Source organism: Dendronephthya gigantea, unplaced genomic scaffold (assembly GCF_004324835.1).
Source record: "Dendronephthya gigantea isolate DGI-Jeju-01 unplaced genomic scaffold, DenGig_1.0 000136F, whole genome shotgun sequence".
Taxonomy (NCBI): domain Eukaryota; kingdom Metazoa; phylum Cnidaria; class Anthozoa; order Malacalcyonacea; family Nephtheidae; genus Dendronephthya; species Dendronephthya gigantea.
In genome coordinates, this window is record NW_021163146.1 from 519,314 (window position 1) to 588,060 (window position 68,747).

Sequence of the window (68,747 nt, forward strand, 5' to 3'; positions counted from 1 at the left end):
ATTATTAGTTATTTTGCATGTTCTTTTTAAATTAAGATGGGACATGTCTAAGCCAGAAAATTATTATTGGCAGAAAGAGAATGCTAGAACACTTGATGAAATGAAGAAAATAGCTGGAAAGTCAAACAATTATGGTTGTGTACATCAACCCCTGCTAAACATACCATTGGAAAATATCAGAGTTGATGAACTTCATCTGTTCCTTAGAATAACTGGTCAGTATGCACTAGAATTGTCTGGCATTTGTCAATTATGTAGGGCACATTGTGGCTTAATGGGATTAATAGGAGAAATATGGCTGGGAAAGATGTCAGTCATACAATTAACTTTGCCGTCAATACTATACTACTATTATTTTTTATCACAGATATTTTGGAGAGAAACATAATAAATTCCTGCATTGAGTGGGATGTTAGAGAAGCAGTTCATCATTGTAGAACAAACACACATCTAACAAACCTAGTCGCAGGAATCAATGATTGTGGTGTTGCTTTCAGCATTTGGGAGAAGCCAAATGGAGACAAAAAAGGCAGTGGATATTATGATTGGTCAAGCATGGTAGGGAGTGACAAAAAAAGAGTTCTCAAAAACCTTCCAGACAAGTTGGATGGCTTGCTCCCTGAAAACAGCTGTCAGAAAGTGATAAAGCTTTGGAAGGTAGTTGGCAGTAATATACTTGACAATTGCTATACAAATAATTTTCAGGATATAACCTTTTACATATTGAGGAGGAAATGCACTAAAAACACATATCTGTCACATGCATGAACAAGACTTTATTACTTTACTACAACAGAACTATAATGAAAGAGGTATTTACTGATACTCTATCATGTTTAAATATTTGAAATAATTATGGCAAAAATATAAAACAATAATTATTTATCTTAGGATTTTACCAATCTCTATGAAAATATAACTACATGGCAGCCAAGTCAAGAAGTGAAAAACTCCTTCTTTGAAAAGGTATGGTTGGAGAAGTTTATTATAATATACACTCCACATGCATATCAGTTAAAGAAATGTACTAATATTCTACTTTGAAAACTCTTTGGAGGGGGAAGAATGCCAGTGTGGATAGTAATGTGAGGCGTAGTTATGAAACTCAGAACTCATCATGCACTGTTATACTTGCATTTACTAGGCAACAGAATGGGTGAGAATTTTCCTTAGTTTAGGAAATGAAGAGGATGGCTACGGCAAACACAATGTTACACCATACATACATATGCTCTGTTATCATGTACCACGATTTTTTAAGCAGGAAATGTCTGTTAAAAGATTTACCGGACAAGGCATCGAGAAAATTAATGACATTGTACGGTCCATATATCATAATAAATCAAACAAGCATGATGCCTGCAGTGAAGCGCTACTGGCATTAAAGAGGATTGACAGGTTGCAGCATCATGAAAGGGAGCCACAAAAGTATGTCAAAAGAGCCAATAATTACTGGGACAATGAAATATACGTACAACGAAAACAGCGAAAGCGATTAGGTGTAGACCCAAGGGAAATTACTTCTGAAGATGATATCACTATTAATGTTGATGATCTCAGCATTGAAGAAATTAAGGAGAAGTTAAAATGTCTTGGCATAAAAACAAGACTCAGAAGCCTTGTAAAACTTAGAGAACTCCTCCGTGCTCAACTTTGACTACAAATAGCCAGATTACTATACTGTATCTGACAAACATTCAATAACAATTTAAGTACCCATTAAAGTTACATACTGTACAATACCATTTTAAGAGTACTTTATTATAACCACTCTTGTTCGTATAATTATAACTTATCTTTGTTCGCTTGATTTCTAGCAATAAAAAATGAAACAATCTCAATTGGCTTTTGTGGAGCTGGAGAAATACATCCATTTACCAACATATATCGTTTTGCAGACCATTTAAGAACAGGTTTAGCCCTTATTGGAAAATGCACTGTCCGTCCTTGACCATCACGGTTGAGAAAATACCACCAGTATTTGTGCAATTTAAAGCGTGAGAAATCAGCCTTTCCAAGTAGCAATGACCCGGGAAAATCAGCAACTTCTTTTCCTTTGCCTTTTACCAAAAAGCGGAAAATATCATGATCCATATCAACATTAACCTTGGGTTCCAAACATTTAGATTTTAAACGGCTCAGAACAGCATCAGCAAATTTTTCAGTAGCAACGACAATCCGCTCTTTGTTGGGACTTGGAGTACATGCATTGAAATTCCTACAAAATAGAAAATAAAACAGAAGTATATTTGTGCATAATCACAAACAGAATTTCAAATAAAAAAATAATTTAACCATGTCTGGCAGCTTGAAATTAGCTTAATACCTACTATTGAGATCAAATGATCAATGAGATTAATTTTATTGAGAATTTGCACCTATAATTATAAAATTGTTCATATACCGTATTAGCTCTTTGCCCAAATGGTTGGCTGGTTCCCATGAGCAACTGGAGGAAGGCCAGTCTTTCCATTTAACAAGATATTGCAATTCCTGTATGTACATAAAATAAAGAAATAATTATTTAACCATAACTTTAACGATAATAACGAAATCTGTTTACCGTAAATTGTCCGTAAATATAGCCAATATGTATTTAGTTTTTACCTGACAGAAAGAAAACCACGTTGCAGGCTGCAGCGTATTTTTAAAAGCTAATGGCAAAGTGATGTGCTTTGGACTTACATTTTCCCGTTCTCTTGAAGATATTATACGCTCCACTGTATAAAAACCCTGCAAAGTTTTTGTTTTCCTCTTCTTTATACGATTATTTAAATCGCCAGACGTCAATGCGTTTAGATCACGATAAAACCCTTGCGAATGCCCGCATCTTCTCTTTCTCGACGCCATGTTAGAATTTTAAGTCATTAGCGCATGCGCAATATGTGACGATGCGCCCCGCTGACCATTTCTAAATGTCACTTTTTTCTGGCGATGTAAAGTGACAGTAATACCTGTCCAGAAAATGCAGACTATATGCTTAAAACTTATGAAGTTTTAATCAAAGTTACCATAAAAATAAGAGTGAAGAGACTGTGATTGACTTTCTCCTCAACATTTCAAATATTGAATATGACTACCATACATCCCATTATCAATCTGGATACCATAACCTCCAATTTTTAAAATGTAGTCAGTTCAATATCTTAGGCATAGTAAAAATATTAAAATTAAAATATTTACTGACAAAGCTTTATCTCATCAGTTTTTATGATTGTTAATTGTCATTCATTATAAATCCAGTAATAAATTATTAATAATATTTACACCACTGTAATTAAGACTTAATTATGATAATATTAAAATTATGATATGTCAAAATTAGAGGTTATGGTAGCCAAATTGATAATGGGATGTATGGTAGTCATATTCAATATTTGAAATGTTGGGTAGTGGAGAAAGTCAATCACAGTCACTCTTATTTTTATGGTAACTTTGATTAAAACTTCATTTATAATCTGCATTTTCTGGACAAACATTTTGCTTTCATCAGGTATTACTGTCACTTTATCTTATTTTATGGGCATTGATGTTTATCATTTTCATGTAACCTTGCTGTTATTCACCATACGACCCTTTTGAATTGCAGAACTGGGTAGCATTTGGTAGCATTATCTTTATAGCATAGGATATTTCATTACGACATTACCTACAAACAAACTATATATTTTTAATTTCATTTCTACCCCCGAAGGCTGTATTGATATCAGTAGATTACATTGTTTGTCTTAATAGACTGTGCACACGTACTGTATGTAGCTGCATATGGCTACTAATGTAAAACCTATGTGGTAAATATTTGTAAATTGTGCTCACTGTATCAACCATTGAGTGACAGTGTATTCAAATCAGTTCTGTCTACTGCCAATTATCACAATATTATAACTCAATAAGCTGATCTTTTTGTCTGCCACCTGGCACCTAGTATACGTATGTGTTAAGTTGTATCTTGAGGGCTCTACCTGGTTTACAACAAATAGGAAGAGCACACACATGAGACAGGCAATCCAGATTCCAGCAAGTTAATTCCATACGATGGGCTCAAAATATAGTGTGCCTCCTCTACAAAATTGAAACATACTAATATATGTCTGTATGCTTCGCCTTTGCTGACCAATATGTATCAATTAGTACATTACTGATCAGCTACCTCGCATTTGTAGCATGTAAATTAGCTATATCTGTAATTCTCGATATATTTCGAACCTTGTTTAATTTCCATATTTGCGACGCCGACCTGGTTTCCATATGACGCCGACCTGTCGCTGACTCATTGTTTGTAATCATCCAAGGAGAAAATGATTGCAGAAAGCTTAAGACAAAAGATTTCACTCATCAATAAAAGACAATAATCACCGACAATAATACTTTGCCCACGTCGGCGTCTATGGAAACCAGGCTTAAGGTTCACGCACGCCGCATGGCAAGCGCTTTTCTGCGTTTTACCCCTTTTTCCGCGTTTTACCGTTTTTTCCGCGTTTTACCCTTTTTTCCGCGTTTTACCCTTTTTTCCGCGTTTTACCCTTTTTTCCGCGTTTTACCCTCTTTTCCGCGTTTTACCCTCTTTTCCGCGTTTTACCCTCTTTTCCGCGTTTTACCCTTTTTTCCGCGTTTTACCTTTTTTCCCGCGTTTTACCCTCTTTTCCGCGTTTATCCTCTTTTCCGCGTTTTACCCTCTTTTCCGTGTTTACCCTTTTTTCCGCTTCCGCGTTTTATCCCTTTTTCCGCTTCCGTCATTCCGCTTCGGCGTTTTACCCTTACCCTTTTTTTAGTGTCTGAACTTGATGAAGACATTCTGCTAAACTAAATCGCTGACTTTTGCCTGCTTGATCTCGCTTCTCTTTGTATTTATGCTATTTGGTTTCAAAGACTTTTGTCGTTAAAATTTGAAATTTTCAAACTTTCTCAAGCGTTATTTCTCAGCGAAAACAAACTCAATTTCAAATGTGATTACTAATTTTGTAATCTACGTTTGACGGCGATTCTGATGAAATAGATTCCAATTTTATGACATGGGCACTTTAAGCTGTTGTGCTTTCCCAGCTTCTTCTCTTTTTCTTTCTTTATTCGTATGCATTATTCGCCCTAATGCAATTAATGTATGATGTTTAAAGCAAAGCACAATAAATAAATATTAATAAAATGGACTTTGAATATAAGAAGCTAGCAGAGGGAATATTCATGAATATTAAGTTGTTGCGTTTTTCATACACACTGTACAATATGTTAATTAAAAAAAGGAATAATTAAAGACCTATGGAAGTTTTATACCGAAAGTTACAACGGAAAATCTCAGGTTTTTACGCCGTGTATGCTTCGTCTACATTTTAAGACGCAGCGAGCAGTACCTTAAATTACCCTACCTAGAATAGGTGCAAACATGTATATATATACTCAATGTTTAATTTCAATATCGTATCTGATTAAATTTATAGATAAGTAATAAACGAAATCTCTTTACCATAGCGTCGCCGTTACCGCCTAACAAGCTTAAAAGGGCTTTATTATAGATGCCGCGCACAGCGTTTGTCCAGTTTTCGGTGCGAGGGATGTGTTAAAACGTAACATTTATACATGGTGCACCACAAAAGTTCCATTTTTACTATTTAAAAATAATGGGAGTATTCGTGAGAATTTTCATTTCATCTTTGTGAATGATTAATGTCCTTCCGCTGTATATCTTGTAGTATTTCCAAAATAGGAGTAGCAAGCTGCTTCAAAATAGAAATGATCGAGGACTAAAATTTAAAGTTGATGTAAAGTCCGTTCTGCGCATATATTCTGCGCATAACAGTGTTTGTTTGCGTTAGTTATATAATCTTTACATGACGTACTAAGTCGTTTTAATTTTCTTATTTTCTTCTCGCTCGACCGACTGTGATCTGTAATGAATATGCTTATTTTATATTATATTTTGAAGAAAATATTATTATGTTTTGAAGAAAATATAAAGCGAAGCTTGTAAATAAACCTGCCGTTATTTAAAACTTTATATATTTGTAATTGTAGGACAAGCGAGGAGGTAGCGTCTGTAGCGACGACAAATAGTCTCACCATCTCGTGTCCCCATTCAACAAATAAATTCTTGGAGCATTCCTTTCAGCATAATATTGCTTTTTTCTAGCAGCCGTTTGATAAGATAAGTTATCTTCGCCACTCGCAATTTATAATAATAATGAAAATAATATTATGTTGTACGTTTTTTTCTTATATAGAGGGAAATTCCTATGCAAGCTTTTGTCGCTGACAAAAAATTCAGAATAGGCGATGGTGCTTCCTGGTGTGTCTATATTGGTCTCATGAGGGATGGAAGCGAATTTTCTGTTAAAAGAATGGCGGTGGAAAAGTGTGATAAAATTGCTAATAAAAACTGAAAATTGACTGACAAAAAACTGACAAAAAACGAGTCTAATAAAAACTGAAAATTCTCCAATTCTCCATTTACATTTTCACAACGACGGGAATTTCATGTATCTTATTGTTGATCTTTGTGAAGAAACCTTGACGGATCTTGTTAACTCTGACACTATTGAGCAGCTGCAACAGAAAGGTCCGAAGTTGATCAAAGAAATTCTATCCGGACTTGAATTTCTTCATGGTAAAGGTATATTTGCACAGAGATCTAAAACCATCAAACATTTTGGTTGATGTCGAAAGTCGCATGAAATAGGCAGACTTTGGAATTAGCCGAATTCTAGAGGACAAGGAAACAGCGGTTGAAACGGATGCTAAAGGTACTGAAAGACGGATGCCGCCTGAAGTGATAGAAGCAGGAGAGAAAAAAGAAAAGGGTCTCTTCAGAAAGAAATCAGATGCCTTTGTTGCTGGTATGATAGCTTTCTTTGTCTTAACTAAAGGTGAACACCCTTTTGGTTCTTTGTTAGTTCGAAAAATAAACATTTTCAAAAAAAACCCTGTCAACTTGAAGAAACTTCGTGATCGTAAAGCTCGAAAGTTTGTGTCGTGGCTGATTAGTCACAAGATTGATGATAGACCTTATGCTTACGAAGCACTGACGGATTCTTTGGTTAATGGAGACTGATATAATTTGGAAACAGATTAACAAAGGTTTAATCAAATATTGGGATATTTACATTGAGCTACGTCAACTTAGGAATTTTGTAGACTTAGGCCTTTACATACTGTATGTTCTGTATTTTAACGCAACTTATACAAAACAGGGGTCATTCATGATCAACTGTCAGAACCGTATAGCTAACCGTCAATTCGGGGGTGCGTTATTTCATATATTCATGTTTATATATCATACAAAAATAGCGTACAAAATAAATCAGTCAGCCATAAGGCGAATATGAGAATACACTCCACACGGCAATTAAGTTTCCAGCTACGGCCCTGTCAACTGTAGAGACTTTGCGAAAAAAAAGTTTTGTTTGATAATTTTCGTGGGTGAAAACATTGTTAAAAAAATGGTTCACTGATTCGTAAAGACAAATTCACGGTCAGTCCAAGTTATTACTTCGAACATTAAGTTCATTAAATGAAATTGAAAATGTATATATGAGCCAGCTGCGCTCGTATTGACTGTCCAAATTAAATTTCAATTTTCTACACAACTCAAAAAAGGAAATAGAATCGTCATTGGGGCAAAATAACAGGCGTCACTTAAAATGCACAGCGTTATATGCGCTAAATTTGTTTCCATGACAACTTTTCGAGAAAAGCACATTACGAGATTTTTCGCTTTGATGGATAATCTGATTTTTTCTTCCGTACCGACATTGCTGCAACTTCAACCCTGCTTGTAGGCTTGTCCAAGCTTAATAATTTAAAATTTGATAGGATAATTGAAATAATGGCGCAAACAATGTCGCACGCTCTACTGAAATACTGCAGGGAAAGTGCGAACAAGTCCAAGACCCTGTAATTTAAGAGGGTGTCAATAACAACGTCATCAAGGTATAGCATCACCCATGAATAAACTCACATTCCCTAACTCATTGGTCCAACTCTCTCGAAAGAATATCAAATGGTGTATTCTCATATTCAATATCGTTGAGATTCATCCCTCAAAGTTGCTCTAAAATCATAATTTTTTTTAAAATCAAGTTCGTTTTCTATTTGTCAAGGAAAACCACGATCGAAGATTCTCTTTGAATTTTGCTTCTGGGGATGATTCTCCAAACAAACCGTGCATCATCGATCAAAATATCCCTCATTCGTGTCTTCGTAACCTGAGAAAAATGTTCTCCTCGCGAGAATAAACTTTCAAGTACGCTCGCGTGGCATGCTGGTATGGATTTCTGTCTGTAGTGGAATTAATATAGTTACCTGTCAAATAGGAACGATGCAAGATAGCAGAAACTGATATTATCCGCAGTGGCCGGCGTAGGCAGCCTGACGATTTTGTTCCGCTATGTAAATTTCGAGTTATTACAATTATTCATTTCCTTAGAAATTTATTGTTTTCACAGTCAATGAACATTATAGCATAGCGGGACAAATCGTCAGGCTGGCTACGCTACTGATTTATCTGCGCTAAATTGATGCGAATTTTGGTGTTATAATCACAAAAATGATTAGCAATTTCAGTCGGGCTAGATATTTCCTTGTTAGCAACAACGAAGTTTGAAGGCAGTGTGTTAGCACATTTTTTTCTTATTAATCGCTTCATTCAAAATTTTCTAAGCACTTTTAATATTTCCTTTTAAATAACCCATTTTCTTGTCATAGTACATACGTTTAGCAATTCGCAAATATTGTTTTAGTTTGTTTTGTATTTTTGGAAGAAACCTCACAAACATCAGTTAGGGTGTTTAAATATCGCTTGTATTGGCTATTTTCCCGCCTTTCTGATTTGAGGAGACCTCAGGACAACCATTGTTTTTTCAAAGTACATTTCCTAGTTTTTTTTCCCGTTATTTGCGGGAAACAGTCGTTGTAAATTTCTTTACACTTGTTTAAAAAACTCTCATAAGCCTTTGTTGGCTCACTAATCCCATTTAAGTTATTGAAAACAAACTAAATTAAACAATTCACCTGTTCTGGCGTTAACTCCAGCGTGCCGTGCACGCGCCGTCTTCAATATAAAGCTTCGGAACATAAACAATGATTATACGAACTGCATTTTATATCCAACCATACGCCAAACGTTTTTAAAAATCAATAGATAATAATTTAAAGTTGATGTAAAGTCCGTTCTGCGCATATATTCTGCGCATAACAGTGTTTGTTTGCGTTAGTTATATAATCTTTACATGACGTACTAAGTCGTTTTAATTTTCTTATTTTCTTCTCGCTCGACCGACTGTGATCTGTAATGAATATGCTTATTTTATATTATATTTTGAAGAAAATATTATTATGTTTTGAAGAAAATATAAAGCGAAGCTTGTAAATAAACCTGCCGTTATTTAAAACTTTATATATTTGTAATTGTAGGACAAGCGAGGAGGTAGCGTCTGTAGCGACGACAAATAGTCTCACCATCTCGTGTCCCCATTCAACAAATAAATTCTTGGAGCATTCCTTTCAGCATAATATTGCTTTTTTCTAGCAGCCGTTTGATAAGATAAGTTATCTTCGCCACTCGCAATTTATAATAATAATGAAAATAATATTATGTTGTACGTTTTTTTCTTATATAGAGGGAAATTCCTATGCAAGCTTTTGTCGCTGACAAAAAATTCAGAATAGGCGATGGTGCTTCCTGGTGTGTCTATATTGGTCTCATGAGGGATGGAAGCGAATTTTCTGTTAAAAGAATGGCGGTGGAAAAGTGTGATAAAATTGCTAATAAAAACTGAAAATTGACTGACAAAAAACTGACAAAAAACGAGTCTAATAAAAACTGAAAATTCTCCAATTCTCCATTTACATTTTCACAACGACGGGAATTCATGTATCTTATTGTTGATCTTTGTGAAGAAACCTTGACGGATCTTGTTAACTCTGACACTATTGAGCAGCTGCAACAGAAAGGTCCGAAGTTGATCAAAGAAATTCTATCCGGACTTGATTTCTTCATGGTAAAGGTATATTTGCACAGAGATCTAAAACCATCAAACATTTTGGTTGATGTCGAAAGTCGCATGAAATAGGCAGACTTTGGAATTAGCCGAATTCTAGAGGACAAGGAAACAGCGGTTGAAACGGATGCTAAAGGTACTGAAAGACGGATGCCGCCTGAAGTGATAGAAGCAGGAGAGAAAAAGAAAAGGGTCTCTTCAGAAAGAAATCAGATGCCTTTGTTGCTGGTATGATAGCTTTCTTTGTCTTAACTAAAGGTGAACACCCTTTTGGTTCTTTGTTAGTTCGAAAAATAAACATTTTCAAAAAAAACCCTGTCAACTTGAAGAAACTTCGTGATCGTAAAGCTCGAAAGTTTGTGTCGTGGCTGATTAGTCACAAGATTGATGATAGACCTTATGCTTACGAAGCACTGACGGATTCTTGGTTAATGGAGACTGATATAATTTGGAAACAGATTAACAAAGGTTTAATCAATATTGGGATATTTACATTGAGCTACGTCAACTTAGGAATTTTTGTAGACTTAGGCCTTTACATACTGTATGTTCTGTATTTAACGCAACTTATACAAAACAGGGGTCATTCATGATCAACTGTCAGAACCGTATAGCTAACCGTCAATTCGGGGTGCGTTATTTCATATATTCATGTTTATATATCATACAAAAATAGCGTACAAAATAAATCAGTCAGCCATAAGGCGAATATGAGAATACACTCCACACGGCAATTAAGTTTCCAGCTACGGCCCTGTCAACTGTAGAGACTTTGCGAAAAAAAAGTTTTGTTTGATAATTTTCGTGGGTGAAAACATTGTTAAAAAAATGGTTCACTGATTCGTAAAGACAAATTCACGGTCAGTCCAAGTTATTACTTCGAACATTAAGTTCATTAAATGAAATTGAAAATGTATATATGAGCCAGCTGCGCTCGTATTGACTGTCCAAATTAAATTTCAATTTTCTACACAACTCAAAAAAGGAAATAGAATCGTCATTGGGGCAAAATAACAGGCGTCACTTAAAATGCACAGCGTTATATGCGCTAAATTTGTTTCCATGACAACTTTTCGAGAAAAGCACATTACGAGTTTTTCGCTTTGATGGATAATCTGATTTTTTCTTCCGTACCGACATTGCTGCAACTTCAACCCTGCTTGTAGGCTTGTCCAAGCTTAATAATTTAAAATTTGATAGGATAATTGAAATAATGGCGCAAACAATGTCGCACGCTCTACTGAAATACTGCAGGGAAAGTGCGAACAGTCCAAGACCCTGTAATTTAAGAGGGTGTCAATAACAACGTCATCAAGGTATGCATCACCCATGAATAAACTCACATTCCCTAACTTCATTGGTCCAACTCTCTCGAAAGAATATCAAATGGTGTATTCTCATATTCAATATCGTTGAGATTCTCCCTCAAAGTTGCTCTAAAATCATAATTTTTTTTAAAATCAAGTTCGTTTCTATTTGTCAAGGAAAACCACGATCGAAGATTCTCTTTGAATTTTGCTTCTGGGGATGATTCTCCAAACAAACCGTGCATCATCGATCAAATATCCCTCATTCGTGTCTTCGTAACCTGAGAAAAATGTTCTCCTCGCGAGAATAAACTTTCAAGTACGCTCGCGTGGCATGCTGGTATGGATTTCTGTCTGTAGTGGAATTAATATAGTTACCCTGTCAAATAGGAACGATGCAAGATAGCAGAAACTGATATTATCCGCAGTGGCCGGCGTAGGCAGCCTGACGATTTTGTTCCGCTATGTAAATTTCGAGTTATTACAATTATTCATTTCCTTAGAAATTTATTGTTTTCACAGTCAATGAACATTATAGCATAGCGGGACAAATCGTCAGGCTGGCTACGCTACTGATTTATCTGCGCTAAATTGATGCGAATTTTGGTGTTATAATCACAAAAATGATTAGCAATTTCAGTCGGGCTAGATATTTCCTTGTTAGCAACAACGAAGTTTGAAGGCAGTGTGTTAGCACATTTTTTCTTATTAATCGCTTCATTCAAAATTTTCTAAGCACTTTTAATATTTCCTTTTAAATAACCCATTTTCTTGTCATAGTACATACGTTTAGCAATTCGCAAATATTGTTTTAGTTTGTTTTGTATTTTTGGAAGAAACCTCACAAACATCAGTTAGGGTGTTTAAATATCGCTTGTATTGGCTATTTTCCCGCCTTTCTGATTTGAGGAGACCTCAGGACAACCATTGTTTTTTCAAAGTACATTTCCTAGTTTTTTTTCCCGTTATTTGCGGGAAACAGTCGTTGTAAATTTCTTTACACTTGTTTAAAAAACTCTCATAAGCCTTTGTTGGCTCACTAATCCCATTTAAGTTATTGAAAACAAACTAAATTAAACAATTCACCTGTTCTGGCGTTAACTCCAGCGTGCCGTGCACGCGCCGTCTTCAATATAAAGCTTCGGAACATAAACAATGATTATACGAACTGCATTTTATATCCAACCATACGCCAAACGTTTTTAAAAATCAATAGATAATAAGCTGAAATGCCTCTATTTTTATCTTTATATAAAATTTATTAAACAATGTTCAAACAAAGAAAATGCAAACGGGACACGAGTTCCCATGCCAGGCATTCTTCCGATTCCATATACAAAATCAAATAACACACAGAAGAATATAAATTATATAGCTACACGCATCGAAGAATAAGCATATGCCAGAAGCTTGAAAATCAAGTTCTTGATTTGTTTTTGGGTTTTTTTTTTTGGAAAATAACTCATTTTTATCAGAAAGAGATAGTTGCCTAAGATAATTTAAGAAACATACTAATATATCTATAGTTACAGCCTCATTATATCTATAGTTTTTAATACGTTCAGTGCACACGACGCGCGACATTTGCATGGCGTATAGACATGAGCGTATAGCCAAGTTAAGCAATGTCATGATTGTAATGATAATTATTCAGGCTGCTTCGCTCTTAGACTGTGCTAAGTACCGCATACATAACCTAAATGACAAGTAACTGCACTTTGGAAGTTATCACTATCGCTTTTGAAAGAGAATTATATAATACCAAGCAGGGTCTCGAAAGAATACGGAGAAAGATAAGGTAGGAAATATTTTTTGGATATTTGAAATGTAGGATTTTTATATTTTTCGGAACAAAAATAATCGGTAATATTTTATTTTGGTCGTCAAAAATATCACGTTCTTAATTGTTTATGTCATCATTGCATGATGTGCGTTTCATTTGTTAGTTTTCAAATATGATTCCTATTTGAAATGGAATATATTGATTATATAATAATTAAAGTAATTAGTTATAAAAGGACAGGAAACGAGGTTTTTCAAAAAACTGTTTAATATGATGTTCTTAGTATAGTGTTCAATATGTCTACATGCATGCATGCAGTCGTAATTATTAAACCCGCGCACTTGCATGTCCCCCGCGCGTTTTAAACAATTGTGCTGCTGATAAAACTTACGCCTGGTTTCCAGGGCTTGGGAAAAAGGCTTTAGATATATTCTTTATGTTCTGGTTCCCGGTACCATACTAGCTTAGTCAGTTTATATCCTGTTGGCAGATGTATAAAAGTACCGACAACCAAGAATGGGAAACTATGTTAACCAATTGCCTATATAGTTATTAGAATAGTAGCTATATTAAAGTCTTGCTTTTATTCGGCAGTTTTCACTGCTCGTTGGGCTCATAATTAGTGCAAGCAGAAAACATACATTGAAAATGGATAACATAAAAGAATGATAGACACACTAAAGACACCGTATTGCTGAATAAAAAAAAAGTCGGCGAATGTTTTAGTCTCTTTAATTAAGGCAGTGCGGCTGTGCACTTCAAGCGTTCTAATAATAAAGTTAATACGAATAATTTATGGCGCTTAGTTTTCTGCTTAAAATTAATCACATTGTTCCTGCAATATGGTTGCAAAATACCTTGCTTCAATCCATAGCTATTAAGGCGGATTTTATAAGCGATAAAGCTCGCCTATATATGACCATGACCTTTCATCGTCATAGTAATAAGGCTGCAATTAATATCAGTTATAAAAGAGTCCCGTGCAACGCCTTTTGGTTAAAGAAAAGTAGACGACGTCTTTTCCGGATAACTTCAGAAAATTGAATATAATTCTTGAAGGTTACTTCAAACTGTGAACGCGTTTCGTGACTTCAAACTGTCAAAAAACACTGTTTATTACGACAGGTGCAAGAAGTATTTTGTTTTTATTGCTTTGAATAAAATGGCTATTTTAAAGTGTTGTATATATAGAAATTCTTGCGTGAATTATGTTTCAATCAAAGAATAACATTTATTTTGTTTTAATGCTGAAACTTTCTTATGTTTTACACTCCCTTTGAATATTTTGCGGGTAGCTATGTTTTCGTGTTTCATAAACAAGACACTTGTGATATTATATTCAAACGCACATTCACTCATAAAAGAGCGACTAAGTATAGACTTACTGACAAGTATAACTGCACGCACATCTCTAACATCTAGGTTGCAGCTTGAAAATTGTGTTTTAAGCTTTATTTGCGTTGTTTATAATGTTTTATGAGGGCACCTGGGATTTGTGATGTCAAAAACTCTGTTGTTTAATTGAAATAACTGGGGCCGGCTGCTCGAACGTCCGTTAGCTGTTTAATCGCTTGTTTACAAACTTAGATATCTTTTTCAAAAATAATTCCTGCAAAGAAAAAAGCCAATTTTGTAAAGGTTTTAAAATGAATAGCGGTTCAGAAGAACTTAAAGCAAGACACTAGATTAATATTTAACCCAGGAATAGGGCTAACCTATTTGTCTTGTAATATAATATTGTATTGTAATATAATTGTATTGCCAATTCTCTACTGTTTGGATATTCAACACACTTGTGATATCATTCAAGCGCATTTCAAAGTGCCCAAGCATAGACTTGATTCTAAGTAACTCCACGCTCATCTCTGACACCAGCTGATGTAGAGAAAGCTGTGTTTTGAACTTGTTTGTAATGTTCTATAAGAATATCTAGGAACTGTGAAACCTAAACACTCGTTCAATTTAGATTTAGCCAATTTTTCTGAATATGTTACACCTGGTAAAGAATTCTCACTTGCATGGCAATATTTTTCAATGCGCTATATTTTGAGATGAAAAATATTCCCATCACGAATTCTCTGCAGTTTGGATTTTCAACATTTCGTTATAGTTTGATTTTTGATTATAGTATGGTAATTTTTCGCCCAAATGTCTCTAAGGCTGGATTTTCACTTGCAGAGAAATGGTTCTGGGCTAAATGATTGCATTTTTTTTTCAAATGTGGAGAGTAAAAGCTGAACTAATTCATTTATAAATAGTTCGCTAGCGAACATTTTCCATGAAGTGGAAATCTACGCCAGTAAAATAATTATACACGGTAGGGTCCGGATATATACCCGAACAGAAACCTCAGTTAACCCTGATGGAACCTCGGCTTTAAGGTATATATGTTATTTACCGACTGAAAAATTAGAATTAGAATTCCAGCTGTCATTTATCAACCGTAAAAATTTTAATTCAATATTTTTTGTTTAGGTCTAATTATCTGGTGAAATAAACATAAATGATGGAAATGACTTTTGTTTTAACCAAAATGTTGTGTATGATGTTTTTGATATACTTTTGTGGAAATATGATCAAATGCAACGAAGATATTCCTATTTGCGAGAAGCAATTAAAACAACTGAAAGAAGACGTGAAAAACTGGGAAATGAGATGTGTGAAGGAAAAACTGGGAAACTTGGATGACATTAGACGATATTTTACTAGTAAACGACGGTCTTACGAGGAAAGTCGACGTTATTACATTGAACGCCGACATGAGAAAAATTCCCCTGCTTGCAGGGTAGAAAAAGAATATCTCCAGGAGAGAATGCGTTTGCATTCAAAGATATGCTTCTATGACGGTAAGATAATCCATTATCTGATTTTGGTGTTTAGTGTAAAGTGCAAGATGTCAAAAAAATTACTGCGATCAGTCAATCAGTGTTTAAGTACCAACTATACAATTTTATTCAAAATTAGAACACTTAGGCTGCATTGACATTCGCCTGGACGAATTTGGAACCGTACTGTGATTTGCCCGGTTCAGGTTTCCCACGAGGAAAGCAGACGAATTCCTGCTCGGTCCAAAATTCGTCCGGGCCCGTGCGAGTGAAAGCCTTAATAACTTTTGGGACTTTACACGAATCACACGCACTACATTTTTCATTTGTATCGCTTTCGCTTTTTAAATGGCTTAGCTCATGCAAACTGCGCATGTGCATGTGCAATTAGTATATTTGTTTTCTGTACTACATAACGAATATGGTACGATTGATTTAAAAGCAAAGTGTATTCTTCGAAGGGTTAAATTTAGGTTAAGACTCGTGCTAAATGTGGTCGCCTGACAAAATAAGCAACCGTTAAAATTTTCTGTGACGTCATTCTGGGCCCTCATTCTGGGTCTGATAAAGTCCTCTTATAGACAATGGCTCTCGACGCAAAAAAATTGCCTTCATTCTTAACGGTATTATATCGTGATCACTTAAATTCTGTGTTTTTGTTAGCCATCAATAATACAAACGTTATAGCTAATTATGTTTAGATATCTACGTATATTTAGATAATGCGTTTAATGTATGAGGTGCATTTTTTGCTTCTTTCTTCTTCACTGCTTTTTTAACTAACCCGAACTAGTTCATTTTTGTGGAGAAAATTGTTTAGCCTACATGATTATAAATGCTTCAAACTGCTCAAAGGTACCTTGAATATTAAAAATAATTTATTTTATCATGCACTTTATCGTATTCTCAATTTTGATTGGTTAATTTACATGCAGTTACCTGCTTGCAAATAATACTCCGAGCATGCGCATTTGTTGAAAAGGTTGCTGATAATAATACTCTGCGCATTGATTATAATACTCTGCGCATTAATGCTCTGAGCAAGCACTCGCAGATCAATTATTACCCTCTGCCTTCTTCATCGGCAAATAATTGGATCAGCTTGCCTCCGACAAATCACGATACTTGCTTGACGTCGTCCAAAGATTGATTAATATGGCAAGCGTCATTTCTGGTGAAATGAAGCTCAGTGATTGGCTGAGAAGAATTCCGGTTACCGGAGATTCCACGAAGCGTTGGAGGACTTTGAAGCGTTGGAAGTCTTTAGGACATCAAACGAGCACATGCTATTGTTGTGGTGATTATACGACTGCCAGGATCATGTTATCTGCTCATTTCAATGTCTCAAAATCATCTCACGCTTCGTTGAATCTTGGTAACCGGGCTCATATAAACAGCCCCTTAAGCCGTTTTCCACTTGCGATATTTTTCGCCTGAAGCGACTTTATTCCTTTGTATTTGAGCATTTTGTTCCAGATGGTTGCAGTTGAAAGCTTTGAAACAAAAGTAAAATGTCGATTCGCTCGAAAAATATCGCTATTGGAAAACTGGCTTAAGAGTCCGACGTCTTAAGGCTGGCGCACATTAGAGCTATGTGCTTAGCAAAAAGTCATTCGTGGCCATTGGCGTAAGCCAGTTTGTTGCTCTCGTGTGCGGGCACCTTTTCAGGCGACTTTGGTCATTCGTACCACTTACGGCAAATATCTAGTATGTTTGATAATTTCTGCCTCGCGTGCCGAAATCTTTCCGTGTGCGGCAAACTGAAAGCTATCAGCTTATGGATTGTCTTAACAGCGGATGCGTAATATACGAAAGTATACATCCAATATGGCGGAGAGATTGCAAAAACAAAATTATGGATGGTAGTGAAGACGAAGAGGTATTGTTATTTTTGTTCCTGTTGCGTCGGACTAGACTAAACTTCCGCTTTAAACACCGTTATCCAAGTGCTATTAATTATATTACCTGCTTGAGAAAGCTTTACTAGTTATTTCTGCAATAGCGCATTCCCGTTACTCTCTGTTTCTAAAATCTGTAGAATTCACATGGTATAAACACCTGTATTCTGGCCAAAGATCAACCAGTTTGTCTTCCAAATATGGCCTCGGCCACCAATTCGTTTTGCTTTGTTTGCACCGCTATATTGGATGTTTACTTTCGTATAGTACGCATGCGCTGTTAAGACAATCCATTAGCAGATAGCTTTCAGTTTGCCGCACACGGAAAGATTTCGGCACGCGAGGCAGAAATTATCATGAACATGCTAGATATTTGCCGTAAGTGGCACGAATGACCAAAGTCGCCTGGGGGGAGGGGGAAATCTACTGCCATTTTAGAACAGTTTTTACATTTTTCTCAGAGCTATGAACTGCAAACATCTGGAACAAATTGGTCAAATGCAAAAAAATATTATCTTCACGGAAAATATATCACTATAAAAATTTAAGGAAGAATAATTTATCACAGTTTTGCTTGGAAATTTACATCGGTGATGCGTTGATGAATTGCATGATGCATACAACCTGACTATAGATGAAGCGAAGTTTCTGGTTAAAGGCTCCGTAGTCTGAGTGCTGTACGGGTTGAACCTAAGTTAAATCCCTGTAAGGATCTTATAAGGGCAGTAAGTTGATGTGTACGTTTACGTAATTATCATATCGTAGTTGGTGCCAAAGAGCTTCAATCAAAAAAATTTTCGCACTGAATATTTTCGGCTTATGATCAAGTCATGAAGTGTGGGCATAAATCTCAGCAATAATTAGGACAAATAAATTTGGATGGAATTAATTTATCCAACGAACAGAGAGTACAACATTCTACATTAGTTTCTAACAGTTTATAATTACGCAAGCCTAACATTAATATGCATGCAGTAATTGACTTCAGCCGTAATCCTCTTCCAGGACCTTATCCTGAGCAATATATGTTCTACGCGAACGATATTGCAATCATGGCTCTTGATCTATTAACACTTGATAGAAGAGTCGCCGTTAAAGAAAAACGAAATCTACAGACGCTGGACATAGACATGAAGAATAAGAAAATATATTTTGCGGAACGGGGAAAAGAGATTCGTCGGGCAAATTATGACGGCAGTAATGAAGAAATCGTCGTGAAGGATGCTACGACATTGGCATTAACAATTGATTGGATAGGACGTCGTATATTCTGGGCTGAATTCATGAGGGATACCATTAATGTGGCAACTTTAGACGGTAAAGACAGCAGAACGCTGATTAAAACTACCAAGGCTGTCGATATAGCAATTGATCCTATCGAAGGGTGAGTGTTTTATAAAATTAAGAATAATCGCAACAATAACTAATTATTGAGTTCAATGTAAGAAAATGACTACAGCTATAAAGTCAGATTTGTAAGAAAGTTTTTTGCAACGTAAAAATTTAAGAAAGCTTTCTAGAAAAATTTAGTTTCCGGTCACAATACAAGGAATGGCGCTCTCTGGGATGTCGTAAAAGTATTTGTTAGGGATGAGAGCTTCCACCAGACTTTCAACTCTTGTACCAAAATGCCCGAGAGCGAAATGCTGTTCGACATAAAATCCCTAACATCCCAATCATCACCAGTATGGTCTGAATGCAACTCATCGTCAGAAAACATAGATATTTTCAATCTATGAAAGTAGAAAGAAAGCAGACATACAGTCTGTTGAAAAAAATCCAATGAGTTTTCTACTTATTTAACAACAAACTTGCAATGATCATTGTAGAAAGTCGGCATTTTTTGCATTCTTTAAAATGCAAAAATTACAAAGTCAAACTTTAAATATAACATACGTAGCCATAAGATGATGATTTATGAGATAGATGAACGAAATTTCATCTTCTGCGATACTCCAAGGACAACAAATGCGCAGCGAGATCGCTGTCACAATATTTGTTGTAACCGGCATCGTTATTCGCTTCTCGCCAAGCTGAAAATACACTTAACGACAAATAAATGCGTTTATTTTGGCTACTAAAACTTTCTGCGCCCTCAAACATTCTTTTTCTACATGAATTATCGCGTTTGCCACTATGCTTTCCCCCTGAGTAGCCGCCATTTTACGTTTGATAAACTTTAAAAAACAGCCTGTTAAATCAAGTTTTATAAATGCGCATAAAATATGCGCACGCGTCATACTGCTCTTTTAAGCATTCAACTTGCGTTGAAAGAACTTATGCAAAACAGAACTGCAAACTTATTTTCGTTTGTGAGTGTATCACACTAAACGTTCAAACAATGCGAGCTCGAGATTTTACCGTAACGAATCGGGACAGTGACCCATTAACGTAAGTTTCGTTTGTTAATAAGGATATAAATCCTTCGGTGCGTGTTAGCTAGTGGAATCCAAATTGAGGTTTGAGGCGAAAAAGTAGAAAAAAGCCCGCAATCTGCACAAGGGCACCGGTGGGCGGAATCAAATCTACCCACCTACTGGGTGCACCAGTTCAAATGTTCCGAGATCTTGGCGTAAAATCTGCAATGTTTTCTCGAGGGCCAATCAGTGACTCGAAGCTCATTAGACTCAGGCCCCAGTTACACGATACCGGATTAGTTTTCGTATCGGATTATCTACGTTGATTCGATATACATATGGTATCGGATTTGTCTTGATTACACGATAACGGATTGATTCAAAATACAAACAAAATGGCGGACAACGAAGTGCGAGCCAAAAGTCCAAAAGAAATACTCTCGTGGACAGACAGTTAAATAGAACTTCTTTTGGAATCGGTAAAGGTTTTTTTTTCAAACTGTTCGTTTAAAAGAAAAGACTGGGAAAGTGTTAAAACAAAATGTGATAAAATACGTCAACTATTTGCCGAACGTTATCCAAAAAGCCCACAAGGAAGTGTTGCGGAGGAGTATCCGAAATCACAATGCCTAGACACGTTTACAAAAGACAGAATTGCCGCTAAGCTTTAATGTACAAGGAAAAATTACAAAAATGCAATGAATAAAGGAAAGCGAAAAGGTGGTGGAAGGGTCGTTATGACTTTTTACGATGTTTGCCAAGACATATGGGTAGGAGCACCTGCTACGAAGAGTATTGAAGGTCCCTTCCTGATCGTACATTGTGATTATTATGAAAGGTGGGATTGACACAAGTGTAATTGAAAATATTGAGCCATCAAGTCCCATCTCGGTGAATGAGCCAGATTTCGCTGAGAATGACATGGTTATTGAAGATGAAGATTTGAGGCCAAAAACACAAAATGAAAGACGAGAAAAAATTCAGAAGTTTTTGAAAGGAGAGAGAGAAGCAAAAATGAATCACAAGATTCCTGTGCAAAGTCAGCAATTACAGGTCATGAAAGAAGATTTGGTGCTGAAAAGAAAAGTTGCAGAGCAGTCTGAATTAACTGATAAGGAATACCTTGCCCATGCAGTAAAAATGTCCAAAACTATGGAAACCATGGCTGGTGCAATGCAAGGATGTCTACAAATGATGAATACAATAATCCAAATGCAAGCAAATGAGCAACAGGTGTTTCCCTTTGTACTTCAGCGAGACATGCAACAGCAGCAATCAAATATGGTCTCTAATATTCCAATGGCACCTAAGGACATTCCAAAGTAGAACAAACTATCACAGTACATTGTTTTTTTTGCTTTGTGCTTTGTTATCATGTAATTTTTGCTTTACTCTGTTGTTCTTGACTAGTTGATTGGAAGTTTAAAGAGTGTGTAATAATATAAAATGTGTTGTTACAAAGTTAAAACAAATTTCCATTTTTAAAAGTTCATCTCAGTGTGTTTTGATTTGATTGATAATTTAATTTCTTTACAACATTCACATGATTTATTATATTTCATTAACATTAAAAATTTAAAAATATTACAACAAATTTTTGAAAAAGATGTCATGATAATTAAATTTCTGTACAACATTCGTATGATTTATTATATTTCATTGACATAAAAACATTTGAGAATTTTATCGGAACAAATTTGTGAAAAAGATGTCATTCACATGACATGTCTACTAAAAGTTCCTATAATGACTCTGTACAAGCTTTTCACTCAAGAAACATCATAAATAATTTACGATTTTTCTTGCCACCTTGTGTATTGTTATGTATAGGTACTCCCTGTAATACTGCATAGCTTGACTTTGTAAGTCATCTTAAATACTTTCGCCATTTACCTCACAAAAATTGTGAAGAGTGAAACAGGATAGAACAGTGGAAGGAATATTATCCATGCTGAGATCCATTGCTTTCGAAAGGATACCAAAACGTGTCTTTAGTTGCCCAAATGCGCATTCGATTATCATTCTAGCTGATGATAGTCTATTGCCAAAGAACTGCTCTTGCACTGTACTTCCACCTTTTGCAAATTATTTTATCAGATAAGGTAATAAAGGGTATGCTGGATCTCCAATGATACACACAGGTACAGGGTCTTCTCCTTCGACTATAACTTTTGGACATCTTGGTATCACCCCATCTCTGAGTTGATTGATGTTGGAATTGGCAAATACTCGTGCATCATGCACACTTCCCGGCCATTTAATGTTAACGTGAAAGAAAAGGCAATTTGCATCAACACATGCTTGCACATTTAAACTGTGGAAGCCTTTTCTGTTAATATAGTAAACAGCGTTACTTTTCGGTTTCTTTATTGGGATATGCGTCCCATCTATGGCACCTATGCACTGGGGGAAATCTCCAGCAGAATAAAAACTTGCGATTAATTTATTGACTTCTTCTTCCATTTTGGGAACCTTTATGTACTTATGAGATAGCTTTGTTTATATCGCCCTTGTTACCCGCCGTACTATTTGAGAAACAGTGCAACTTGCGATCCCAAAAGCATTTGCTGTTTTCCTCATTCGACCACTGTCCGACAAGTAATATAAGGTGACCGCAACTTGCGTTTCAACTCCGGTGCAATACCGGTGCTATCATATTGGTTGCTTTTCTTGTGACATATGGACGGAGTACGTCACACAACTTGTAAAAAGTCACTCTTGACATTCTCAAATTTTCTTTCCATTCTTTTGCCTGGCTGTAACCATCCCGTAAGTTTTCCCACCATCTTTTACATCGACCTGGAGACGTCCAGGATTTCCTCGGCTTCCTAATTTTTCGTAACGAAACTGTGCCGTAATTATTGTCTAACACACATTGTTGAAGTTGTCGTCTTTTTCTTGAAAAATATCGAAGTGTATTGATATGAAACAATATACAATTTAACTGGAATAAGCCAGAAAGTGTAATTATCAACGAAAACAGCAACCTTTGCAAGAGTTTGACGTCCATTTATTTTTCCTGCCAAACATATTATATGCCGGATTAGAGCGATTACACGGAAACAGAAATGTACCGGATCATTTTTCATGTCACCTCCAGAGCGATATGATTTTCATTCCGTGGAGCGTACCGGATTGATACATCCTCGTGTAACTGCAACGCCTATCTGATATGGAAAGTAATCCGGTGCTCTAGTAATCCGGTATCGTGTAACTGGGGCCTCAGCTAACTGTAAACTTTTGACTGTTTCAAAAATAATTATAATTCTGTATCGTTGTTGACTGTAGATATCTATTTTGGATCGATTATGCTGCAGAAAAGCTAATGCGAAGACACCTGGCGACCAACAATGACAAAAAAATATATAGGTTAAACAAAGATAATGATTACCGTTTGACTCTGGATTACAACAGGAAGCGAGTATACGCCTTCGAAGAACGGGGAAGATTTGTAATTATTGAAATGGATTACGATGGCCGTAACATTACTCAGACAACTACTTTCGATTTATATAAGCTTGACGAGACTGTGTCAGTGGACGTTATTGGAGATTTTCTTTACTGGAAAGAAATGGTTTTACGCGTTGTCCTAAAAATTAATGTCACCAGCAGAAATATAGCTCGTTATATTCCATTAGGAAAAGACTTCATGGTGATAAATCTCCTCGTCGTAGACAAAGATCGACAACCTGATGGTAAGTTAATTCATACATTCAGATAAATGTTAATGTAAGGATACCTACCGAATTCGCTTTTCTGGTAGGGCCGGAGTTTACCCAACGGACGTTACAATAAATCATCCATCGAAAAACAAGAATTTCCTCGCTCTCACACGCAGGGGCAGATCTAGCATTCTTCGCATGTTACTCGAAATTATCGGAGGTAAAAATGGGGAGGTAGGTCAATTTCCCTCCGTCCGGAATAATTTGAAAAATTATTTGCTTATCAAATGAACCTGAAATTTATAGGAAAAATGTTACGCACTAAAAATGTTTGTAAATGTTTACTGCATGAGCCTTTAGTTTTAATAGCAGAAACATGTGTGTCCAAGTAACGGGCAATAATAGGAAACTACATCCGTGGAGTAAAAACATGAATACGGTCAATTTGTAAGACGAATATTCTTAACTGTTACAGTATAAGCTACTATTCGACGTAAACTTGAATTAAAATATATAAATATTCTACAGGCTCCTAAATCCAGAATAATTATGTAAATAGCTAGGTGTGTTAAATCAACTTGTTAGACGTAAGTTCATCTATACATACGCAGGTGGCGTTGTGGGGACCTCCGATGGCGTGAGTTTTCTCTGCATTGTGGGGACCTGTGTAAAATTTCATAAACCATGCGTTATGGGGACTTCATAGTGTAAACGTTGTGGGGACTTGAAAATTTGAGTGTAATCATTGTGGGGACCATGCGACGTTTGTGTAAACATTGTGGGGACTTGAATGTATAACCATGGTAATTTTTAATGATTTTAAAAGGTTAGTCTTTTTTAGACAGAATGGTTAATTCTGACAAAGTTTTTCTTAAACGAATAAATAAAGCTTCCTGAATTTTGGGCAGTAATCAAATCATTTTGGCGGTATACAGTATTGATACGATTATAAGTATATTGCTTTGTATCGATTTACGCGTCGAAGTATCCACATCATAGACATAATATGCACCGCGGTTTATTCAACCACTGTGCAGTGGTGTTTATTTACATTATTTACAACGCAACTATTCTCGCTATTCTTTTGAAATGACGGATAAATTGTTGTCATCATATACATGCAGTTCATATAGTCAGTAGTCACAGTTGTTTGACGAAGAGAAGAGACTAAACTCAGAGAATCGCGCCCGCTTCACATCAGCAACTAAAAATATAATATAATAATGAGAATATCGCGACAAACGAGATTTGAGTACTTTGAGTGATTTCCTGTTTGATTGAGGGTAATGTTTAAAGTGCCTATATCACTTGTGGGATCTTTACGGATTTGAATAGGGCTTGAAAAATTTGTTTATTAGTTTTACAACCTTTTTTGATATAATTAAAAAGTTTAGCAACTGGGCGAGTTTTTCTCAAAATTTATTACAATATTGGCAGATCGAAGAAAAATTACAATTGATTATATTATGTTTGACAAAATCCTCGTCCCCAGGGCCAAGCTCCGTTGCTCTCCACATAGGCCCTGGGATACGCTGGTTGATCCCTTCATCGTGATTGGCTCTTTTACACTAAAAGAATTTTGCGGGCGATAATTTTATTGCAGGTCACTGAACAACAAACATGGCGGCTGGTAAAGAGCGGGCCTTTTACATGCTCTTTAGAATCCAATGTATAAAACAGCGAACTGGGGTGTAAAAGCGCAAGACGAATTACATTTATTTAAAAGACATTCTTAGGAACTGGAAAAAGTCGTATGTTATTAATTTTGAACCTAAAAGAAAGAAACCACAAGGTTAAACATGCCATAAAACAGCTATCGAAGTCAACGCCAAATTATTTCATTGATTTGATTAATTTCGGCGGTGAAATCGCCAATCAACGACGAATTTTATGCTAGTCCGACAAGCTGATCGTCTCAACAACTGCTAAATACAACACATTTATTCTCATTGACAATGTTTATTACCATTTACGACGCTCTTGGTCCATTACAGAAAATATTTTTGTTCATATCTATAAACGACGTTTTTTGAAACTATATTGAAACTTATATATTTAATATATATATATATATATATATATATATATATATATATATATATATATATATATATATATATAATATATTAGTTTCAATATAGTTTCAAAAATATATATATATATATATAAAGGACAAACAGATTCTGTCAACATCAAATATATAATAGTTCAGGGACCTGTTGTATAAAACTCTTTAAATTTCAATTACCACTACATATAAACAATCAGTTATATTGTAGACAATTTAAAATATTTAACTATTGATACTAATAACTATTGTACATTATTAAAATAATGCATCAGTCAAACCCTAATCTCACAACTTCCAGAAAGATTTAATTTGTCAAGTAGTTTCAGGAAACATGTTAACAAGTTGTTGAATTGCATGAGGATGATAAGTTGTGAGAACAACCTTGCTGCAGACCTGTAAAACTTGTCAGTTGATGAGCTGGGAACAGACAATTTGTGTATATCCTGTTAATAATTTGTTGGAACATTGCTACACAGGGCCAAATGCAGCAGGGGTGCAAGGGGGCAACTGCCGCCTAGAGTATGTTCAACTTATGAATTTTGAACTGTGCCATGTTGCTCTTTTTCCTCAAATTGCTCTTTTCCCTACACATGGAACATCACTACTGTACCTCCCTCCCCTAGCTCAAAATCCTCCATACAGGCCTGTTGCTACAAGTCTGCTGTATGTTATAAGTCATGCAATTTGAATTTGCTTGTGATACCAAGCATTGGGCATTACCTTGTGTTTGATAAATTAACCCTAATTAGTTTACCATATATAATAGAAGTTTCAAGATCTTTTGCCACAATTTCAGGTAATAATATGGATAGTATATACTGGTTGAGGGAAAGTATGTAAAACAGCTATTTCTCCAGAAAACCAAAAATCATGGTTCAATTGACCTGTTTCAGCTCTGATACCACTTTTTTTTTGGCTCATTTACTAGTGTCATTTTCTTTATTTAACCAACAAAGGCAATACCATAACAGTTTTTTTGTTAGACAGGTTCTCCTACACAAACTCTGTTTTAATAATGCCATTAATAAAAAAAATTCATGTACAAGAATGGATTTGATTGGGGATTGTAGCAGTATGCACGCCAAGTATAGTATACTGTTAGCCTATAACCATATCGAAAGGAATCACAGACTTCGATAGTCTATGGTCTAATGTATTAGGATACATGAAGGATTGCCATATTTTTATATTATATATGAATTTTGGATTTCGCAAAGCATTTATAAAACTAAAATAATATTGTACTGTTGGGAGTTGGCTCTTTTTACCTGAATAATTGAAATAATGTTTTTCAAAGCATGACAACAATCCTTGCTGAGGATCATTAGTGATGACTTATCTTGGCACTGAGGATCATTAGTGATGACTTATCTTGGCACTGCTAGTATATGTTCAGGTCCTATTATAAGACCATTACCCACTCAGTAATCCCTAACTGAATTTGCACCTGCCTTTACACCCATAACAGCATTTAATGGGGAAATTACGATAACGATTGTTTCCGGCAATACGGCAGAAACATTGCTTCTTTTCGCTTTGACAAAGTCCAATAAAGGTGGCAAAAGTTGGTATACTATATCAGAGATTTTCCAAATCCGATCACCGTCGGCAGGACGGCGATTACATCTCTGCCATTAATAATATGACGAATAGCGTCTTTCTGTTCCTTTTTTAATGTTATGTTAGAATTATTAGTCTTGGTTAGTGAAAAATTTATAGCTTCTTGAAGCAAGGTTTCATCAATACAGCATTTGCATTCTTACAGCAAATTCAACAGCGTATCCCAGGGCCTATGTGGACAGCAACGGAGCTAGGCCCTGGGGACGAGGATGGTTTGACAAGAACTCGGTTCCTGAGTCCTAGGCCCCCGAGCACGACGGAAATTTAGGCAAATCGTCATGTTTAGATGTAAATATTTCCGAAACTATTTAACCAAATCAAAAAGGGTTGTAAAAGTTATAAACTAATTTTTCAAGCTCTATTCAAATCCGTAAAGATCCCACAAGTGATATAGATACTTTAACCTAGTTCGAGACTTCGAGTTATATTTTTACTGGCATAATTCAAATTATAAAATACCACTCACGAATCGCGCGAGAGTGACGAAATTTGATGTCGCCCGTTATTATTTCCTCTTTAAAGGATCGCTAAGTACACTCGTTCGTCACACTGATTCGTAACTAAATAAGAATTTACGCACTCGTCAGCCATGAAGTAATCTGCTGTAGATATGTAATCCCATCCGAAAAGAGTAAGTGACTCGGATACTAAGGATAAGAAACTTTCTGATGTGATTGAAAGAGCTAGCGCAAGAGTACCTGATGACTTTAGTGAGTAACTAAGAATTGACAGAGGATGTGAAGACGTATATATATATACCAGCCAATTGCCATCAAATTCATCGCAAATTTGACTCAAAGAAAAACGCTATTCTTTTCTACCTCAAAACTGCCTTTGTATACACTTCAAGGTGTTGTTACGAATTAATCGTACATTTTGTGGGGCTTTCGAAAATGCAGGCCATAACAACAAAGAACTTACAACGATTTTGCAAGTTTAATTACTTATTTTCTTTATTAGACAATTCGCGCAATTAAGGGGCTTGCCATTACCGAAAACAATTAAAAAGCAGCGGATCACACTTTGCAGAAACGCTTTGCAAAGACGCAGCAAATAATCGCTGTGCTAAATCGCTGGGTAATAGACGATTTATTGGAAATTATTAGAAGTTTGCAAGTTGCGAGAAAATTGCATAGTATAACAGCAGTGACAATGTAGAGTTTATTAATTAAAATAAAATAAACTTACCAAATGCATCATAAAAATCTCTCCGTCAACGTTTGCTTAATAGTGGTCTTTTATGTGTTAGTGTACGTCAAAGGGATTTCTCACATGTTCCATACTAAAAAAAATATCGCAGCAAAAAAGACTTTAGGAGTAAAATAGATATTATTCAATCATAAATAGCAAATATATTGCCTATGCTGTATTAAATTTAAAAGTTTCCGTAAAACTATATAAACTATATTAAACTTAAACTTAATTAAACACATCACTGATACTATGATGAGACAAAACATTAAAAATGTTTTGATACAGAGATAAAGTGAACTAAGAATGATAAACATCCCCAGCTGCAGCTATGATTCAAAGATAAAGTCAACTATTAATGAAAAGTATCCCACACCCCTGACGAACATCTCTTAATTCCCACTAGTGAGACAAAATTAGAATTATGTATTATGCAGAAAGTCAACAAATCCCATGAAGAACATTCCCCTTGATAAAAATTCCATTCTATTATTGATGGAAAGATTAAACTGAACCACCAATACTATGCTGACACAAATCATTAAAAATGTAAGTCCCCTCAATGTGAGAATTCTTGCACAAGTCCTCACATTGCTTTACACACTTTTACATGATGATACTTGATGGAATATTTAACCTGAGCTACTACCAATACAATTATAACATCAACTATTAATAGAAAACTTCCCAGTTGAAGTCAACTCACTATATTAATATACAAAGAGCTTTATGTAGTCAACAAATTACATTTCGCCTGTGATAAAAATTGGAAACACACAAAGATATTATCGAGTGAACAAATTTCATCTATCTTGATCAATGTCCATTCCCGCTAATGATGCAAAATAAGAGCCAATGTAGTATAGACATACAGATTGTCAGCAAATTTAACCCTAGCTTATAAGCATCTCCTCAAATCACTGATGCAAAGATAATGCCACCTATGAATGAATAACATCTTACCCTAGATACAAGATACATACAGTAAACAAATCCCACCACTAATTCAAAACTGGAGCCAACTCAGCATACAGGAATATTGTCAACAAATCCCACCTTGGTATAAAAATGCCACTCTGCTACTCCATTAATAAATAGCCATTAATAAAACTATATTGATGAGAAAAAACCCACTCTAATAAGCCACCTATGCTGTTGTTTTGAAAAATATGTTGAAACCTTGTAGGAATGACTTTATGGGACCTGAGTGTATGTAAGTCCCCACAATGTTAAAGTTCTTGCACAAGTCCTCACAATGCTTTATTTTTTACACTGCGTGTTTAGTGAACTTACGTAATTGCATTGTGGGGACTAAAGAAATTTGAATTTTGATAAACATTCCTTTCCACTGATACAAAATTAGAGCCAAATCATAATATACATAGATACAGTCAACAAATCAGTTCCACCCTAGTAAACATCCCCTACCACTGCAGCTGATGCAAACATTACAGTAAATCATCTAAAAATAAAAGTCATTCCATTCTAATAAACATGCCGTCACGGTATTGATACAAAGTCAAATAATAATGAAAAACAACCCACTGTAATAAACATTCCCTCCCAATAACTAAATAAAACTACAGCCAACTCATTATTATATGCTTGGATACTGCAAATCAACTAATCCTGCCCCAATAAACATCCTACTACTGATGCATACAGAGCATCCCATCATGATAAATATAAAATATTATATCCACTACTGATACCACAAAAAATTGAAAATATTCCAATCTGGTAAACATGCTGTCTAGATATTGATAGAATGATATAGTGAACTAAGAGTGAAAAATATCCTAGAGTAACAACAAGCATACAAAAAAAATAAACTCACCACCAATCAACTCTTTGCAGTGGAAGTATGAACATTCTGTGCATGAAACAGTCAAACTAGGAAAAGAGAATTGTTTTAAGCTCTATGCAAAATATATACAAAATATTGTTAACTTAGAGTTAAACGTCCCACCATGATGAACATATCACTACCGCTATTAATGTAAAAAGTACTGATGCAAAAATATCGTCAGTTGCGAGGTTTCAAAGAAGGTTTCAAAAAACATGTGTACTAAAAATCAGAGCCAACTTAGTATTCACAGTATGGGGTCAACAAATCTCGCCCTGATAAACATTCCTTTCAGCTACTGATGAAAAGGTCAACTGAGAATGGATGATGAACACCCTACTGTATCCTGCTGCAAAAGCGAGTCAATTACGAAAGAGAAACGTTTCATCATATCCCATTACTGATATGAAGATAAAATTGACAAAGATTTGACAACCCACCATGCTGAACTGCCATCCCCCATATACAGAGATATAGTGAAGAAATCACATGCATCCCCAGCTAGTAATACCACCCGGAAAAACATCCCATTATTCTACCGATGACAAGATAAACTTGAAAAAGATCAACTTCAGCCAGCAATACTATGGTGACACAAATCATTAAGAGACCTGAGCTAGCAGTCTCCCCACAGTGTGAGACTTCTTGTACAAGTCCTCCCAATAGGACTGCATACTGCACACATTGTGACTCATTGTGTGAATGTGTGTACTAAACATGGGTAATCTCTTGTGGGGACTTCAATAAATTCTGATCAATAATCATTCAACGCTAATAATCCCATCTCATAACTGATGCAAAGATAAAGTAAAAAAAATGAGAAAGATCCACCCTGCCTAAAGAACATCCTATCCCTCTACTGATATACAAAATAGTCAACTAAGAATGAAAAACACCCTGCCATACTGAACATATACTATCCCACTATTGATACAAAACTTACCAAAATGATTTGCAGTAGTAGGAATGTACTGTGACACAGTCAGTCTAGGAAACAAAGAATTGTGTTAAACGATTATTTTTTCCATAGGAAAAATAAATATGCCCATGTCAGAAACTCAGCTAGGCCTACGTGCTTGGCTTTATGGGCAAAGTAAGCATATGCTTGCATTTTTGTGCTTAAAAGTCATTTAACCTTTTAAGCCTACAGTTGCAGCAATGAGGGCTCCGTCGCACTTTTTAAAACTGTACCGTGTCTTCTAAAACAGAATCAGTCAAGAATTTTGCTAGGCAGACTATTCGTAATTCATAAGGAGCAAATGAAAGTGTTTCTGACATCATAACGGTAAAACCGCTCGAGTTTTCCAACTGGCGTGCTCGTAGAGAAATCGACAGTCCAATTTCCACTTCTGGTCGCTCACGCTTCGACTACAGCTGACAGTTCTTATATTCGTGCGTTCCATACGCGAAGGAAACTTTCAATTGTACAAAGATGCCCTAACTGCCATCGCTCCGTGTTTTTTTTGCTCTAGATCATACCCACTATTCAAGGTGGCTCCCCGTTCACATCCGTGATATGGAAACGCTGGACAAGGAACTTCCCACAGTCGCAAAGAAGTTCGAAAGCGGAAATTTTGTGGTACACAAAACACGCCGTGCTTTTTCTGCAATTTCCCTTGATCAAGCACACGAACAGAATAACAAGATTGTCAAAGGTGATATTGGTGCGGTTGGTCTGACTAGTAATGAGAATAAATTGCTACGCTGGATGGTTTCGGGTCCAGAACTGGCAAGAATAATCAACGATTTCGAGTCTGCAGTAGAATCGCTGAAAGATTTTCAAAGTAAAGGACCGGATGTTCGTCATCATGAGCAAGTAAAAGGAGTCCAGTCAACCTTTAGCAAACAGGTCAAAGATATGTACAACTCGATTGAAGAAATGGGAAACCCTTTCTTAGAAGAGAGCGAGGATTTACTTGTTCTAGACACGCGAAATTTGGTGGATACTAGTGTCATAGAGACTGTTCGTAAAATAGAAGCTATTGGTAAAGAGCAATATGAGCAATTTGTTACCGACAGGCTTGATAAAAGAATCTCACTCTTTAAGCCAATAAAGAAAAACAAGTTACCACTTTTCACTTCTCCTATTCGCCTGACAAAGAAGTCCAAAGACAAGCTTCAGATCGCTTCACTCAAGCAAAACTGTGCGCTATTTTAACGTCTCTATGTTTCTTGTCAAGTTCGTGATGGAGATATGGAAACCTTTTTCTCTCACGAGAATCAAAGTTATCCTCCTTCGTTATCCCAATTTGGAACGATGCGATCAGGAACCAAATCAGATTTGTTGCCATGTCTCGAAACGATTAGCAATGCACAATCAGTAAAAATATCTGTTGACGTCGTTCTATTGGATGGTGCAGCTATTGTTAACATGCTAAAGCCCGGGGCATCACGAATTTTTGAAGAATACAGTCGAAAGGTTTCCATCCCATACGTGAGTAGCCAACTCCAAGTCGCCAGACGAGTGGATGTTATTTGGGACAGATATTTCCAGCACAGCCTTAAGACCGCTACAAGAGAGAAGCGAGGTAAGGGAGTACGTAGACGTGCTCAAGCTGATAGCAAAATTCCTGGAAACTGGCAAACCTTTCTTAGAGTAGCAGACAACAAGAAGGAACTTTTCAGCTACCTTGCAGACCAGGCAATTACGATTGGAGCTGAGAACGGAGAGGTTATATCAACAAAAGAAGACATGGTAATCTGCAATACAGAAAGAGTTCTTGCCGATCTATCTCCCTGTCAACAAGAAGAGGCTGATTGTTGTTGCACGCCGCCGATGCATCGAAGCGAGGATTCACAACGGTGATGGTGCGTACAATTGATACGGATGTTGTTGTGATAGCAGTCGCACATTTTCATCTGATGTCTTCGTCTGAATTATGGGTAGCGTTTGGGGCTGGAAAGCACTTACGATACTTGCCTGTGCATGAGATTGCACGTTCCATGGGACCCTAAACGTCAAGAGCACTCCTAGCATTTCATGCTTTTACAGGCTGCGACCAAACATCAGCAAGGGAAAGAAGACTGCTTGGGAAACATGGAGAATTCACAGCGATGCAACGGGAGCATTTGCAAGACTAAGCGATTACCCATCATCGTTAACCATGAGGTAATGCCAGTCATTGAACGCTTGAACGCCCCCTCAAGCCTCAAAAAGTTGTCAAGAGCTTCTCAAGTGCGGATGCAAAAGTGAAAAGGGATGTTCAGGACGTTGTAAATGTGTACATGCTGGAATACAATGTACATCATTATGTTACTGTGGAGGAGAATGTGACAGAGATTAACCATAAAGGCTTGAACATATGGTGAACAATTATGTTGACGCTGAGTTCTAAACTAACCGAAATACTTAGAACTAATGCGTTAATACTGCTTCTCTGACAGCTGTAAATATCTTTTAGTTTCATTTTCATGCAAAAACATTGTATTAGTAAGTGTATCGATAATATTGAAAATAACCACACTAAATGTGTTAACTATATATCTAGCATTCCTCTATCATTATGTGAATCCGCACATTTACAAAGCATAAATGGTGAAAATTCGATTAAGCCTTCGTTTTTATGTAGAGTTATAATTTATGCGAAAAATGGTCCCCAATTGAAATTTATGAGTGGGCCCACATGGCATCTATTTTGACAGGTCTTGTTTAGCAAAAATGTAAAATTTTGTGCTTTTAACCAAAAACCCACAATTTTCCTACCAATCTGCAGGACTAAATTAGGTCTGCTGGCTCCGTTTACTATCCGATAAAAATGTTTTTAGGATTTATGTATGGACGGGTCAAATTGGGATGATCTCTTGATTGCAAAATCACCGGACGCTCGCAAACAAAAAACCCCTATGTATCGATACTTACAAACTGTGTAAGATGGAAAAATCGAACTCGCTTTGGTAGCCTTAAAAACCAGAGTCACGCCCAATAAACGCTAATCAACTCCCCCCCCCCCCTTGAACTCCTTGGGGCCACCGTTCTGGCTCGTTTGATAAGCTCAGTCCAGAAGGCTAACTTGTATATGCAGATGTTTCCTGAAACGTATTTACATATGCACTGATTCGTATACGTCCAGAACCCCGTAAATGAAATACGAAAGCTCGCCGTCAGAGAGGTGGAAATTTTGCCCCGCACAAAGAAAACGGGGAGGCCAATCACTATTGTGGACTAGAGGAGAATTCCTAAAGTACCTCTCGAAAACATCGCCATCAGTGTCAGGACATACAGATCTTAGGGGTTCAGATGTCGGGGCAAATGCTGCAATGACGAAATCAAATCCTGCAATGATGAAATCAAATCCGTATTCAATTGAGAGCATTGACAAGAAGTGACATTGTTAAGATTTGATCGACGTTAATGCTACAGCAGCAAGACAAAGTTATTATGAGTGACACCGTGTGTGCAGTTCATTTACAACATAAGGTGTCCTTCTACAGCACAGAAGCCTACCGCGGACCAGTTTAAACATTGATGCTTGGGATAAAATCGATCATTTACGTGGCGGAAGAGGGATATCTTAACAAAGAATATCTTACGGTTGGTCAAGTAGTTAGGGTTGTTTTGAAACCCAGCCAACGTTATTCGTTCTCGTGGTCAAATTGATAAATCGTCTCTGTCGTTGTCAGAGAAACAGCCCAAACTCCTTCCGTCGAGACACCTCTTTACGGATCTTGTAATTTTCGATCATCATAGGGTTGTTTATCATAATGAAATCACAGAGAAATTGAATAAAATTTATGAGAGTATTAGATAGTTAGAGGGCGAAGAGAAAGTGCAAGAAATTAGAACGGATGTGTTTCAATACTCCCCAAACTGCCCCCTACCCCACCAGCTTGACGAGTTAGCTACTCCGCTATTCACAAATACAGGAGTCGATTTCGCCGGACCACTTTTTGCTACGAATCGAGGGCAACCCGAATCAGAGAAAGCCAAGGCTCACGTCCGTCTTTCGACTTGTTCTTTGACACGATCATGATCCTAGAGCTAGTGCCTAATTTATCTATACAAGTCGTTTTTGCAAGCTTTTCAAGATTTTCCGCATGGCGCGGCTGCTAATATGCAAGACTGTTGTCGTTGTCAAATCCACTGCTCAAGACGTGAAAAGGATCGTCAGGTCGGAGGAGATCCAAAACAGTATTCGATGAACAAGAGAATTACATGGACTTTCATAATCGAGAAAGCGCCCTGGCAAGGAGATTTTTGAAAAGCATGATTGGTAGCACGAAAATTTGTCTTAGAAAAATACTATAAGGACGAACACGACTATTGTTTAAAGAAATGCGGACTGTGTTAATCGAGATCTCTTAACTGCAAGTCTGCAACCATCTGGAACAAATTGCTCAAAAACAAAAGAATAAAGTCACTTCGCCTATAACCTATTTGTACGACGACAAACATGTTAACACCCTCATCACTAATCTATATGTTCGTACAAATTGGTAGCTACTATTACCACCACATCAAACGACAGTAAATCAATTTATGAATCAATGGCGAAAAAAGATCAGCAGATTAAGAGAACCGTTAAAAGTATCCAACAGATCGTTTGGGATGTTGTGATTCTAAAAGATGACAAATCGCGCGATGTGCCCTAAAAGTTTGTGAAACTGGAGTTGTTTAATACCATCCCTTGATTAGAGCAGCTAAAGTCTGTATAGCCAACAAAGATGACCTAATACCATCATCGAGTTACCAATCGCACCTAAAAGTATAACTGTCTTGATTGAAGACAATATAAACTGCAACTGTAGAGAAAGCGCATGCTGAAGTTCAAGAATCCGGGAAAGAAAGAAAAGTGAAAATAAAATCCGCTGACGTTTGATCTGCTAACGTTTTTTTAACATTTCGAACACTCTTACAAATTAAACATCCCTCAAAAATAATTGCATTGAAAGTTGCGAGAAAATTGCATAGTGTAACAGCAGTGACAATGTAGAGTTTATTAATTAAAATAAAATAAACTTACCAAATGCATCATTAAAAATCTTTCCGTCAACGTTTGCTTAATAGTGGTCTTTTATGTGTTAGTGTACGTCAAAGGGATTTCTCACATGTTCCATACTAAAAAAAATATCGCAGCAAAAAAGACTTTAGGAGTAAAATAGATATTATTCAATCATAAATAGCAAATATATTGCCTATGCTGTATTAAATTTAAAAGTTTCCGTAAAACTATATAAACTATATTAAACTTAAACTTAATTAAACACATCACTGATACTATGATGAGACAAAACATTAAAAATGTTTTGATACAGAGATAAAGTGAACTAAGAATGATAAACATCCCCAGCTGCAGCTATGATTCAAAGATAAAGTCAACTATTAATGAAAAGTATCCCACACCCCTGACGAACATCTCTTAATTCCCACTAGTGAGACAAAATTAGAATTATGTATTATGCAGAAAGTCAACAAATCCCATGAAGAACATTCCCCTTGATAAAAATTCCATTCTATTCTTGATGGAAAGATTAAACTGAACCACCAATACTATGCTGACACAAATCATTAAAAATGTAAGTCCCCTCAATGTGAGAATTCTTGCACAAGTCCTCACATTGCTTTACACACTTTTACATGATGATACTTGATGGAATATTTAACCTGAGCTACTACCAATACAATTATAACATCAACTATTAATAGAAAACTTCCCAGTTGAAGTCAACTCACTATATTAATATACAAAGAGCTTTATGTAGTCAACAAATTACATTTCGCCTGTGATAAAAATTGGAAACACACAAAGATATTATCGAGTGAACAAATTTCATCTATCTTGATCAATGTCCATTCCCGCTAATGATGCAAAATAAGAGCCAATGTAGTATAGACATACAGATTGTCAGCAAATTTAACCCTAGCTTATAAGCATCTCCTCAAATCACTGATGCAAAGATAATGCCACCTATGAATGAATAACATCTTACCCTAGATACAAGATACATACAGTAAACAAATCCCACTAATTCAAAACTGGAGCCAACTCAGCATACAGGAATATTGTCAACAAATCCCACCTTGGTATAAAAAGCCACTCTGCTACTCCATTAATAAATAGCCATTAATAAAACTATATTGATGAGAAAAAACCCACTCTAATAAGCCACCTATGCTGTTGTTTTGAAAAATATGTTGAAACCTTGTAGGAATGACTTTATGGGGACCTGAGTGTATGTAAGTCCCCACAATGTTAAAGTTCTTGCACAAGTCCTCACAATGCTTTATTTTTTACACTGCGTGTTTAGTGAACTTACGTAATTGCATTGTGGGGACTAAAGAAATTTGAATTTTGATAAACATTCCTTTCCACTGATACAAAATTAGAGCCAAATCATAATATACATAGATACAGTCAACAAATCAGTTCCACCCTAGTAAACATCCCCTACCACTGCAGCTGATGCAAACATTACAGTAAATCATCTAAAAATAAAAGTCATTCCATTCTAATAAACATGCCGTCACGGTATTGATACAAAGTCAAATAATAATGAAAAACAACCCACTGTAATAAACATTCCCTCCCAATAACTAAATAAAACTACAGCCAACTCATTATTATATGCTTGGATACTGCAAATCAACTAATCCTGCCCCAATAAACATCCTACTACTGATGCATACAGAGCATCCCATCATGATAAATATAAAATATATATCCACTACTGATACCACAAAAAATTGAAAATATTCCAATCTGGTAAACATGCTGCTAGATATTGATAGAATGATATAGTGAACTAAGAGTGAAAAATATCCTAGAGTAACAACAAGCATACAAAAAAATAAACTCACCACCAATCAACTCTTTGCAGTGGAAGTATGAACATTCTGTGCATGAAACAGTCAAACTAGGAAAGAGAATTGTTTTAAGCTCTATGCAAAATATATACAAAATATTGTTAACTTAGAGTTAAACGTCCCACCATGATGAACATATCACTACCGCTATTAATGTAAAAAGTACTGATGCAAAAATACGTCAGTTGCGAGGTTTCAAAGAAGGTTTCAAAAAACATGTGTACTAAAAATCAGAGCCAACTTAGTATTCACAGTATGGGGTCAACAAATCTCGCCCTGATAAACATTCCTTTCAGCTACTGATGAAAAGGTCAACTGAGAATGGATGATGAACACCCTACTGTATCCTGCTGCAAAAGCGAGTCAATTACGAAAGAGAAACGTTTCATCATATCCCATTACTGATATGAAGATAAAATTGACAAAGATTTGACAACCCACCATGCTGAACTGCCATCCCCCATATACAGAGATATAGTGAAGAAATCACATGCATCCCCAGCTAGTAATACCACCCGGAAAAACATCCCATTATTCTACCGATGACAAGATAAACTTGAAAAAGATCAACTTCAGCCAGCAATACTATGGTGACACAAATCATTAAGAGACCTGAGCTAGCAGTCTCCCCACAGTGTGAGACTTCTTGTACAAGTCCTCCCAATAGGACTGCATACTGCACACATTGTGACTCATTGTGTGAATGTGTGTACTAAACATGGGTAATCTCTTGTGGGGACTTCAATAAATTCTGATCAATACATTCAACGCTAATAATCCCATCTCATAACTGATGCAAAGATAAAGTAAAAAAAATGAGAAAGATCCACCCTGCCTAAAGAACATCCTATCCCTCTACTGATATACAAAATAGTCAACTAAGAATGAAAAACACCCTGCCATACTGAACATATACTATCCCACTATTGAACAAAACTTACCAAAATGATTTGCAGTAGTAGGAATGTACTGTGACACAGTCAGTCTAGGAAACAAAGAATTGTGTTAAACGATATTTTTTCCATAGGAAAAATAAATATGCCCATGTCAGAAACTCAGCTAGGCCTACGTGCTTGGCTTTATGGGCAAAGTAAGCATATGCTTGCATTTTTGTGCTTAAAAGTCATTTAACCTTTTAAGCCTACATTGCAGCAATGAGGGCTCCGTCGCACTTTTTAAAACTGTACCGTGTCTTCTAAAACAGAATCAGTCAAGAATTTGCTAGGCAGACTATTCGTAATTCATAAGGAGCAAATGAAAGTGTTTCTGACATCATAACGGTAAAACCGCTCGAGTTTTCCAACTGGCGTGCTCGTAGAGAAATCGACAGTCCACATTTCCACTTCTGGTCGCTCACGCTTCGACTACAGCTGACAGTTCTTATATTCGTGCGTTCCATACGCGAAGGAAACTTTCAATTGTACAAAGATGCCCTAACTGCCATCGCTCCGTGTTTTTTTTGCTCTAGATCAACCCACTATTCAAGGTGGCTCCCCACATCCGTGATATGGAAACGCTGGACAAGGAACTTCCCACAGTCGCAAAGAAGTTCGAAAGCGGAAATTTTGTGGTACACAAAACACGCCGTGCTTTTTCTGCAATTTCCCTTGATCAAGCACACGAACAGAATAACAAGATTGTCAAAGGTGATATTGGTGCGGTTGGTCTGACTAGTAATGAGAATAAATTGCTACGCTGGATGGTTTCGGGTCCAGAACTGGCAAGAATAATCAACGATTTCGAGTCTGCAGTAGAATCGCTGAAAGATTTTCAAAGTAAAGGACCGGATGTTCGTCATCATGAGCAAGTAAAAGGAGTCCAGTCAACCTTTAGCAAACAGGTCAAAGATATGTACAACTCGATTGAAGAAAGGGAAACCCTTTCTTAGAAGAGAGCGAGGATTTACTTGTTCTAGACACGCGAAATTGGTGGATACTATGTCATAGAGACTGTTCGTAAAAAGAACTATTGGTAAAGAGCAATATGAGCAATTTGTACCGACAGGCTTGATAAAAGAATCTCACTCTTTAAGCCAATAAAGAAAAACAAGTTACCACTTTTCACTTCTCCTATTCGCCTGACAAAGAAGTCCAAAGACAAGCTTCAGATCGCTTCACTCAAGCAAAACTGTGCGCTATTTTAACGTCTCTATGTTCTTGTCAAGTTCGTGATGGAGATATGAACCTTTTTCTCTCACGAGATCAAAGTTACCTCCTTCGTTATCCCAAATTTGGAACGATGCGATCAGGAACCAAATCAGATTTGTTGCCATGTCTCGAAACGATTAGCAATGCACAATCAGTAAAAATATCTGTTGACGTCGTTCTATTGGATGGTGCAGCTATTGTTAACATGCTAAAGCCCGGGCATCACGAATTTTTGAAGAATACAGTCGAAAGGTTTCCATCCCATACGTGAGTAGCCAACTCCAAGTCGCCAGACGAGTGGATGTTATTTGGGACAGATATTTCCAGCACAGCCTTAAGACCGCTACAAGAGAGAAGCGAGGTAAGGGAGTACGTAGACGTGCTCAAGCTGATAGCAAAATTCCTGGAAACTGGCAAACCTTTCTTAGAGTAGCAGACAACAAGAAGGAACTTTTCAGCTACCTTGCAGACCAGGCAATTACGATTGGAGCTGAGAACGGAGAGGTTATATCAACAAAAGAAGACATGGTAATCTGCAATACAGAAAGAGTTCTTGCCGATCTATCTCCCTGTCAACAAGAAGAGGCTGATTGTTGTTGCACGCCGCCGATGCATCGAAGCGAGGATTCACAACGGTGATGGTGCGTACAATTGATACGGATGTTGTTGTGATAGCAGTCGCACATTTTCATCTGATTGATGTCTTCGTCTGAATTATGGGTAGCGTTTGGGGCTGGAAAGCACTTACGATACTTGCCTGTGCATGAGATTGCACGTTCCATGGGACCCTAAACGTCAAGAGCACTCCTAGCATTTTCATGCTTTTACAGGCTGCGACCAAACATCAGCAAGGGAAAGAAGACTGCTTGGGAAACATGGAGAATTCACAGCGATGCAACGGGAGCATTTGCAAGACTAAGCGATTACCCATCATCGTTAACCATGAGGTAATGCCAGTCATTGAACGCTTGAACGCCCCCTCAAGCCTCAAAAAGTTGTCAAGAGCTTCTCAAGTGCGGATGCAAAAGTGAAAAGGGATGTTCAGGACGTTGTAAATGTGTACATGCTGGAATACAATGTACATCATTATGTTACTGTGGAGGAGAAATGTGACAGAGATTAACCATAAAGGCTTGAACATATGGTGAACAATTATGTTGACGCTGAGTTCTAAACTAACCGAAATACTTAGAACTAATGCGTTAATACTGCTTCTCTGACAGCTGTAAATATCTTTTAGTTTCATTTTCATGCAAAAAACATTGTATTAGTAAGTGTATCGATAATATTGAAAATAACCACACTAAATGTGTTAACTATATCTAGCATTCCTCTATCATTATGTGAATCCGCACATTTACAAAGCATAAATGGTGAAAATTCGATTAAGCCTTCGTTTTTATGTAGAGTTATAATTTATGCGAAAAATGGTCCCCAATTGAAATTTATGAGTGGGCCCACATGGCATCTATTTTGACAGGTCTTGTTTAGCAAAAATGTAAAATTTTGTGCTTTTAACCAAAAACCCACAATTTTCCTACCAATCTGCAGGACTAAATTAGGTCTGCTGGCTCCGTTTACTATCCGATAAAAATGTTTTTAGGATTTATGTATGGACGGGTCAAATTGGGATGATCTCTTGATTGCAAAATCACCGGACGCTCGCAAACAAAAAACCCCTATGTATCGATACTTACAAACTGTGTAAGATGGAAAAATCGAACTCGCTTTGGTAGCCTTAAAAACCAGAGTCACGCCCAATAAACGCTAATCAACTCCCCCCCCCCCTTGAACTCCTTGGGGCCACCGTTCTGGCTCGTTTGATAAGCTCAGTCCAGAAGGCTAACTTGTATATGCAGATGTTTCCTGAAACGTATTTACATATGCACTGATTCGTATACGTCCAGAACCCCGTAAATGAAATACGAAAGCTCGCCGTCAGAGAGGTGGAAATTTTGCCCCGCACAAAGAAAACGGGGAGGCCAATCACTATTGTGGACTAGAGGAGAATTCCTAAAGTACCTCTCGAAAACATCGCCATCAGTGTCAGGACATACAGATCTTAGGGGTTCAGATGTCGGGGCAAATGCTGCAATGACGAAATCAAATCCTGCAATGATGAAATCAAATCCGTATTCAATTATGAGAGCATTGACAAGAAGTGACATTGTTAAGATTTGATCGACGTTAATGCTACAGCAGCAAGACAAAGTTATTATGAGTGACACCGTGTGTGCAGTTCATTTACAACATAAGGTGTCCTTCTACAGCACAGAAGCCTACCGCGGACCAGTTTAAACATTGATGCTTGGGATAAAATCGATCATTTACGTGGCGGAAGAGGGATATCTTAACAAAGAATATCTTACGGTTGGTCAAGTAGTTAGGGTTGTTTTGAAACCCAGCCAACGTTATTCGTTCTCGTGGTCAAATTGATAAATCGTCTCTGTCGTTGTCAGAGAAACAGCCCAAACTCCTTCCGTCGAGACACCTCTTTACGGATCTTGTAATTTTCGATCATCATAGGGTTGTTTATCATAATGAAATCACAGAGAAATTGAATAAAATTATGAGAGTATTAGATAGTTAGAGGGCGAAGAGAAAGTGCAAGAAATTAGAACGGATGTGTTTCAATACTCCCCAAACTGCCCCTACCCCACCAGCTTGACGAGTTAGCTACTCCGCTATTCACAAATACAGGAGTCGATTTCGCCGGACCACTTTTTGCTACGAATCGAGGGCAACCCGAATCAGAGAAAGCCAAGGCTCACGTCCGTCTTTCGACTTGTTCTTTGACACGATCATGATCCTAGAGCTAGTGCCTAATTTATCTATACAAGTCGTTTTTGCAAGCTTTTCAAGATTTTCCGCATGGCGCGGCTGCTAATATGCAAGACTGTTGTCGTTGTCAAATCCACTGCTCAAGACGTGAAAAGGATCGTCAGGTCGGAGGAGATCCAAAACAGTATTCGATGAACAAGAGAATTACATGGACTTTCATAATCGAGAAAGCGCCCTGGCAAGGAGATTTTTGAAAAGCATGATTGGTAGCACGAAAATTTGTCTTAGAAAAATACTATAAGGACGAACACGACTATTGTTTAAAGAAATGCGGACTGTGTTAATCGAGATCTCTTAACTGCAAGTCTGCAACCATCTGGAACAAATTGCTCAAAAACAAAAGAATAAAGTCACTTCGCCTATAACCTATTTGTACGACGACAAACATGTTAACACCTCATCACTAATCTATATGTTCGTACAAATTGGTAGCTACTATTACCACCACATCAAACGACAGTAAATCAATTTATGAATCAATGGCGAAAAAAGATCAGCAGATTAAGAGAACCGTTAAAAGTATCCAACAGATCGTTTGGGATGTTGTGATTCTAAAAGATGACAAATCGCGCGATGTGCCCTAAAAGTTTGTGAAACTGGAGTTGTTTAATACCATCCTTGATTAGAGCAGCTAAAGTCTGTATAGCCAACAAAGATGACCTAATACCATCATCGAGTTACCAATCGCACCTAAAAGTATAACTGTCTTGATTGAAGACAATATAAACTGCAACTGTAGAGAAAGCGCATGCTGAAGTTCAAGAATCCGGGAAAGAAAAGTGAAAATAAAATCCGCTGACGTTTGATCTGCTAACGTTTTTTTAACATTTCGAACACTCTTACAAATTAAACATCCCTCAAAATTATAATTGCATTGAAAGTTGCGAGAAAATTGCATAGTGTAACAGCAGTGACAATGTAGAGTTTATTAATTAAAATAAAATAAACTTACCAAATGCATCATTAAAAATCTTTCCGTCAACGTTTGCTTAATAGTGGTCTTTTATGTGTTAGTGTACGTCAAAGGGATTCTCACATGTTCCATACTAAAAAAATATCGCAGCAAAAAAGACTTTAGGAGTAAAATAGATATTATTCAATCATAAATAGCAAATATATTGCCTATGCTGTATTAAATTTAAAAGTTTCCGTAAAACTATATAAACTATATTAAACTTAAACTTAATTAAACACATCACTGATACTATGATGAGACAAAACATTAAAAATGTTTTGATACAGAGATAAAGTGAACTAAGAATGATAAACATCCCCAGCTGCAGCTATGATTCAAAGATAAAGTCAACTATTAATGAAAGTATCCCACACCCCTGACGAACATCTCTTAATTCCCACTAGTGAGACAAAATTAGAATTATGTATTATGCAGAAAGTCAACAAATCCCATGAAGAACATTCCCTTGATAAAAATTCCATTCTATTCTTGATGGAAAGATTAAACTGAACCACCAATACTATGCTGACACAAATCATTAAAAATGTAAGTCCCCTCAATGTGAGAATTCTTGCACAAGTCCTCACATTGCTTTACACACTTTTACATGATGATACTTGATGGAATATTTAACCTGAGCTACTACCAATACAATTATAACATCAACTATTAATAGAAAACTTCCCAGTTGAAGTCAACTCACTATATTAATATACAAAGAGCTTTATGTAGTCAACAAATTACATTTCGCCTGTGATAAAAATTGGAAACACACAAAGATATTATCGAGTGAACAAATTTCATCTATCTTGATCAATGTCCATTCCCGCTAATGATGCAAAATAAGAGCCAATGTAGTATAGACATACAGATTGTCAGCAAATTTAACCCTAGCTTATAAGCATCTCCTCAAATCACTGATGCAAAGATAATGCCACCTATGAATGAATAACATCTTACCCTAGATACAAGATACATACAGTAAACAAATCCCACCACTAATTCAAAACTGGAGCCAACTCAGCATACAGGAATATTGTCAACAATCCCACCTGGTATAAAAATGCCACTCTGCTACTCCATTAATAAATAGCCATTAATAAAACTATATTGATGAGAAAAAACCCACTCTAATAAGCCACCTATGCTGTTGTTTTGAAAAATATGTTGAAACCTTGTAGGAATGACTTTATGGGGACCTGAGTGTATGTAAGTCCCCACAATGTTAAAGTTCTTGCACAAGTCCTCACAATGCTTTATTTTTACACTGCGTGTTTAGTGAACTTACGTAATTGCATTGTGGGGACTAAAGAAATTTGAATTTTGATAAACATTCCTTTCCACTGATACAAAATTAGAGCCAAATCATAATATACATAGATACAGTCAACAAATCAGTTCCACCCTAGTAAACATCCCCTACCACTGCAGCTGATGCAAACATTACAGTAAATCATCTAAAAATAAAAGTCATTCCATTCTAATAAACATGCCGTCACGGTATTGATACAAAGTCAAATAATAATGAAAAACAACCCACTGTAATAAACATTCCCTCCCAATAACTAAATAAAACTACAGCCAACTCATTATTATATGCTTGGATACTGCAAATCAACTAATCCTGCCCCAATAAACATCCTACTACTGATGCATACAGAGCATCCCATCATGATAAATATAAAATATTATATCCACTACTGATACCAAAAAAATTGAAAATATTCCAATCTGGTAAACATGCTGTCTAGATATTGATAGAATGATATAGTGAACTAAGAGTGAAAAATATCCTAGAGTAACAACAAGCATACAAAAAAAATAAACTCACCACCAATCAACTCTTTGCAGTGGAAGTATGAACATTCTGTGCATGAAACAGTCAAACTAGGAAAAGAGAATTGTTTTAAGCTCTATGCAAAATATATACAAAATATTGTTAACTTAGAGTTAAACGTCCCACCATGATGAACATATCACTACCGCTATTAATGTAAAAAGTACTGATGCAAAAATATCGTCAGTTGCGAGGTTTCAAAGAAGGTTTCAAAAAACATGTGTACTAAAAATCAGAGCCAACTTAGTATTCACAGTATGGGGTCAACAAATCTCGCCCTGATAAACATTCCTTTCAGCTACTGATGAAAAGGTCAACTGAGAATGGATGATGAACACCCTACTGTATCCTGCTGCAAAAGCGAGTCAATTACGAAAGAGAAACGTTTCATCATATCCCATTACTGATATGAAGATAAAATTGACAAAGATTTGACAACCCACCATGCTGAACTGCCATCCCCCATATACAGAGATATAGTGAAGAAATCACATGCATCCCCAGCTAGTAATACCACCCGGAAAAACATCCCATATTCTACCGATGACAAGATAAACTTGAAAAAGATCAACTTCAGCCAGCAATACTATGGTGACACAAATCATTAAGAGACCTGAGCTAGCAGTCTCCCCACAGTGTGAGACTTCTTGTACAAGTCCTCCCAATAGGACTGCATACTGCACACATTGTGACTCATTGTGTGAATGTGTGTACTAAACATGGGTAATCTCTTGTGGGGACTTCAATAAATTCTGATCAATAATCATTCAACGCTAATAATCCCATCTCATAACTGATGCAAAGATAAAGTAAAAAAAATGAGAAAGATCCACCCTGCCTAAAGAACATCCTATCCCTCTACTGATATACAAAATAGTCAACTAAGAATGAAAAACACCCTGCCATACTGAACATATACTATCCCACTATTGATACAAAACTTACCAAAATGATTTGCAGTAGTAGGAATGTACTGTGACACAGTCAGTCTAGGAAACAAAGAATTGTGTTAAACGATTATTTTTTCCATAGGAAAAATAAATATGCCCATGTCAGAAACTCAGCTAGGCCTACGTGCTTGGCTTTATGGGCAAAGTAAGCATATGCTTGCATTTTTGTGCTTAAAAGTCATTTAACCTTTTAAGCCTACAGTTGCAGCAATGAGGGCTCCGTCGCACTTTTTAAAACTGTACCGTGTCTTCTAAAACAGAATCAGTCAAGAATTTTGCTAGGCAGACTATTCGTAATTCATAAGGAGCAAATGAAAGTGTTTCTGACATCATAACGGTAAAACCGCTCGAGTTTTCCAACTGGCGTGCTCGTAGAGAAATCGACAGTCCACATTTCCACTTCTGGTCGCTCACGCTTCGACTACAGCTGACAGTTCTTATATTCGTGCGTTCCATACGCGAAGGAAACTTTCAATTGTACAAAGATGCCCTAACTGCCATCGCTCCGTGTTTTTTTTTGCTCTAGATCATACCCACTATTCAAGGTGGCTCCCCGTTCACATCCGTGATATGGAAACGCTGGACAAGGAACTTCCCACAGTCGCAAAGAAGTTCGAAAGCGGAAATTTTGTGGTACACAAAACACGCCGTGCTTTTTCTGCAATTTCCCTTGATCAAGCACACGAACAGAATAACAAGATTGTCAAAGGTGATATTGGTGCGGTTGGTCTGACTAGTAATGAGAATAAATTGCTACGCTGGATGGTTTCGGGTCCAGAACTGGCAAGAATAATCAACGATTTCGAGTCTGCAGTAGAATCGCTGAAAGATTTTCAAAGTAAAGGACCGGATGTTCGTCATCATGAGCAAGTAAAAGGAGTCCAGTCAACCTTTAGCAAACAGGTCAAAGATATGTACAACTCGATTGAAGAAATGGGAAACCCTTTCTTAGAAGAGAGCGAGGATTTACTTGTTCTAGACACGCGAAATTTGGTGGATACTAGTGTCATAGAGACTGTTCGTAAAATAGAAGCTATTGGTAAAGAGCAATATGAGCAATTTGTTACCGACAGGCTTGATAAAAGAATCTCACTCTTTAAGCCAATAAAGAAAAACAAGTTACCACTTTTCACTTCTCCTATTCGCCTGACAAAGAAGTCCAAAGACAAGCTTCAGATCGCTTCACTCAAGCAAAACTGTGCGCTATTTTAACGTCTCTATGTTTCTTGTCAAGTTCGTGATGGAGATATGGAAACCTTTTTCTCTCACGAGAATCAAAGTTATCCTCCTTCGTTATCCCAATTTGGAACGATGCGATCAGGAACCAAATCAGATTTGTTGCCATGTCTCGAAACGATTAGCAATGCACAATCAGTAAAAATATCTGTTGACGTCGTTCTATTGGATGGTGCAGCTATTGTTAACATGCTAAAGCCCGGGGCATCACGAATTTTTGAAGAATACAGTCGAAAGGTTTCCATCCCATACGTGAGTAGCCAACTCCAAGTCGCCAGACGAGTGGATGTTATTTGGGACAGATATTTCCAGCACAGCCTTAAGACCGCTACAAGAGAGAAGCGAGGTAAGGGAGTACGTAGACGTGCTCAAGCTGATAGCAAAATTCCTGGAAACTGGCAAACCTTTCTTAGAGTAGCAGACAACAAGAAGGAACTTTTCAGCTACCTTGCAGACCAGGCAATTACGATTGGAGCTGAGAACGGAGAGGTTATATCAACAAAAGAAGACATGGTAATCTGCAATACAGAAAGAGTTCTTGCCGATCTATCTCCCTGTCAACAAGAAGAGGCTGATTGTTGTTGCACGCCGCCGATGCATCGAAGCGAGGATTCACAACGGTGATGGTGCGTACAATTGATACGGATGTTGTTGTGATAGCAGTCGCACATTTTCATCTGATGTCTTCGTCTGAATTATGGGTAGCGTTTGGGGCTGGAAAGCACTTACGATACTTGCCTGTGCATGAGATTGCACGTTCCATGGGACCCTAAACGTCAAGAGCACTCCTAGCATTTCATGCTTTTACAGGCTGCGACCAAACATCAGCAAGGGAAAGAAGACTGCTTGGGAAACATGGAGAATTCACAGCGATGCAACGGGAGCATTTGCAAGACTAAGCGATTACCCATCATCGTTAACCATGAGGTAATGCCAGTCATTGAACGCTTGAACGCCCCTCAAGCCTCAAAAAGTTGTCAAGAGCTTCTCAAGTGCGGATGCAAAAGTGAAAAGGGATGTTCAGGACGTTGTAAATGTGTACATGCTGGAATACAATGTACATCATTATGTTACTGTGGAGGAGAATGTGACAGAGATTAACCATAAAGGCTTGAACATATGGTGAACAATTATGTTGACGCTGAGTTCTAAACTAACCGAAATACTTAGAACTAATGCGTTAATACTGCTTCTCTGACAGCTGTAAATATCTTTTAGTTTCATTTTCATGCAAAAACATTGTATTAGTAAGTGTATCGATAATATTGAAAATAACCACACTAAATGTGTTAACTATATATCTAGCATTCCTCTATCATTATGTGAATCCGCACATTTACAAAGCATAAATGGTGAAAATTCGATTAAGCCTTCGTTTTTATGTAGAGTTATAATTTATGCGAAAAATGGTCCCCAATTGAAATTTATGAGTGGGCCCACATGGCATCTATTTTGACAGGTCTTGTTTAGCAAAAATGTAAAATTTTGTGCTTTTAACCAAAAACCCACAATTTTCCTACCAATCTGCAGGACTAAATTAGGTCTGCTGGCTCCGTTTACTATCCGATAAAAATGTTTTTAGGATTTATGTATGGACGGGTCAAATTGGGATGATCTCTTGATTGCAAAATCACCGGACGCTCGCAAACAAAAAACCCCTATGTATCGATACTTACAAACTGTGTAAGATGGAAAAATCGAACTCGCTTTGGTAGCCTTAAAAACCAGAGTCACGCCCAATAAACGCTAATCAACTCCCCCCCCCCCTTGAACTCCTTGGGGCCACCGTTCTGGCTCGTTTGATAAGCTCAGTCCAGAAGGCTAACTTGTATATGCAGATGTTTCCTGAAACGTATTTACATATGCACTGATTCGTATACGTCCAGAACCCGTAAATGAAATACGAAAGCTCGCCGTCAGAGAGGTGGAAATTTTGCCCCGCACAAAGAAAACGGGGAGGCCAATCACTATTGTGGACTAGAGGAGAATTCCTAAAGTACCTCTCGAAAACATCGCCATCAGTGTCAGGACATACAGATCTTAGGGGTTCAGATGTCGGGGCAAATGCTGCAATGACGAAATCAAATCCTGCAATGATGAAATCAAATCCGTATTCAATTATGAGAGCATTGACAAGAAGTGACATTGTTAAGATTTGATCGACGTTAATGCTACAGCAGCAAGACAAAGTTATTATGAGTGACACCGTGTGTGCAGTTCATTTACAACATAAGGTGTCCTTCTACAGCACAGAAGCCTACCGCGGACCAGTTTAAACATTGATGCTTGGGATAAAATCGATCATTTACGTGGCGGAAGAGGGATATCTTAACAAAGAATATCTTACGGTTGGTCAAGTAGTTAGGGTTGTTTTGAAACCCAGCCAACGTTATTCGTTCTCGTGGTCAAATTGATAAATCGTCTCTGTCGTTGTCAGAGAAACAGCCCAAACTCCTTCCGTCGAGACACCTCTTTACGGATCTTGTAATTTTCGATCATCATAGGGTTGTTTATCATAATGAAATCACAGAGAAATTGAATAAAATTTATGAGAGTATTAGATAGTTAGAGGGCGAAGAGAAAGTGCAAGAAATTAGAACGGATGTGTTTCAATACTCCCCAAACTGCCCCTACCCACCAGCTTGACGAGTTAGCTACTCCGCTATTCACAAATACAGGAGTCGATTTCGCCGGACCACTTTTTGCTACGAATCGAGGGCAACCCGAATCAGAGAAAGCCAAGGCTCACGTCCGTCTTTCGACTTGTTCTTTGACACGATCATGATCCTAGAGCTAGTGCCTAATTTATCTATACAAGTCGTTTTTGCAAGCTTTTCAAGATTTTCCGCAGCGCGGCTGCTAATATGCAAGACTGTTGTCGTTGTCAAATCCACTGCTCAAGACGTGAAAAGGATCGTCAGGTCGGAGGAGATCCAAAACAGTATTCGATGAACAAGAGAATTACATGGACTTTCATAATCGAGAAAGCGCCCTGGCAAGGAGATTTTTGAAAAGCATGATTGGTAGCACGAAAATTTGTCTTAGAAAAATACTATAAGGACGAACACGACTATTGTTTAAAGAAATGCGGACTGTGTTAATCGAGATCTCTTAACTGCAAGTCTGCAACCATCTGGAACAAATTGCTCAAATACAAAAGAATAAAGTCACTTCGCCTATAACCTATTTGTACGACGACGAACATGTTAACACCCTCATCACTAATCTATATGTTCGTACAAATTGGTAGCTACTATTACCACCACATCAAACGACAGTAAATCAATTTATGAATCAATGGCGAAAAAAGATCAGCAGATTAAGAGAACCGTTAAAAGTATCCAACAGATCGTTTGGGATGTTGTGATTCTAAAAGATGACAAATCGCGCGATGTGCCCTAAAAGTTTGTGAAACTGGAGTTGTTTAATACCATCCCTTGATTAGAGCAGCTAAAGTCTGTATAGCCAAAAAAGATGACCTAATACCATCATTGAGTTACCAATCGCACCTAAAAGTATAACTGTCTTGATTGAAGACAATATAAACTGCAACTGTAGAGAAAGCGCATGCTGAAGTTCAAGAATCCGGGAAAGAAAGAAGAGTGAAAATAAAATCCGCTGACGTTTGATCTGCTAACGTTTTTTTAACATTTCGAACACTCTTACAAATTAAACATCCCTCAAAATTATAATTGCATTGAAAGTTGCGAGAAAATTGCATAGTGTAACAGCAGTGACAATGTAGAGTTTATTAATTAAAATAAAATAAACTTACCAAATGCATCATTAAAAATCTTTCCGTCAACGTTTGCTTAATAGTGGTCTTTTATGTGTTAGTGTACGTCAAAGGGATTTCTCACATGTTCCATACTAAAAAAATATCGCAGCAAAAAAGACTTTAGGAGTAAAATAGATATTATTCAATCATAAATAGCAAATATATTGCCTATGCTGTATTAAATTTAAAAGTTTCCGTAAAACTATATAAACTATATTAAACTTAAACTTAATTAAACACATCACTGATACTATGATGAGACAAAACATTAAAAATGTTTTGATACAGAGATAAAGTGAACTAAGAATGATAAACATCCCCAGCTCCAGCTATGATTCAAAGATAAAGTCAACTATTAATGAAAAGCATCCCACCCCTGACGAACATCTCTTAATTCCCACTAGTGAGACAAAATTAGAATTATGTATTATGCAGAAAGTCAACAAATCCCATGAAGAACATTCCCCTTGATAAAAATTCCATTCTATTCTTGATGGAAAGATTAAACTGAACCACCAATACTATGCTGACACAAATCATTAAAAATGTAAGTCCCCTCAATGTGAGAATTCTTGCACAAGTCCTCACATTGCTTTACACACTTTTACATGATGATACTTGATGGAATATTTAACCTGAGCTACTACCAATACAATTATAACATCAACTATTAATAGAAAACTTCCCAGTTGAAGTCAACTCACTATATTAATATACAAAGAGCTTTATGTAGTCAACAAATTACATTTCGCCTGTGATAAAAATTGGAAACACACAAAGATATTATCGAGTGAACAAATTTCATCTATCTTGATCAATGTCCATTCCCGCTAATGATGCAAAATAAGAGCCAATGTAGTATAGACATACAGATTGTCAGCAAATTTAACCCTAGCTTATAAGCATCTCCTCAAATCACTGATGCAAAGATAATGCCACCTATGAATGAATAACATCTTACCCTAGATACAAGATACATACAGTAAACAAATCCCACCACTAATTCAAAACTGGAGCCAACTCAGCATACAGGATATTGTCAACAAATCCCACCTTGGTATAAAATGCCACTCTGCTACTCCATTAATAAATAGCCATTAATAAAACTATATTGATGAGAAAAACCCACTCTAATAAGCCACCTATGCTGTTGTTTTGAAAAATATGTTGAAACCTTGTAGGAATGACTTTATGGGGACCTGAGTGTATGTAAGTCCCCACAATGTTAAAGTTCTTGCACAAGTCCTCACAATGCTATTTTTTACACTGCGTGTTTAGTGAACTTACGTAATTGCATTGTGGGGACTAAAGAAATTTGAATTTTGATAAACATTCCTTTCCACTGATACAAAATTAGAGCCAAATCATAATATACATAGATACAGTCAACAAATCAGTTCCACCCTAGTAAACATCCCCTACCACTGCAGCTGATGCAAACATTACAGTAAATCATCTAAAAATAAAAGTCATTCCATTCTAAAAACATGCCGTCACGGTTGATACAAAGTCAAATAATAATGAAAAACAACCCACTGTAATAAACATTCCCTCCCAATAACTAAATAGAATTACAGCCAACTCATTATTATGCTTGGATACTGCAAATCAACTAATCCTGCCCCGATAAACATCCTACTACTGATGCATACAGAGCATCCCATCATGATAAATATAAAATATCATATCCACTACTGATACCACAAAAAATTGAAAATATTCCAATCTGGTAAACATGCTGTCTAGATATTGATAGAATGATATAGTGAACTAAGAGTGAAAAATATCCTAGAGTAACAACAAGCATACAAAAAAATAATCTCACCACCAATCAACTCTTTGCAGTGGAAGTATGAACATTCTGTGCATGAAACAGTCAATTGCAAACTAGGAAAAGAGAATTGTTTTAAGCTCTATGCAAAATATATACAAAATATTGTTAACTTAGAGTTAAATGTCCCACCATGATGAACATATCACTACCGCATTAATGTAAGAAGTACTGATGCAAAAATATTGTCAGTTGCGAGGTTTCAAAGAAGGTTTCAAAAAACATGTGTACTAAAAATCAGAGCCAACTTAGTATTCACAGTATGGGGTCAACAAATCTCGCCCTGATAAACATTCCTTTCAGCTACTGATGAAAAGGTCAACTGAGAATGGATGATGAACACCCTACTGTATCCTGCTGCAAAAGCGAGTCAATTACGAAAGAGAAACGTTTCATCATATCCCATTACTGATATGAAGATAAAATTGACAAAGATTTGACAACCCACCATGCTGAACTGCCACCCCCCATATACAGAGATATAGTGAAGAAATCACATGCATCCCCAGCTACTAATACCACCCGGAAAAACATCCCATTATTCTACCGATGACAAGATAAACTTGAAAAAGATCAACTTCAGCCAGCAATACTATGGTGACACAAATCATTAAGAGACCTGAGCTAGCAGTCTCCCCACAGTGTGAGACTTCTTGTACAAGTCCTCCCAATAGGACTGCATACTGCACACATTGTGACTCATTGTGTGAATGTGTGTACTAAACATGGGTAATCTCTTGTGGGGACTTCAATAAATTCTGATCAATAATCATTCAACGCTAATAATCCCATCTCATAACTGATGCAAAGATAAAGTAAAAAAAAATGAGAAAGATCCACCCTGCCTAAAGAACATCCTATCCCTCTACTGATATACAAAATAGTCAACTAAGAATGAAAAACACCCTGCCATACTGAACATATACTATCCCACTATTGATACAAAAAAGTTTATTAAGCATAAAAACATTCCACCATAGTGAGACATTGAAATTGAAAATTATCTAATGTCATTAACACATCATCCCTACTGTATATCACTATAAAAAGACATAAACTAAAAGTTAAAGACACAAACAGAAAAAAATAACTTACCAAAATGATTTGCAGTACTAGGAATGTACTGTGACACAGTCAGTCTAGGAAACAAAGAATTGTGTTAAACGATTTTTTTTCCATAGGAAAAATAAATATGCCCATGTCAGAAACTCAGCTAGGCCTACGTGCTTGGCTTTATGGGCAAAGTGAGCATATGCTTGCATTTTTGTGCTTAAAAGTCATTTAACCTTTTAAGCCTACAGTTGCAGCAATGAGGGCTCCGTCGCACTTTTTAAAACTGTACCGTGTCTTCTAAAACAGAATCAGTCAAGAATTTTGCTAGGCAGACTATTCGTAATTCATAAGGAGCAAAATTACCTCCTTTTAAAAGATGAGAGCTCAGACATACTACTGTGTATTCTCCGGGGATCCATGTTGCCAAGTTTTAGTGCTGCTCCCTGATTGCTGAGGTCTGTCGCAACATGATTTTCACTTCTCCTCATGAAACCCGCAGTATACTCAGAGTACTTAAGTTACGTTCGCCGCGATATTGCATTATTGAATTATATTTTAAAGTTGCTCATGCGTTGCTCATTCTTTTATATACTTTTAAGTCGATCCGAATAGGATAAAAAGCTAATACTTAGTTAAAGTATAACAGTGTATAGTATATGTTGCATGGTGATCGATAGCTACCGTGTCGAATGGCACGTCCAATTTTGGAAAAATTTTCAAACATCATTCCTATTTAATCACAAATTGTTGGAGCAAAAATCTCGTTAATACCTATACTAATTAATAAAAAAAGTGAAAGGAATTAGCTACTTGTGAAAAGAACAGTAGTTTAGGTAGGAACATTCCACAGTGAAAACATGGTGGTCTTTTGACGAACAACATTTATCGAACCTACAGTATGACTTTTGAAAAGCCTGTGTAGTACACTGTACATCTAGGATTTTAATTTGCCTAATTTTTGTTTGTGTTCTTTTGAATTTTTCTTTTTTTGTGTATAAAGTTCTATTGCATGGTGCCCAATTCGATCTAGAAATCATGCATGGAGTTACAAAACGGGGACGACTTAGCAAAGAAACAATTTGTGTGGAGTTAACAACATTGAGTGCCAAATTACAGAATCTCAAAAACTTGGGTAAAATAACTGAGAAAAAAATTGATTGAAAGAAATAGCACAAGAGAGTCATCAAGTAGACTTTAGCGAGTAAATAAGAACTGACTGAGGATGTGAAGACGTATATGTACCAGCCAATTGCCAACAAATTCATCGCAAATTCGATTCTAAGAAAAACGCTGTTCTTTTCGACCTCGAAACTGCCTTTGTATAAACTTCAAGGTGTTGTTACGAATTAATCGTACATTTTGTGGGGCTTTCGAAAATGCAGTTCATAAAACAAAAAACTTACAACGATTTGACAAGTTCAAATCCTCGTTTTCTTCATTGAAGGGACCGATCGCGAGTGAGTATTCATCCTGTGTATGAGTAGACTACGACACACGCATAATCCGTTGAAGGACCGAACTTATGAAAGAATATTCTGAATGTCTTCAAGCAACAGCAACATTTGCGAGTTATTGATGACTGAACTGCAAAAGATCAGGATCTGATAAATCGGCGCATTAATTACAAACAACGAAAGTGTGAGTTCTGTTTGATGGATCCTGATTGAAGTATCTATACCATCATACAGCATAAATTACCTTGGCGGATGATCAAACAATCAAAATTTACGATATGTCAAAAGAAATAATCACAGACGGTGGATTCGGGCTTCGTACAGAAGGAAACAACATACAAAAGCGTGTGAAGAGGTGTTACCACAGATCGTGGAACCCCTCGAGAACGAGTGTGGTATTGAATAGGTTGAAATTAGCGAGCAACAGGTTTGTTGTTTGGAACCGACCATCATTTAACTTGCGAATGCTTTCCAAACACTGCAGAACATAACGATCAAGAAGTAACATATCAACAGCAGAAGTTGAACATTTATCGGTTAATATCCTGGGAATACCATGGGATACTGAAAACGATGTTTTCTAGTATGATTTAGGTAAATTAACGGACTTCGTCAAAATGCTTCCTGTAACAAAGCACTCCGCCGGTGTTGCAGTCTGATCAATTTGATCAATTAGGTCTGCTGGCTCCGTTTACTATCCGAAATTAGTATACACCTGACTATTGTCTATTACAAATCCTACATTCTGATTGGCTACTCAACCATCGTCTATTCGTGATAGTGCACGTTTGGGAAAAATTCGCTCGCGCGACCGTATAAAATTGAATTAATTAAATTATTTTTCGGTGTAAAATTGCGGTGTATCGATTATTTTCTCGAAATTAATATATCTAGGTACAGGGTGTATACTAAAACAATTAGACAACTCGCCTTCGTTGTCTATGAGCGAATAGTCAACTCAGGCTTCGCCTTCGTTCACTATTCGCTCATAGACAACTCGGACTCGTTGTCTAATTGTTAAATATAAGCTGCTATAATTAAGGAACTGTTGTGAAGGGACAAGCAAGCCTGAACATTTAACTTTCCTTTCCAACACTTTATATTTGCAATGTAAGGAAATTTAAGGAAACTGAGGCATCTAAAGTTGTCAATTACAAAAATTTCTTAGGATCTGCTTAGAATCTGCTAACATTTTTTTAACATTTCGAACACTCCTTACAAAATTAACATCCCTCAAAATTATAATTGCATTGCAAGTTGCAAGAAAATTGCATAAAATCGCAGCAAAAAAGACATTTGGAGTAAAATAGATATTATTCCATCTTAAATGGCAAATAGCTACATTGCCTATGCTGTATTAAATTTAAAAGTGTCCATGAAACTATATAAACTATATTAAACTTAAACTTAGTTAAACTTAGTTAACACATGATGAGACAAAACATAAAAAATGTTTTAATACACAGATAAACTGATAAACATCTACATCTTTCTGCATACTACTGATACAAAAATTCGTCTTGCACACAGAAGAAAATTTATAACTTACCAATTTTGCTGTAGAGGTATGAACATGTTGTATAACAGTCAATCTAGAAAACAGAGAAATAATTTTGCTGATTAACAATATTAATGCTTTTCAATGATTTTATTATTAAATGTAGGTGCTATTACAATCAGATCTTGGGCCTTTTACAAGAAAGCATATCACACAGTTTAAGCAATTGAACTTTCCAGAAAAATAAGAGTTTGCTGATTAACATTTTCCATGCCCTAACCCTTGTTGAATCAGCCATAAATTGTGCATATGGGTAACCAACATTATGACTAGACCTTGACTAGAGCCCATTATTTTCTGAAAAGGCCTAGCTAAGAGGAAACATGGGATTGATAGTTAATGAATGGGAACATGTCAATATTATCCTTGAGAAAATACAGTATATCATATCAGGACTTTGCAGCTTGGCTGCATTTGCAAAGTAAACATTAACTACAGTAGCTTTTTGTATTTAAGAGTCATTTAATCAGGTGACCTAAAAAAATGTTTTATCATACTGTAGTGTCTTATTAACCAAACAATTTCCTGCACAAACCAACCACAAGTGCATGCAACAAAGCTGAACAATTGAAAATCTCTTCATGTGTAACTTTTTTATAGGCAAGGACAGGATTAACTGCAATCACATGGCAAAATTTGAATATTTATATAAGTCATTTTGGGTACGTCTTCCTTTGAATTTCTGATATGTGGAACCTATGTTCCAGCTCGCAAATGTTAACAGTTGGTTGTAATCCTTCCATCATTAGTTTTATTTGAAGACTTCACAAATTCCAAGATAGTGGTAAAAAGTAGTGATGACAGAGAAAATGGTTTAAAAAGCTGGTGGAAAAAAGAATGTAACGTACAAAGTAGGGACACCATGCAGAATTAATGCACCCAAAAATTAGTGCTCTTTTGATTTATAAAACAAGTATACATCTATACAGTGAGTTGGTATTCTATTCAATCTATCAGTTTAAACCAGCATCTTGTGTTGAAACATTTATTTATTTCTTAAGAACATCCTTTAGCTCCCTTCTTCCATGTAGATAATGAGAATCTAGAATCTAGGGTAACTTATTTGGTAAAATCAGGTAATTATTTGGGGTTGATCAACCACATAAATTAACTGAAAGCAAATTAAGTCGCCATCCGAAAACATGTTCTCCTCCAAAAAATGTTTAGCTACTTCATCTGAATAAACCAACTGAACAGCTGAGCAATCTTTTTGTAACAAGTGAACATCTTGACCAAATCAAGCTTGAAACTTAAAAATTTGCTTAACCTATGCAGAATGCATTGTGCTCCTAAATGCTGCAATGAACATTTTGGCATCATTCTAACCTGTACATTAGTTTAAATTAGTATGCTGGGTTTAAGAATATTCCTTTTGAACAAACTTGTAGCATCCCTAAGTAATATAGAGTTCAGACACATGAAAGGTGACTTAAAAAATCGAATTATTTATACCAGATAATAAAGCATAAAGTAAAGTTGTTTAGACTTTAGAAGTAACGCTACAATTTATCACCACAAAATTGAACGGGCAAAACCTAATATTAAAGTCGTTTTCTGTGGTATAAAAACATTCTCACCTATTTAGCGGGGTTTTTCAGATAAATAATATCATAACTTCATGAATATTCAAATAACAAATATGCAAATATTTAAGTCAGATTTTATACTTGTAAACTATTCAATAACCAAGAAATAACAACATACCTGACAAACCAGCAACTAAAGCAAAAGTTGAGAATTTCGGCTTTAATATATACCAAATTGACTGCTGGAAAAATTTCTTTACATTTGACATTTGCATGCTGAAGAAAGACAACCGCCATTTTATTCTTCAAGCCGCGAGGAATTGCCGCCGGCGCCGCGGCCGAAACCTGGGGACAAGGATGGCACAGTGAACTTTATGGATTTTTATGGATATATAATAGTGATGGCAGTAGGTAATGGCTGGCTCAAATTGTCGCTTCATTGGTTGCAGACGTACCCAATGAGACTTCCCGGTTCATTGCCCGGCTCTTGTTGCCTATTGGTTGGCTCTGGTTTATGGCTCCGGCTCTGGCTGCCGATCGCCACAATCACGGCAACAAATATATTTGGACTATTTAGCCGCCAGTTCGAAGTTAACACGTAAAACTAGTGCTAGACGATACCCAACCGAACACTTAGTATTCGATGCCAACGATACTATCGAGCATGGCATCGGTGTCGATTACTGACCTGGTTTCGTTTGACACTTGTCCCCTTTTTCTGGGCAAACGTTGATTGGAATATTTTATATTTTTCTAAAATGGTTTTTTTTTTGGAAAACTACTGAATCAAATTCGACAAATCGTGAACAAAGGGAAAAAGAACAATTATCGACGTTTCGTTATACTATAAATTTCAGATGACTCAGTATGTTAATCGGTCTTTTTGCAGCTTGAGTTTCAAAATGTAAACTTCTGATTATAATCTTGGTATCGAAATTATCAGATTTCAAGATTCTTAACAAATTTTGCTATCGAAATTGGTATCGGTACTCGACCGATGCCAATTATAAAGTACGGTTGGTATAAAAAAAAATCCTGGTTTCGCCAGCATTACAAGTGGATTGAATTATTATTATCATTAGATGAGCTTAAAAGCCTGTTTTCCACTAGGCGCATAGGCGTACGGGCGTAACTTCGTTTGGGGGCAAAAAAATCGCCCGAATTTTTGAATTATGCAGTGTGCCCGAAAGAATTTTAACTCTTACCAAATTTGTAACAATAAATTTGGCAAAGCGCCGGATGTGCTTTCAAGAAAGTGTAACAAGAATGGCCAAATAGAATACACATATGTGATATATATTACAAATTTTAGCTCCCCGTTGCTGTACTGTCACCATTGCCCGAATTTTTGTTTCTCGAAATTTTTAGGGTGCAATTGTCCCCCCCACTGCCTCCCTGCCCTCTGTGTACACCTTGACTTGGCGGAACTTTGCGCGCGAAGCGGAATTTTTCTTTGCGGAGTTTTCTCGCATCAGTTTTGCATGAAAGCCTCCTGACAATGAAAAATTCCGCTCCGCGAGCAAAATTCTGCCTGGTGGGAAACAGCCCTATGAAGGTGTTTATTAAGGTGTTTAATTAAAGAACAAACTTGTATGCTGTTAAGACACAACATAAAGAACCTGATTTTACATCGAGTGGACTATATACATGTACATGAATCATGATTAAGAATAATTATATTTACAAATTTGTAAGATTACCATCATAAGTGCTACAATAATTTATAATAAATATTTGATACTTTTCGTATAAGTGGGTGAACCACAACTAAGGAGTACTATAAAATAGTTTAACATATAAATGATTAAGCAAATCTGTCCGTTTTCGCTTAAAAAATTGGAAATTCTCTTGGGTTCCGTAGTCAATAAGCCTACTATTTGGGTTGCAGCAATAGGCTATTTAGTTTATTGTTTTTATTTTGAGTGATCGATTGGTATAATTTATAACATAGCTCTTACCAATGTATTCAATTTTAGTCTTTTTAACCTTAGGTCATAAGATATCTGATCGGATAAGATGGTTTTAGTTGCTTTTTTGAATTTGCTCCATTTGATTGGACTGTTTTTCCGTTAAAGAATAATTCTTAAATTGGCATCCATATTCCAAAATAAGTCGGATGACTGAGCAGAAAATACGTGTTAGGTCGAAAAATGAGACACCAGATCGTTTTAATATGCGGAAACAGGCTTAATTGAACATATATGATGTGCGGACATATTTAAATGCTATCGCAAAAAATCGGAAGTGGAAAAGGAGTTTCACTGCTACTTTCACAAATTTAGTGATCTCGAAAATATACTATTTATCTTCATTTTCCTTCTTGCTATATAAGAAATAAACGTTAACTTTTGTAAAGTGAAAAATTTGATGACAATCCGTTATTAGGAAGTAGTGGAAAATTGCCATTTTTATCAATTTTTTCAAAATTTTCAAAAAATCACCCTAATACAATGCGTCTCGGAAATATTTTACTTTTACTCACAATATAAATTAGGATGCTGGCTTTCTCGCTCCACCAGGGTCGCTCGCTATGCGGGCAGCAAACTTAAAGAACTTTGTCTCCCCAAATACACGAATTTATAGTGTAAACAAGTAAAACGTCAAATTCTAAGTGTAAAAATTATTTTCTTCCACGCTGCTCACATGTTCTGTGCGCACAAACCGGGGTCCGGTTGTATCAAGCCCGTTTAGGTTAAACGGTGGTTAAGTTCAAAATAGAAAGCAAGTCTATCGTTTTACTCAACAAGCGAACTAAATGTTTTTAACCTTAATGCAAAGATACTGTTTACAACTACATATTTAGTGCATGATATTCAAGTTAACTCATTCAAGACAGATGTAAGAGTGTTCTTTAATTTTGACTTATCCACCGTTTAACTGCTAAACTGGCTTCATGCAACCGGCCCCGGGAATATAGACTATACAGTATATGGACTGCGGTCACATTTTTGAATTGCCTTGCCGTTTGAATTGCCAATTTTAATAATTTTTATTGAAATTAAGATATGTTCTGCCGTCTCTTTCACTAGTACTGTCATACAATGCGCCAAAGACAAATTTTGGTTAGGAATTGTAATTTTTTTGGCATTGGAACATGAACTCAGGTAGAGGAGCCCCTAAGATTATAATCAGTAGATTCATTAACGCTTTGAGATAGATCACAAATGTTGTCTACCGGGCAGGGGCGTGGTGGCAGGGGAAAGGGGACAGGAGGCCCCTGCGAGATTTTAAGAGTGGCGCCAAAATCACCAAGAATGATTAGTGTTTTACATTGAAAAACTGGCGTTGAATTTTGAAGCAATAAAGCCACCGGCGCACATTAGCGGGTGGGTGCGGGAGGATTGACACTCCTCAAGCTCTAGGGAAATTAGTGCAAAAAGTCAGTCCAAAACCCTGTATGCGACGAAAAATGTCGGTCCGGAAACCCGTTTGGGACGAAAAATGTCGGCCGTCTTAAATACGAATGACGTTATTTTGTATCGAATATGTATCGTAACCACTGTTGGTTAATGAAACTTGTAGCTAACATACTATAACTTCAAATGTAAGGAAATATGTTCATCAGATAAATTTTTCACGGTCTGCTTTTTGAGTTACCCTCTACTACTTTTACCCCCGTAAAAATAAACCAAACAAAATGCTTCGAAATTTAACTTATTCTTTAAATGTAGTTTGTAGGTAAAAATTTTCATGAAAAAGGCCGTAATAAGACCATGAGATGCTCAAATTTCAAAAAGTTTCTCGCTCGGCGCCACGTGAGGCTATACCCCTAAGCATAATCTAAGCCATGGGACTGTTGCAAGAAAACGAACGCTGTGCTTTCTTCCGTTCACCGAATCGGGCAATTTTTATTGTAATAGACAGCTCTTAATATCGTAATGTAATATACGCCCAATACTAGACTTTCCATACCAAATAAAAACATTGCAAAGTCAGTGCGACTTTGGACAACCTCCCCCATGGATATTTATTGGATGGACGCCCCTGAATATAAAGCGATATGTGTTCATTGATCTATTTTATCGTTCTTGAAACTTGCCATTACCCAAGCTCCTCTAGGCCACTCGCGTCTACAGCACTCGATCTGTGCACTTCACGAACTTCTAACAAGGGGGGTGATCTAGCAAAAGGGTGCGGGGACGCATGATTGATATGGGGTGCCGAAACTAAGGCTGGCCCACCTTCAAATTTTCGAGCCAACATGCAACTGCTACTGGCCATGGGACCCAATTTATTGATTTTTTTTACATCATTCTAGATTTCCCAGCTTCAGTCCTACAACCTTTAATAATATCCAGCCAATTCTGAAAGACAATCGCAGCGGGCAATCTGGCCCCTGAAGACGTTGGAGGACGGACCAGCGCGGCCAGGACGCTTGGTACAAAGCTTCTCTTTGCTTTCAGTAAGACACAGGGCATGATCCATAACATGCAATATATAGTTCTGCTCTAGAAAGAACTATAGAAATTAGAATTGTTATTACAAAGTAAATGTTTGCAATTTACAAGAGATAACCGTTATAAAAGAAGCGAGAATAATTGAAATTGGCGGATTGAAGCTTATTATAATCATAAACATTATTATTATTATTATTATTAATTATTTTATTAATGGTTTAAAATACACATGCACTTCGCAATTAATTAAATTCTGGTGCATTTACAAAAATTATGGAAGTAGCATTTATTTACAGTATATTTACACATAAAAAAGTTAAGCTATTATTTACAGTATATTTACACATTAAAAAGTTAAGTCAAATCTAAGTTTAAAATCTTATTGCACTACTACAACGATACTCATGTTAAAATATTACACATGAAGTTATTTACTGTTATTCAATAAAACTACTGTACTAGGAAAGAAACTACGGCGGTATCTTGCTGTTTGACATTTTATTGTTGTTAATGTGTTCGAGTTTCTAAGTTCATAATCATTTGTACAAGCCCTGGTCAATGGAACATATTTTGTCAAAGGTCCTCCTTCTTCTATACTTTTCATTGTATCAAGGCAAAGTTGCTCTCGTCTTTCATCCAATCTGGAACACCCAAGGCGTGCTAGGGCTTCCTTATAAGAATAGCCCGGTAAGATAATTCTCAGAGCTCGTTTTTGTACTCGCTCTAACTCTTCAGCAAGGTATAAAGGTAAAGAGTGGTGCCATACAACGCAACAGTACTCCAGAACAGATCGTATCAGGGCAAAATATATACTTAGTAAATCCTCCGCGGGAACGCCACCTCGTCGTAAAGAGCGGATGATATATAAACGTTTAGAAGCCTTGGATACGACTGACTCTCTATGTTCATTCCATTTAAGATCACTTTGAATAACCAGACCAAGTACTTTATGAGACCGCACAACATCGATCAAATGACCGTCAATCATTAATGGTGATAATTCGGGAGTTCTCCTAATGAAGCAAACACGTAGTTCTTTGTATTTCTTGGGATTAAGTTTCATAAATTTACTCGAAGCCCAAGAATTGATTGAATCCAGACCAGACTGAATCTTTGAATTGCTGCCTTTTGTGACATATTCAGATGTTGATATATCATCCACAAACTTCCAAATATCCATTTCGTGTGTTTTTACATCAAGGTCATTTATCATGACCAAAAACAAAAATGGTCCAAGTTTAGTTCCCTGGGGTACGCCTGCTTTCATTGGCAACCAATCCGAGATTTCTCCACCGAGTTTAACGCGATGTCGGCGATTAGTGAGGAAGTTGATAATCCAAGGTAACAGAGACGATCTGACACCTATGCCTAACAGCTTTGATATCAATAAATTATGCCCTATACGGTCGAACGCCTTTGCGAAATCAAGGAAGCAAAGTCTAAGATATCTTTCAGGGGATTCTAAATTACACAACCAGGTGTGGATCATATCCAGAAGACAATAAGTGGTTGACGTGCCTTTCAAACATGTACGTGGACTTGGGTTTACTCGATAGTCGATAGCATTGACGGCGAATGACATGGCAACGTTTGTATCAATATTCAGCCGAAGTTCTGGCAGCATAACTAATTTACCGTAGCTTATTTCAGCCAAATACAGAACTGAAGTCGGGACAAAAAGTCCCCACTTTAGCTAAAATAAAAATTTTGTTCTAGGCCTCTCAGTTCCGCCTCGCCGCGTGTACTAAGGAACGAATAAGAGCAGGCCTTTCGACTAGGCTGCTTGTAGAGACAAAATCAGGGACAATTTTTGAAGTTTCAACATTTTGTGCTAGGCCTCTCAGCGTGGGCTGCCCGGCATATAATTGCAGTGCGCGCTAACAAGGCCTGGGACTAGGCTGTGTACTAAGGAACGTATAAGAAGCCTAGGGACTAGGCTGAGTGAATTGGCTGACAATCTCGTTTCCCGAGCCCGCGATTCCTCTTGCGAGAAAACAAATGACTCTGATTGGCTGAGTGAACAATCTCGTTCCCCGAGGAATCGCGGGCTCGCGGAACGAGATTAGCTGAGTGAACTCGAATAAGACTGAAACGCTCATTCGGTTGGAAGTTTGAAGCCAAGATGGCGGATCATGAAGCCTTTCTTGTCGGTATGATCCAGGCCTCAGGCGCGTAAATTTCGCCTAAGTAAAATGGCGGCAATTTTTATTTTTCCTTTGAAACTTTCGCGCCTGAGGCCTGGATCATACCTACAAGGCTTCATCATCCGCCATCTTGGCTTCACTCATTAATGAGGGAAAGTCAGAGAGACAGCGTTCCAGTCTTATTTCAGTTCACTGGAGTGAACTGAGTGCGCACAATCACATTAGGGGGCTGGGTATGATGGGCTGTGATACCCCAGATTTTTTAAAATTAGCCTAAAAAGTCGGTTCGAAAATCATCATAGTGGCGAAGAAAACCGGTCTGGAAACCCGTTTGGGGCGAAAGATATTGGTCCGGCTTAAATCCGAAAGAGATTATTACCTCGTGCCGAGCTTTTGACTTAAATAATGCACTACCATTAATGAAACTTGTGGCTAAACATATAGACTAAAAATTATCTGGAAATATCAAATAGATATAAATTTGTAACAGTAACCCTTTGAACTATTTTTATTCCCTCGAAATAAAACAACTCTGAGGTCTGAAATGCTCATTTCCGCGGGACAATCTGAAAGAACTAATCAAATTTCAAAAACTTTAGTTTCATATCCAATACAAACACTACAAAAGTCGGTTCATGTATGGCATATTTCCATTCACACATGTATGGTGGAACTTAAAATGCCTATAAGGCCAACGGACCGGCTCATCCCCTCGACGGTACAAAGTGCTTCAATAAAAAAAGAAGAAATTATAGCCCCGTTTACACTACACTTGATTTATTGGGACGGCACGGCTAAAATGGCTACCCGTGCCCAATTTTATTAGTGCTCAGACTACCAAAACAAAGGCCAGGCACGGGTGAAATGGGCACGGGTACCCATTTTAGCCGTGCCGTGCCAATAAATCGAGTATAGTGTAAACGAGGCTTATCTTATGTTTTGAAGCAATAAAAATATATTCGGTTTTTACAATTAAACTGAAAGCCATTTTTAAACGTTTCCATTGACTATTGGAGTCAATATCCGCTTTCGTGTTCTGCTTCATTCAACGTTTCACCACTGAATGCCGCGGTTAAATTTTCATCAGCGAAAATTTTAGGAACAGGGACGTAACTACAACGTTAATTGGGGGTCGATCATATATTCTGTTCTGCCCGACGCATACGTGTCTTCAAAAGAAATCCGTCGGGCGGAACAGAATATACGAATATCACACCCCGCCAAAAAAAATTAACCCCCTAGTTACGCTCTGTCGCATTGTATTTTCAATACAATTTGGCAGATCGTTGATGTATATTATAAACAGGATGGAGCCAAGTATACTTCCCTGCCACAAGAAGCACAATTTTATAGAGCCTTTTTACAAAATTTGTTTATCTTCCTTACTTCGCAAGATATTGGCGATCAAAAAACATCGGCTATCGCGATATATCCGCTATCTTGTTTTATAATCAGATCTAATTTCGTGACGGTGGAGGACTTATATATAACAATATATTTATTAACGAAAACTTATACAACTTACAAGTACTGGAGTCAACTACAACAGTTCAACTACTTGAACAGTTCCAACTAACTTAACAACTACATGAAACAAAACTTTATACTGCTAGTGTTCATGTGATCATGACACGTGTTCATAGAACTTAAACATATAATATTAACATTGATAGAAATATAACTATTTACAAAAATTGAGTTTACTCTGCTAGGATACGTTTCAGAAGTACTTTCATTTTTGATCCTGTGACTGGCTTCGTAAATATGTCAGCCAAATTATCATTCGATGGAACATACATTACTTTTAATTTAACAAATGTTTCTCAATCTCAGATCTTTCGAAATGATATCGTACATCTATATGTTTTGCATTACAAATCTAGATAGGACTTTCTCTATGTATTTAGTCTGACTCATCTTAATAGTGCCTTCTGTACAGTTAAATTCTATTCCTAAAAACCACGACAACACACCTAGGTCTTTCATTTGAAACTGTCTCCAAGATTTCTCTTCACCTGTGTTAAACTGTCTGTACTATTTGAAGCTACTAGAATATCGTCTACCCAAACTATTAGGATTGTAGTTGCACTACTTTCTACCTTAACATAAACGCAATTGTCAGATTCCGACTGAATAAAACCCTCACTTGTTACGGATAAGAATGTAACACACTATTCCAATTACGACTGCTTTGTTTCAAACCATACAACGATTTATGCAATTTTAGAACAAGGCTTTCGCCAATCATTGGTTCTTTAGTCATTGCTTGTGCTTGTTTTGGGGTATCGCTTACAATTTCAAATTTATCAGAAAAACGCAGAATGCGGCAACGTTTAATAGTTTCGGTTTGGGGAAAGTATACTAGATAAGCTGGACTTCCCTTATCGTACCCAACAAATATTCCTTGTTCCCCTCTCGCATCTAGTTTCTTCTTTTCCTGTTTGCATGCATAGCAAACGGTACAAAAAATATGCATGTTCTGAATATTTGGCTTGTGCCGTGTGAAAGCTTGATACGGTGTTTGCTTTATTCGCGGATTTTAGAGATGTGGATGCTGTCTCTGCCCGCAGCATGTAATCTGTCAGATTCTTCGCTCGATTTTGTAAGAGAGGTTAGTTCAGTGTATAGGGATAAAACACGTGGTTTGCCCTTCGATATATAATGTTCACGCAGGATTGCCAGGGCCTTTG

At 36.8% G+C, this 68,747-nt stretch overlaps 2 long non-coding RNA genes across 3 annotated transcripts; both read right to left on the reverse strand.

The window, feature by feature from the left end:
* Positions 1 to 24,412: 24,412 nt before the first annotated feature.
* On the reverse strand, positions 24,413 to 44,369 carry LOC114536427. The gene is made up of 8 exons (XR_003688442.1): positions 44,291 to 44,369; positions 39,292 to 39,335; positions 38,345 to 38,400; positions 36,510 to 36,604; positions 31,493 to 31,536; positions 30,541 to 30,596; positions 28,701 to 28,794; positions 24,413 to 24,484 (listed from the first exon to the last, which is right to left on the reverse strand). It is a non-coding gene; the product is annotated as an uncharacterized LOC114536427 (long non-coding RNA).
* LOC114536428 lies at positions 44,368 to 58,021 on the reverse strand. Of its 2 annotated transcripts, none has more exons than XR_003688443.1 (7): positions 57,982 to 58,021; positions 55,021 to 55,064; positions 53,920 to 53,981; positions 52,092 to 52,186; positions 47,076 to 47,119; positions 46,125 to 46,180; positions 44,368 to 44,384 (listed from the first exon to the last, which is right to left on the reverse strand). It is a non-coding gene; the product is annotated as an uncharacterized LOC114536428 (long non-coding RNA). The 2 variants fall into 2 exon arrangements; XR_003688444.1 differs by lacking the exon at positions 57,982 to 58,021 and adding an exon at positions 55,212 to 55,362.
* Positions 58,022 to 68,747: the final 10,726 nt, after the last annotated feature.